Source organism: Anastrepha obliqua, chromosome 1 (genome assembly GCF_027943255.1).
Source record: "Anastrepha obliqua isolate idAnaObli1 chromosome 1, idAnaObli1_1.0, whole genome shotgun sequence".
NCBI lineage: Eukaryota > Metazoa > Arthropoda > Insecta > Diptera > Tephritidae > Anastrepha > Anastrepha obliqua.
In genome coordinates this window covers 82,814,553-82,875,500 of record NC_072892.1, presented here as the reverse complement: position 1 = coordinate 82,875,500, position 60,948 = coordinate 82,814,553, and the positions used below count along the sequence as shown (strand labels likewise).

Here is a 60,948-nt window from a genome sequence, read left to right as displayed (position 1 = left end):
GCGAACAGTATGAATCGTGCATGCCGTCTGTATTGACGGTATCTATGTAAGATTCCCCTTTCGGATAAAAAAAAAAAAAAAAAACACATACATAGACACATACATAAATATGACTTCGTGAAAAGAAACGTGACTTTAATAAAAGTGCATGGATTTTCTATTAGAGTTGAAGGGCCTTAAAAACTAGCTAACTACCAGCTGAATGTGCAAATTTAACAAATGATATGAAAAGGCTTTCTTCGATTATTCATTCTTCTTATATATAAGTATATATAATTGGCGCGTACACCCTTTTTGGGTGTTTGGCCGAGCTCCTCCTCCTATTTGTGGTGTGCGTCTTGATGTTGTTCCACAAATGGAGGGACCTACAGTTCCAAGCCGACTCCGAACGGCAGATATTTTTATGAGGAGCTTTTTCATGGCAGAAATACACCCGGAGGTTTGCCATTGCCTGCCGAGGGGCGACCGCTATTAGAAAAATTCATTCTTCTTACTTGTATATTAAACAAAGATTCAAAATGTAAATATAATTTCAAGTTACAACATTAATTTCATGCTATTTTATCCTAAATTGCGGTATTAAAAATACCAAATAATAAAATCCTCCAATTTTCAGTGTCCTATCATCTACAAAATTACTAGGTATAGGCCAAATTACTAGAATATGTTGTTGTTGCACCTGCATAAAGATTCCCATTAATGCATGCGAAGTGCTGATAGTCTTTGGTCGGATATAAATCCGGGTCGTTCCGGTAATGTAGAACCAACCGTCGAGAGATGGTTGTGGAGTTCAAGTTAAATATTTGTATAATTTTGAGTGATTATTGCTGTTATTCCTCCCTGCTAGTAGCCAAGAATTCCACCTCATTGCAATATCTATATATTTTAACACAAAATTTCCCTATATATGTGTGGGAAAGCTGCTCTTTGTGGTTTTAGAAACGTAGAATCGACTCTCATGGGAATGGATACCTACTAACACATTTCATAAGTTTTATGTATATTGGTTAATTCCAAGCCATTGTAAAACCCTTTACTGGGTGATTGGCCGAGCTCCTCCCCCCTTTTGTGGTGTGCGTCTTGAAGTTGCTCCACAAATGTTCTAAAATACGTTGCAAAATTAAAACTCCTTGCATTTTTTCGACGCCCATCTGCGTTGTTCATTTGTTTTATTCCAAATATCTAATAATAATAAAGATAGGCGGTTATTTATTATATTTTGTGGAGATATCAATATAACCGTTTAGTATACTTTTGCTGTATGTTGAATCTGCGCTAATTGAGTTACCGATTATAATATAAGTGTGTATATATGATTTGTGTTTAACCGTTATAAATAACTGTGGTTAACAAGCCAATTTGAATATTTTATATAAGTATAAAAAAATGCGTATGCTGCACTTTAGATGACGGCTTTTCTCTTAACAAAAAATCAAACAAACGAGGCGCACACATTCACTAAATACGTATACACTTAATTTACTTTTGTTGTGCCTTTAATTTAAATTCTTTTATTGTTGCCGTATGTATAAACTGGTTGAAAAGCTTCGCCATCATCTCCCTCACCATTATCGGAAGCATCACTATCGAACGTATTGTCTGGAATATCATACAAACGGATCATTGGCTTGTTGGGATCCTTCATGATCAGGTATTTGCCATCCTTCTGTTTCATTACGATATCAATAATGCAACGCAGCACACCCCAAGCATTGTCCATGCTCAAATTAATTTGAGTTGCGAATTCGTGTGGTTTGAACTGTTGCGTTCCGAGTATGACATGCCGTGAAGGGTCGCGTGGGTTGCTACGTGAAACATAACCTAGTTTCAGTTGGTCGGAACCGGCAAGCACAGCTTGTACTGTCCATTTGGCTAGTTTGCAGGCATTATTACGCAACTCATTCGCCAACACTGCACCACGTTGTGTATCTAATTTTTGTCGCCATTCAACACCATTCGCTAATTTAGAATCCCATTCGTTTAAGGCCTTAATCGATAGGAATTGTGGGTCGCCATTTGGTGATTGCAGCACACCATCATGTTCACAGCGCGCAACTAGAACCTAAATTGGTTAAATTCAGATGAGTGGCAATTACTTTTTTTTAACTCGAGATGTATACTTACAATGCCACTTCCCAAGTTCCATTTCTTGTAACGATATCCAACGCTTGCCACTTCAACATCTTCGTCCTCAGTTATAAATGGATTTGGTTCTTGGAATTTATACTTGGCTTCCTTGTCTCCAGTTTTCAGAACTTGCTGGCTAAAGTTGTGGTTTATGAATGTTGCTTCAATTGCCAAATTACGTGGTGAATTAGGAGAGCTATCGTCATCAGTTGGTGGCTCCACAGATGTTTCATTGACCGTCAACAAATCGAATTCAGTATTGTCACGTTTGTCCATGAAGATTTTATCACCTGCATTTAAAGGCAATCAAAAAATAATGAGTTTATTATTAAATCGCTAAACTTTTCTACGAATCCTACCAAATTTCTCAATGACAATGTCCCAAGAGTAATTTGAACGCGTTGAACACATGATGGTGGCCAAAATGGCGTCAGTGGCAAACACATTGCCCACAGTTTTGGACAAACGACGGATGACGGGGTCATCAGTGGTTGTAACGGTATGAACAATGCGATCAATTTTCTGTAAGGGCTTCTCATTTTTCACATTGATGCGATCATATATCTTGTCGTAGTACTCCAAGGTACCACAAGTGATTATATCCTCCCCCTCTTTGATATTAGGTAGAGACAGTTTCGTTAGACGCGGGAAGTCCATTTCCTCAATCGAAGTCCAATCTGAGCGTACAGCTACCGACGATTCACGGATCTTAGGTGGTACTCCACGCGATCCGAACTTCTTTCCCATGCCGCGACGTGGTTCACGGGCCTTGACATTTTTGCCACCCAACGTGGTCATACCCGAGTTCATACCACCACGTTGATTGCGACCGCGGGCCGACCTAAAACAATAACGATTAACATTTTGTTATATATGTATAACCGGATTACTGATTAATGTAAAATTTATATTCTCACCTGTTATTACGTAAGTTCGAACGGAAACGCCCACGTTGATGGGGTGGCTTCTGCACACGCGCCGTATCAACCAAATGAAAGGTAGTTTCATCCTCCTCGTGGTAATATGCATATTGGCTACCAGTGCCAAAGGATGATGCATACTTATCTGTAAAGTTTAAATAAATTAAATTGTATTAAAATACATATAAATTATTGCATACATGCATATACATGCACTAAGAATTCTTGAAGAACAATTATCGTAAGCTACAAACTTTTAAAATTTATGTATAGTTTGTGGTATATTTATTTTGGACATCCAACACAAAAGTAACCACAGAGCGCACGTCACCGGTTCAGAATTACTACAGAGAATGTGTAATTTAAACTTCCACGGGCATTATCACAGGTCTCTGCAGAATAGGCTTGAGATATGGTCCACCGAGTTGTCGTTTCTGCCACCAATCCCCGGAAACTTTAGCACACAAAGAAAGACACACACCCACTCTAACCCAGTCCCACCCTAGGCTTATTAAGAGTTGGGTTTGGCTGCTGTGAATATTATGAATGTGAGGGAGCAAAAACCTAAGTTCGAAGTGCAAACTTCATTTTTATTTATTCAGACTTCATGCCATTGAAAAAACCGATGTTTGGAAGCATATGCTTCTGCAAAGACCATGTAGAAACTTTTGAAACAAAAGCAGGTTAACATTAGAAAGCGGGGAACTACACTTAACACCAGTTATTTTTAGGTTATCAGAATTTTAACAGTAAATATTGGGTTGTCCCTTGTTTGGTTATTCTTTTCGATATCGAATATAGCTTATTGGTAAAATTTTACTTCAAAAGAACATAAAAATAATTATTAAGAATGCGAACTATAAAAAAAAGGCAGATGTAAACAATGGAACTATTTTCTTTTCGCAAATTCGTCGTGGTAAGATATCGAAAAAGTCCCATTTTGACAGTTCTCTTCAAAGGAAATTTTGGCTTGCAAAGGTGAATATGACTGCCACGATTCACCAGACAGTTAGCACATAACCTCACATTTGCTAAATAAGCTTCAATTGCATTATTGATGCAATATTTCACATGGACTTACTCTGATATTTCTTGTCGTTATTGGAACTGCTGGTCCAATCACAAATCTTGCCTAAGCGATCGCTCTTACTGAACGGCTGATACGGCATATCACGAAAAGTCTCCGGCAATTCACATGGCCCCCAACCATTTTCGTTGAACTGCACTATTGGCTTCTCAAAGTGCGGAAACTGTTGACTGGTGTTTATAGTTTCACTCATTTTAGATGGATTCACTTGATTTCAACAATAATTTCAACTTTTTTCACTAATTTGAACACTTTTGCTTATTCCGCCGTTCAGTTGATGACAAACGAAATGAAAAGAAAAGAACAAGCCGAGCAAGCAATGTTGCCATACATTCCCATAGTGAGGGACATTTTATAAACTCAGCGTGTTGCCGTACTGAATGAACCTTGTGGTAGGCTTACAGTGCAGTTACACGATCGAGAATTTGTTTTGTAGTTGAGGTTGTTATTGCAGCAGTATACCAAGCTGTGTCAAGCGTGAAGTAGTCATCGGTCGTAATATTCAATCTCATCTAACGATAGACCAAGAAAAAATGATGTTATATAAATAGCTGGTTGGTGTCATGCGTGATACTTTCAGACGCACGTTGTCATTGCTCAGGCAGTATCTGGAACGTAATTGTGCCAAAGTTTACACACATACACCTTTCAAAATTATTTTGACAAACCTGCACGCTGCTTGGTAGTAAATTTTAGTTTCTTTAGTGTAATGCGCCAACGTGTAAAGTGTAAAGCCGAGCAACTCCATAGCATGCGTTTGAAAACTGTTGTGTCGAAAAGTTGATACATGCATAAATATTTATGGGTATGGTATAAGTATGCTCAGAGTTAAATGTAAACAACTTGCACAAGCAAGCGCATGAAAGTTGAGAAAGTTGTACTCTGTGCCTATTCGAATCATCAACGGTTTTTGTGTTTGCGCGCGTAATTATGGAGTTATTCTACTCAGCTGTCAAACGTTCGCATCCATTTTCAATTAATTTGATTTAAACTGTTTTAGTGGCCTCCAAAAATCAAGTTTTCGTTTTCTTGGAAGAATTTTTGTTATTTTAAAGGATTTATAGAGAAAGAAGAAAACCAAGAATTTTAATACTTGTCAGCGGCAAATCTTATTCGACAAGTTTGTTGTTGCTTTCCCATGCAAATTTTTGGTCAAGTTAATTGAAATTTTCACGGTGTGGATTGTGAACCCTGTTTAACTTGTCTGTTAACGTACCCCGTGTCGGTACATAAGGTCTATTATCATGTCCACAATATTAGTCTGAAGCCCATTGTACGAGGACGCTTCAATAAGTACCCGTGTTTGATGACAGAGGGCGTTCCTGCGGGAAGTTGAAGGAAACCCTGCCGCGTTTGACGAAAAAGAAGGTGCTGTTTCACCACAATAATAACCAGCACATTCAATCGGAATTGTCGCCGTCAACTGCGTGAATTGCGTTATGAATTGTTGCTGCAGCCCCTGTATTCACCCGACTTTTTCTTGTTCCGTAACATTTTGGAGAGTTCGCCAAATGTTTAGAGGGGTTGAAAAAATGGTCGGAGCGTTGGGAGAAGTGTATCTTTCTAAACGGGGACTATGTTGAAAAATAAAAAAAAGGTGGTTTCATGTCTAACACGGGCACTTATTGAACCCTCCTCATAATTAAATGATAGTAGCCTTATTCTTTTCGAGAGGATAGTTGCATTTCGTCGTATGAGAGATAGTCTCAAGCCGAAAATGCGCCTCTTGGAAGCTGTAGATTATCACATGGTCGCCGATGAAAGACAATAGCCGTGAGACAATCTACCTACTTCATTCCTATAAAGCTGGACTGTTAGGTAGTGGTAGGTGGCTGTGCTCATAGTTTTTAAGAGTTTTTTTTTCGAACGTCTGTATGTTCCCATATAGACTTCACTAAATACTTATTTTAGTTTAATGAATTAAAAAATATTATTTATAAAATTATTTCTTATGACATTTACTAAAATTTGTATTTGTTATTAATTACACTGTGGTACAAAAAAAAAAGTTGCAAAAAAACTTTGGATCGGACATGGTGAGGGTTGTAGCTTATGAAAAACTGAAAATAATGGTATAGTTGAAATTTCCAATACACCCCCAAAATCTCATTTTATGGCCATAAAACCGTTTTTCAGTAGGTTGATATGAACAATCACTCCTAACTTCGCCAATTTCCATCCGATTTCGAATTTGCTTTTTTAGTTCGAAAGAACAAAAACAAGCCTTTTTGACAGTGTGTTAACATTTTTTCTGAAATGACAACTGACGAGACTGTAGACGGAAGTATTTGGAATTTTTTTATTTTTTCTCTATTTTTTCGACTTTGACATAATTTTTACGATATTATCCGATATTGAGGATTTTTTTTAGTACACTACTGTTATAGTAAATTTAATTTTGCGTCAAATGAGCTATATTTGACTGTAATTGAATTAAAATTAATAGAGTTGTGCGAGTTTTAAGATTTTTTGTTTTTTTTTTACTAATTTGGAATGTTGGTATAGCTTACGCTAAATGGGAATAAGGACGTGTTTTGATGCGTTATTATAGATACGTAATATTTATTGGAGTATATACTACTGTGTCCAAAAAATAAGGTGACATTGTATTTATTTTGAAAATTCTTTATTTATTCTTCCAAATCAATTTCATCCCCTTCAAAGTAATCCCCTCCCGACACAATGCACTTATGCCAACGTTTTTTCCAATTTTCGAAACACTGGTTGTAGTCACTTTCCGGGATGGCCTTCAGTTCCGTCTTCGTTGCGGCTTGAATCTCCTCTATCGTGTCAAAACGGTGTCCTCGGAGCGGTCTTTTGAGCCTGCTGAACAGCCAGAAGTCGCACGGTGCCAGATCAGGTGAATACGGTGGTTGCGGAACGATATGGGTTGAGTTTTTGATGAAATGATCACGAATTACGAGTCCAAAAAATTCAATGTTTTCGGTACCAGTCGAGATTTGACGCGCTTGAGGCCCAAAACATCCTTCAAAATGGTATTGACTGAGCCTTTCGATATGCCAACATCATCAGCAAGGTCTCTAATCGTTAATCGACGGTTTTTCAACACCAAATCTTTGATTTGTTGGACGTGAGCTTCGTCAGTTGAGGTTGATGGTCGCCCAGGACGCTCTTCGTCTTCGACACGTTCACGACCGGCTTGGAACTCACTATACCACTTGTAAACATTTTTTTTAGACATAGCCTCATCACCAAAGGCTTTCTGCACCATCCTCAACGCAGCAGAAAATTGATTCCGCAAACAAAATTTAATGCAAATTCTTTGCTCAACAAATTTCGACATTGCAAAAAACGAGAAACTCACTTTTAGCAGCTCACAAAACGACGCGTATCTCAAACAGTAAATGAATATTTCACATGAAATTTGACATAGATGTCACTCACAGTACTACCAACCTAAAAAAAAAAAGAATTCTCCTAATCCTTCAAAGCGCGCAGTTTAAAATCAAATGTCACCTTATTTTTTGGACACAGTAGTATGAATACATAAGAGTACACTGTACTGCATACAACAGAACTGGTTAGAACTTACGAAAATATCTGACATATTATAGCACATTTTTTTCAATAGAAATATGGAAAAGCTCCCAAGTGTGCCAAAGTTCACACTGTACATTGATTAACAAAAGAAGTTTGTTATTATAATTTAACCTTATTAAAACGTCAAAGTTTTATTGTTTGTTTCATTGAAATTCAAAAGATATAAATCAAAACGTTGCCAGAAAAGTCAAATTTCTCAATATTCTCCGATGATATGGCATCATCAGCCTTATCATAAACCAGATGATTGTTATTTTTGTAAAACGGACGTAAACGGTCATCATTATAAAACTCGAAAGCACATAAAGTATGCTGATGTTGCAACTGTTAAGAACCCCGTAGTCTTGGACGATATGATTGACTCAACTGCAGGTCATGAACTGAAGGAAGTTCAACTCATTGCTGATGATGATCAAACTGATAACAATAAACCTGATGATGAAGAGTACTTTCCGTCTGGTTCTAAGTTTTCAGAACGAGACATTGTATCAAATTCAGATTTTCAGGATCTTTCTCGTGATTTACTTCTATCGGGAAGACAATCTGAAACGCTCGCTTCTCGATTTAAACAATGGAATTTAGTTGATGACGACTTCAGATGAATGATGATGATCGAATTCTTACAGAGAAGTATTCAAAACTGATGAAGAGAATGACACATGTACCGTACCATACTAAACTCCAAAGGGCCGTTTCCAATGCATTTTTAAGTTTGGAACCAGTGCCGTTGTGTACTGCACCGTACCATACCGTACAGTGCTGCACTACACAATACTCCAATAAATATTATGCGTTTATAATGACACTTGTTATTATTTTCATGCTTCGAAACGCATACCAAATCTCGTAGTAAAAAAAGAAAAAATCTTAAAACCCACACAACTCTATTAATTTTAATTCAATTACAGTCAAATATAGCTCATTCGACGCAAAATTAAATTTGCTATAACAGTAGTGTACTAAAAAAATCCTCAATATCGGATAATATCGTAAAAATTATGTCAAAGTCGAAAAAATAGAGAAAAAATAAAAAAATTCCAAATACTTCCGTCTACAGTCTCGTCAGTTGTCATTTCAAAAAAAATGGTAACACACTGTCAAAAAGGCTTGTTTTTGTTCTTTCGAACTAAAAAAGCAAATTCGAAATCGGATGGAAATTGGCGAAGTTAGGAGTGATTGTTCATATCAACCTACTGAAAAACGGTTTTATGGCCATAAAATGAGATTTTGGGGGTGTATTGGAAATTTCAACTATACCATTATTTTCAGTTTTTCATAAGCTACAACCCTCACCATGTCCGATCCAAAGTTTTTTTGCAACTTTTTTTTTGTACCACAGTGTAATCGTAGTTAATTTCATTTTCACTTTACTGTTTGATGATTTTTAACGTACATAATAAATATTTCAAAATATTGTGTGTTTGATAGGAAAATTTCTTTTTCTAGGTCGAAATAAAGCTCACTGAAAATTCCAACGCTGCGAATATTTTATGTGAAGTTCTAGCTTTTGGTTCTTGACGTAGCTATCCTACGAGGTACTGCACTATTCTATGTTAAAGTTGAGTCTCCCTCTGGTCGCCCAATCAAAACGTAAAATAAATCATTAGAGAATGCACAAGACTACATTACACTACAAATCTATATGCAATTTCTATGAGATTGAAGATTCATCTTCTTCTTCTTGCTTGGCGCGATAACCGCTGACGCGATTTTTGATCGAGTTTAACAAAACGCGCCAGTCGATTCTTTCTTGTGCTAATCCGGCACCAGTTGGAAACAGCAAGTGAAGCAAAGTTTTTCTCCTCCTGATCTTTCCAACGCAGAGCAGGCCTTCCTTTTCCACTGCTACCACCACTTGGTACCGCATCGAATACTTTCTGAGCCGGAGCGTTTGTTTCCATTCGAACGACATGACCCAGCCAACGAAACCGCTACATCCTTATTCGCTGCTCTATGTCTCTGTCGTCGTAAATCTCATACAGCTCATTGTTCCATCGTCTGCGATACTCGCCGTAACCAACGTGCCAAGATCGAGAAATCTTCCGCAGAATCTTTCTCTCAAACATTTCATGAGGCCCCATCGGATGTTGTCGTCGTCCAAGCTTTTGCGCTATACGTTAGGTCGGGTATGATGAGCTTTCCCACAGCAATCGGTTCTACGTTACCGGAATGGCCCGGATTTATGTCCGGCCAAGGACTGTCACTTCAGTGCATTCGCCTTATATGTATGGGGAATGTTTATGCTGCTACAACAACAACAATGACACAGACATGATGAGAGCCTTATATAGTGTTATCTATAGTTGTAAATTACACATTTCAATAAGCTCAATTTTCATCTGCTGGAGGGTCGAAATAGGACATATTTTAATCAATTACTAGTGGTGGTGGTGAAAACAAACACGACATAGATTAAGGAGCGTAGACGCAGAGAGTTGAAACTTTTCAAACGGTAGCACAGTTAGACCAGGATAATGAAGGAGAGTTCAAACAAACTCAAACCATTTTCAAACTGATGAAAAAATATTTCTCCGGAAAAATAGAGAAGATCATCAATAGAATATTATTATTTGAAGTTCGATTAAAACGAATGCCTTAATTATATTAAAACTTTTACCGAACTTTTTAGGCAACCCCATATACTCGCACGAGTACATAAATGCATGTACATATGTATGCTTAAGATTCAACAATCGTATTATGCGAATTGGTTTGGTGGCCAGTTGATGAACTAAGCATTTTGATAAGCATTGCGGTTAATTTACTGTATACACGACTGTGAACATATACATATATGTATAATGGGTCTGTTTTAGTACTTCTGTGACAAAAACCAGAAGAGCTTTCAACCAATAATAATGTTCTCTAAAAATAGTACAAGGAGCGAAGGCGCAACATGTAACAGAAAATATGCACTTCTTATGGAAATTTTATTTATTATTCAAATTCAAAATACTCACACTACCTACATCTTCAAAAGTAGAGGAATCGCAAACTCTACTATTTTCCTTAAAAAATTTAACTTTGATTAATAAAATATTTTAAATAACAAATGCAGATCCCGATAATAAACACAGGTTCGGATATAACCGTAACCATATAACCAGTTTCGAATTTTTCAATAAGTTTTGTTCTAAAAGATTGATTGTTTAAGTTTTGGGCTTTTACAAAACTGAACTGTGTTTGCGTATTTGGAGTCAGCACTTCACTTTTTGTTTGCTATTTCCATTTAAAGTGAGTCACAGTGAATATTGTATACTTCAATATATTTGTTTTGTTGGAAAATTTAATAACGATATAACATTTTTTTTATTAGGTGTGGCAGTTTTTTTTAATTAATATAGTAAGTAAACTCAAAAGAGTTAAACAGAGAAAATACATTCTATACACGCGGCCGCTGTAGCCGAAGGATTGGTGCGTGACTATCGTTTGGGAGTACACAGGTTCGAACCTCCGTGCATGAAAGACCAAGCTACAAAAACAATGCTTTCTAATAGCGGTCGTTCCGCGGCAGGCAATGACAAACCTCCGAGTGTATTTCTGCCATGAAAAAGCACATTTGCCGCCAATTTGTGGAAAACATGAAGAATGAAGCTTGATGAAACACCCAAAACGGGTGTAAGTGCCAAATATATATATGTATAACTTTGTGTCAACTGTTGCTTTTTGGATAATTGAACGTCATTAAAAATAACTTTATTGCTTGTTTCTGTTTCATATTGAACTCTGCTTCAGCTTTATAGCGTTTTATGATATTCTGAATAGTGGCATGATTTCTATTTAAGATTTTGTCAATATCTTAATAAGTTTTTCCGAAGTTTCCGAACAACCGAATGACAACGCTGGAAGCTGACCTAAAATAACTTCTCAATTGAAAAATGTTCTAACGGTGAATTTTTCAAATTTATAAGAGGTGTATGATTTAATGATATTATATATATGAATAATCTATGTTTCGATATTTTTGGACATCAATTTGAAGTAACTTGAACTTTTTTCATTATTCAAGTATTAAAAAATGTCGAAGTTCGCATTTGCCGTTTAATACGATATGCTAAGCTACTTTCAAAAAACAAAAAGACTCTCAGTTGTAGAAGGCGCTTTCCTAAAGCTCTTAACTAAAATCTGTAATCACAAAAGTTACCCATTCAACACCGACTGTAATTTGTTTTCCTTTTATTACACCTCAAAAACGTTTAAAAAATAATTAAGTTATAATTTTTGCACCTTTTCGTGCACTTTTGTTAGCTTATCGTCGTGCTCGCTATTCGTCCAATATGTGAAAATTTCGAGCGTAGTTTTTCTTTGCATAATGTTGACGAACAACCATTACATTCACCTAAACTGGCCATTTAGTGTGGATGGAATCATCTTCCGTGCATCTTTCAAAATGAAGCTGTTGTCACTGTCTCTGACTGTGCAGAGGGTTTGATTCGATGATAACCAAGTATTTATGGCTGAAATTGGGAGATGTTGATCTTGACACATTTGGTTTTTTATTGTGTGAAAAGTTTGGAGATTCGTTTATTTAAAGAAATCGTAGCATTTAAAGGCCTCCAAGAAGTGATTTTACGCAATTAAACTACTTCTTATCGGATTATTTCAAGTCATTGGTTTATGTGAATAATAATTTTTTGAAAGCTAATATTCAACCCGTTATTCATGATATGCGACCCGATATCGATTTATCAGATCCATTCGTGCAATAAAAGCGGTGGACGCCATTTGAGTGGGGTTATATTCAAAACTAAACTGTATCGATTGCACTTCAAATTGAATAAATAACGTTTGAACTTTTAATAACTTTACTTTTAATTTAATTAAAATAATTACTGCGTCGTTTTTTTTTTTTTTTTTTTGAGAAATCATATAACTCTAAATGAAAATCCCTTTGCTCACGACTACACACTCACTTGGATATGAAGCGCTGTTGACACATGCAATAAAAATAAATTATAGAGCGCTGATAATAGAGCAATATGTCGTTTCGTTAACATTTTCCCTTTGTTATTTTATTAATTGTTCTTTCGCGCCAGTTACTGCTGCTTCGTTTTGTTTTGTCTGCGCTCTTGTCAGCGCCAATGATCACTTTACTGCTCTATAACAAATCACCGACTGATCGTAGCATTCTAAGCGCAGAATATGATTTACTAAAATCTGAGCGTTTCGAAATATTTATAAAACCAAACAAGGAGAATGACTGGAAGCATAACATCTGCAATTTAAATTCACCAAATGCAGTACTATAAATAAAATCACCAAATTAAAGCACGTAGTACATACAAACGTTCATGCATATCTTCGTGTTCTGGTAAAAGCTCATACAATTATGTATATATGTATGAACATATATAGAATGAGTTATATTGCCGTTAATTGATTCATATGTAAGAAACAACTGGAATGAATTGTCACATCCAGAGTCATAAGTCAGTTTGGAAAACAGATAATCATTTAAAAAGTTTTACCAGTTTTACCGAAAATCAATATTTTAACAGTTTGTCATTTATTAAGGGAATAACAAAAGCATGAGTGTATATGTGTTTTCAAATGCATAAATCTAATAGTCTCTGACCAAAAAAAAAATATAAATAAGGAGAACGAGTGGCTCGAACATTTTTAAATTCGATAGACTGAAAGTAGGTATGACTTTCGGATGCAAATAACTTTAGCTTTTGTGTAATTTTTATTAACAGATTTTGCATTGCAGTCGCAAAATAAGTTTCAAACAAAGAGTTTCTATTGATTGCTCAACTTTAAAAAATAAAAATAAAAATTCCATCAGAATTATATCTACTTTCAGATTTGAATTTCTTATAATTTAAATAAAATATTAAAAACAATCTGCATATTTAATAAAATTACGCGACAATAGTTTTCACTTTTTGGTTTTCGGGGGTTTATTACAAGCGACCGTTATGTAAATGTTAACATATTTATATTCAATATAAAGCATTATAATAAATTAATCATTAAATACACAAAATGTCTATGATTTTGCAGTTACATACTTAGAGTTCGCAATCATAAATGATGCTAAAAAATAACGCCTCAATAAAAATATCCAAGAAAGCCAAAGGGACTATATAGTATCAAAAGTCTGCCATCGATATCATATCTCTGTTATTATGTGGGAGAAGATTTAACCTCATCTATGTTCTTTCAAAGTACAAGTATATTAAAGAGACTAGCATCAAAAGAAAACGAATTTAAAAAACTAAGTTAATCAGTTTTCATCGTAGACAAAAATATAGTACTCTGAATGGAAGTTTGATCTTCGAACAGAATCTATCTTGGCTCACAATTCGTATACGTTCAGTTATTTTTGTTGTATCAGGTCATCAAGCCCTACCAGTATGGTGTAGTCAACGATGAACGTCGTCTATCTCATCTAACGGTAGGCCCAGGGTGTGCTATTTCGGCAGGTTGGGTCCAAAGGAAGAAGGGTTTAGTTGAGTGAGTTTAAGAGAGCATGTGAACCTGATTCAATATTTAGGCCAAAGTCACGAGAGCTGACGCTCTTCTTCTGCGATGGGTGGTGGTTGCACCCCAATAACTGCATTCGGGGGTCGGGTGTTTAAAAAGGCGGTAAGAGACTCCTGATGAATGTCGCTTATTGTCTGTCTGTACAGTAGTTGTACTGATCCAGTAGTTGCAGATTTGTTGCATATTTCCCATGGCGGATGGTTCTACAGTGTGTTCCGACGAGTGTATTTCTGCCATGAAAAAGCTTCTCATAAAAATATCTGCCGATCGGAGTCGGCTTGAAACTGAAGGTCCCTCCATTTGTGGAACAACATCAAGACGCATACCACAAATAGGAGGCGAAGCTCGGCCAAATACCCAAAAAGGTTGTACGCGCCAATTATATATAATATATACAGGGTTGGCCATATTAAACTGACCCATTGAGTAACCCTATAACTTTTTACTGTAATTTGAAATCTAAGGTTTACGTCAACAAGCCAAAGACACTAGGCGCACTTAAGGCCAATATCCGACGGGAAATAGCCGCCATATCGGCCGAGACGCTGGCCAAAACTATGGAAAACGCCGAAAAACGGGCACATTACGCTATACGAGCTAAGGGCGACCACTTGCGCGATATCATATTCAAAAAGTGATGTAAACGAATCTCCTTGAACTAAATTAAATGTTTTTCACAATGAAACACAAAAAAATGTTTCTTTTTCCATATTTTTTTAATAATCACATGGGTCAGTTTAATATGGCCAACCCTGTATATATAGCTGGTTCTACATACTGGAATGATTCGCGTTTTTGCCCATCAAGGGTTGCCACGCCAGTAAACTAACACTATCTAATGCGCTGAGCCTCACCCGGATCACTTATAATCGCTTGGCAGAGTAAAAAAAATCATTTTCTCGGCTGAAGCTCAGTTCTATTTGGGCTCTTTGTTGGCCTCTTTGTATGGGCTGATCTCCGAAATAAGTAGAGCACCAACGCGAATCTATACAAGGTGGTGTTGCTTCATTAACTTATTGGTGTCTGATCGTATTGTAGAATCGATATCATCTTATCATAGGCCACTTTTTAGGGCAAATGGGCTACTTTTCTTACCCGCTTTCGTTATTAGATTTTAACAATTTAGCATTTTGAATAAAATAGGGCCGCTTTTCAATATCCACCCGGGTGCAACAACAATTTGAGTAAATTTCAACAATTCTACACGACTCAGGCTAGGTGATGCCCTTATGAAAAATTACCTTTAACTGCATTTTTCATATACGAGGTGTGTTCAACAAGTATCGCGAATTTTGAATTTTCGCAGGTTACGTATATTCGAATTTCGATTTTTTTGTGGCGATATGTTGGTACTCATGTCTCTCACTCATGCCGACAAGTTCGGCCCTTTTGAATGTTCAGCTAATTGTTGACAGCTGCTTTGCTTGCACGTATTTCGGCTCGTCTTCGATTTTTACCTATTCAAAAAGATGGATCAAAGAACTTGTATCAAATTTTGTTTGAAAAGCGAAATTAAGTGCGCGGATACATTCCGAATGTAGATACGGAGAAGCTACTTTGGACCAAAGCAACGTTTATCGGTGGTACAAAATGTTTTCAAAAGTCCAAGAAGATGTGAACGACGAAAAGCGTGCCGGAAAAATTTATGAAGTGAAGAAAATGGTATTGACCAATCGTCGAATCACCGTTAGAGAAGTTGCTCCAGAGGGTCATAACTAGTGACGAATCGTGCGTTTATGGTTATGACGTGGAAAACAAAGCTCAATCAACTCAATGAAAGCTGCCGCACGAACCAAGACCGAAAAAAGCGCACCAAGTTCGGTCGAATGTAAAAGCTTTGCTAACCGTTTTCTTCGATTGCAAGGGCGTTGTGCATCATGAGTTCTTGCCACAGGGTAAAACGGTCAATAAGAAGTATTACCTGCAAATTATGCGCAATATGCGCGAAGCAATTCGGCAGAAACGCCCGGATTTGTGGAAGAACAAAAATTGGCTCCTGCATCACGATAACGCCCCTGCTCACACATCGTCGCTTGTGCGCGACTTTTTGGCCAAAAACACATTAATGATGCCACAATCACCGTATTTCCCAGATCTAGCCCCCTGTCACTTTTTCTTGTTCCCGAAACTGAAGAGGACCATGAAAGGACGACTCTACGCTACGATTGACGAGATAAAGACGGTATCGAAGGAGCTTGTAGTGCTTCGATGATTAGAAAAAACGTTGGCACAAGTGCATAATATCTCATGGGGATTAATAATTTTTGAAGAAACACAAAATTTGGGATACTTTTTGAACCCACCTAGTATATTAAGATTACAACATTCAAGTTTTAAGCAACAGGTTTTGATAACTCAGTAAAATTTCAAAGATTGCAATTAACTTTAAAGAACCGGTTCATTCCAAACTCTTTAAAGCTTCACTCAATTGCATCATAGACTATTTTTGCATGTATTCGAAACTTCATGACGGTAATTTGTAAACATTTTACAGCCGCTTTCGAGACCGGTACTACCATTCGGTAATGTCCGGGTTCGAAACCCACTGAGGGCATGAAACACCAAAATTATTTTGTTTTTGTTTTAATAGCTGCCGCCCTTCGGCAGTCAATGGCAAACCTCCGACTGATTTTTTGCTATGAAAAAACTCCTCATAAAAACGCCGTTCGGAAGCAGCGTAAAACTGTAGGTCCCTCCATTTGTGGAACAACACCAGGGCGCACGCCACAAATTGGAGGAGCAACTCGACCAGACAACCAATAGAGGTTGTTATGTTATAAGTGTTTTGTGCTCTTTCCAGCAAGGGCAGCTTTTATTCCAGTCCGATCCACTGTGCCTAATTTAGCTGTGTTTTTAGATGATGCTGTCGCAGCCTTTCAATCGGATATCCACCTAGGTGGGTTGCGTGGGTGCGGTTGTCCTTAAAATATAATATATTCATTGACCAGCAAATCTCAAGATTCTCAAATGATGGATATCGATATTGACATCGTTGGCAATTTATGTATCAAAAATCTCAATTCACTGAAGACAAACAAGTGTTTACACCTTTCTAAACGATGCAGTATCATTGACACCGCTTGACATTTCTCTATGTCGCCAACTCAGATTTTACTGACCCGTAAACGCTGAAGCTTTTGTGTATGACGTTCATTCGTTCGAGGCTTGAATACGCTTCCCGGAGGCTACTCTTACACTTTGCATTCCTTGGTCTATGTTTTTCATATAGCCTGTCTTTATCTTTCGTTTAGTTGGTTTTGTTGATTTCCCCGTTTCCCTTAATATTCCCACGAGATCGCTTCGTTGCTTAGAGTTTTTCTATGTAAGCCTTCTTATGTCTTTGTATGTTCGAAATGGTCCTATTAACAGATACTTGAATTCAATATAAATATATATATTGGCGTTTATACCCTTTTTCGGCGTTTGGCCGCGCTCCTGCTTTTATTTGGAGCGTGTGTCTTGATGTTGGTCCACAATGGAGGGACCTACAGTTTTAAGCCAACTCCGAACGGCATCTTAAAATATGTCCAGAATAATTTTTCCTTTTCAAAAATTTTCATCATGAATTCTTTGAATCTCTTTTATAAGTAGTTTGTATGACTTTTTTATATTGTATATTGGCTAAATAGATAAGTAATTAAATAAATAAACAAATAAAAGAGACAAAAACATTGATCTGTTGAAGATATAGAGCTCATCATATATCCAAAATACAAAGGTCACATACTTTCCCATGCCGACTTACCACAAGAATGTGCAAACTTTTACTTCTGCTAAAATAAAATTTAGACGTAAACTTTCAAATTGCTGATACACGTATAATTTGTTTTTATTCTTAATATAATTTTGTTTTATTCTTTTTATTTATCAACTGGAATCTACTGTGGAGATCTTGTTATTTTTTTTTTTTTTTTTTTTTTGTAGTTAGTCAACAAACTCATCAACAAATATACTCGCGGTTAAGTAGTTTGATTGAAATTGATTAAAAATATTATATCAAATTTAATGTCAATTGTTATCGGTATTGTACTTTCGAGCACTCGTAAAGCTATAAATAAATAAATAGTTTATATATATAAATAAAATACAACGATAGTGTGGTAGAATTTACTGTCCACAGTTTTAAGTAGCTATTTTTAATATAATAAAATACGTTAACAATGCAGAAATAAATTTAAATTACGATATGATATATTTTAAGTTTTGAATTTTATTATAAGTTTTACTTCTAGTGAAAATGGCAAATTATCATTTGAGCTTGTAACCTAATATAATATTTCCACCGGAAACACCAGCCAAAACACAAATCAAATACCATACAAATATTATAACCCAAGGCCATTTCCAATCCATCTTTCAAATCTTGTTTGTATTGGGGTTGCAAGCATTTTAATATTAAATGGGTGCAATAGTATTCTTTTAAGTGATGTTTTTTCTTTTGCTATTGCATTCCAACTAACCTTTGTAGATTACAGTACAGCTTTTGTTTGCGTTTCTCGTAACAGCATATGGGACGCGTTACACGCTCGAAGGGTCCCGGCGAAACTAATATCTCTCGTAAGCGTTCACTACAACAACTTCAAATGCAAGATCTTGCACAATGGTAATCTGTCGGAAAGCTTTCCCACCAGTGCTGGCGTACGGCAAGGTTGCCTGTTGTCTCCTTTATTATTGACGTGATAACGTCTTATAATTCGATTTAACAGGCTGCACGCACGAAAAAATGTGTCGTTACCTTGCTCATTAGTGTTACCTTGCTCATTGCCGTTACCTTGCTCATTTGTCGTTACTTTGCTCATTGCCGTTACCTTGAATGAACTGCAAGCGAAAGCGCGGAACGAACGACAAAGCAAACAAAGCAAACGAACGGCAACGTTCGACATCTTGCTCTCTCCTACTTAAGTGAGCGTATATGTGTATGTATATGCGCATATGTACATATATAAATTCACGTATTTGTATTTGCATATGCCTTCTTATTGATTATTATTAATTTGATTTACTTGAAGAATTTAAAATAAAACCAAGTTTGTTAATAATACCTGTTGTTTTAATGTTATTATTATTTTTTGACGTGATAACGTCTTATAATTCTATGTAGCCGGCTGCACGCACCAAAAAATGCGTCGTTACCTTGCTTGAACAGCATGTTATGTTATGTTATGTTATGTTATGATATGTTATGTTATGTTATGTTATGTTATGTTATGTTATGTTATGTTATGTTGTGTTATGTTATGTTATGTTATATTATGTTATGTTATGTTATGTTATGTTATGTTATGTTATGTTATGTTATGTTATGTTATGCTATGTTATGTTATGTTATGTTATGTTATGTTATGTTATGTTATGTTATGTTATGTTATGTTATGTTATGTTATGTTATGTTATGTTATGTTATGTTATGTTATGTTATGTTATGTTATGTTATGTTATGTTATGTTATGTTATGTTATGTTATGTTATGTTATGTTATGTTATGTTATGTTATGTTATGTTATGTTATGTTATGTTATGTTATGTTATGTTATGTTATGTTATGTTATGTCTATATCCATACAAAATATCTATCAAACAAATAAAATTAAAATTTTCTTTTGAAAAATGCAACCATTCAATCAGTAATTTCTTATGACATTATCACGTTAAACGATCGTCAGTAAACCGGCTTTACAGACAACCTCTTTTTTTAATTATTATTGATGATATACTAAAGAGCTGTATTGAGGGGAAAAGAAGAGGTATTTATTGGAACTTCTATGAACATCTCGAAGACCGTGCTGATGATATATGCTTTCTCTCCGTCAAACACACCGAAATGCAGAACAAAATTGACGATCTGTCCTCAACCTCATTGAATGCAGGGCTAAAAATAAATCACGAGAAAACGAAAGCCATGAAAATTCGATCCACTAGCATCCGCCCGTTCCTCTTAAATGGTTATCAAATTGAGAAAGTTGACTTCTTTACCTACTTGGGTAGTATCATTGGCGCTGCAGACAGTGCGGAACGTGACGTTATCGCCAGAATAAATAAACCAAACGGCGCGTATGCTCAGCTCCGAGCTATCTACTCTTCGAGCATCCTCAGTGTGCATACAAAATTACGGATCTTTAAGACAAATGTACTATCAGTACTATTGTATGGATCAGAAACCTGGCTCACAAATAGTTGGATCGAAAACTAAATTCAAAGTTGTGTGAACAGATGCTTACGCAGGATATTGAAGACCTGGTGGCCCAACATCATAAGTAACGACGATCTATACGAGAGGGGCAAAATCCAGCCGGTAGCTAACATGATAAAACTGTAATAGTGAAGGTGAATTGGGCATACGTTTCACAAGGACGCACATGAAATCTATCGTCAAGCATTGGATTGGAATTCACAAGGTGCTCGCAAGATTGGCCGTCCAAAAATATCCTGGAGGAGAACTGTCCAGAAGAATGTTTAAAGGCCAGGAAAAACTTTGAACGAAATCAAGCTTCTTGCAAAAAATGGAATCAGATGGAGATGTTTTACTGAGGCCCTATGCTCCAGTGGGAGAAGCAGGAACCTTTGATGATTATTGCATTCATATCCGAATATGTCAACAATGTTTTGCAGATTGTCAATATCGAGACGATATGATTGGCTGCCTTCGTTTAAAATTTAGATATACATACACATATAGAAAAATATAAACAAAAGAACTACACTTTTAACACAATTTCCATCAAACACGCAGACAATCCACTTAAACCTAAAAGCTGCGGAATCAAAGTTTGTCTTTGTGGGTAATAATAAGTGCACATACAAGTAGATTATCTATTTTTTTGTGCTTAACTCCCAGTCCGTAATTAAAAAACGGGATTATCCACACAAAAGATGCCTCCCGAAATGTGTGATTATAAAAGAACCCGAGATTATTACTATATTTTTTTAATACAGCCCTATGTTTTCTGTGTTATAGATAATTTTTTTTACGAATGTAAAGAGAAACGCCAGAGTAAAAACTAAATAAAATGCGATAGGCTCGTACACATAATTATAATAAAATTTTTGCTAAGTATTATTATTTATTCAATAATATACTCGTAGCAGAAAAAAGAGTGTGCTCATAAACGCTTTGCCCTCTTCTTACTTATTATAAAATGTAATATCGAATTTCGCATGCGTATTGCTGCCATCATTTTTTGAAGCCTCAGTAAATGTCGTATACGGATTTCCTCCAACTGTTTATTACTAGCAGTTAATTGCGCAATTAAATTGGCTATTCCCTCTCCTTGCCATTTCTTCATATCGTTAATTAAAATTAAACAAACCAAAACTTCAAAATATTCCACCAAAGCAAATTCTATGAAGAAAAACCTTTCAAAACAGTATTGACAGCTGATTGTCAATTTTGCAAATAATCTGCCCTATGTGAACGGGTAAATTGATTTTGTGGATTAATTACTAATTACTTTAACTTATTATAACAACACCAAAACTGCACAAGTGTAAACAGAGAATAAGTTAAGTATTTAGCCAGCTTCCTGTAGGTGTCGCACTAGGCGTGATGCAACCCTGCGCAGTTTGTTATTTTATTTTTTTCTCCCACATGTGTAAGGAAAATAAACGTGCATAGTTTTTAATAACTTTCGGTGTTTAGCCGATGTAAACTTTTAAAAATTCATAACTCTATTCTACTAAATCGAGAGAGCTCAATGACGCCTACTATAGCGACAAAGGTCGGGGAGGAGACTGCCACTTCGGCAGAGCAAGAAAAAAAAGTTCCGAATGTTACATCGCTTGGGAATTTCGCTTCTGTAGAAGAGTTTGCAAAGGTAATATAAATATACTCATACATATGCTTTGATGCTGAATGTCTTACCGTTTTTTAGAATGGATTAGCTGAAATCATGGTGGCTACCAAAGCGACAAATTCCTTTCCCCAAGGTGCCGCACGAGATTTATATTGCGCACACCCTACCTTTGGTCGGATTGTGGACGAACAGTCACATCGAATTCTTGGATTGATATCGAAAGTTTTAAAGTGGCAAAATGTTAAGGGCAACATTCAACGGTATGCACTTATAAAACATTTATATGCAAGTAATATAGTATTAAAATATGTATCTTAACTTACAGCCGTCAACAAGACGAACAGTTTGAAATGCTCCTAGAATGCAATGATGCTATAATGGAACGTTTGAACTCAAATTTGGATGAACTCGCAGGTATTAAGAAAAATCTAAAAACTATTGTTGTAGAATCGCATTTAAATGTCGCAAGTGGTAAACCGTCATCTGGATCTGGTGCTGGAAGTTGGAATTTAAAGAAAAATGAAGTATCACCAATTGCCGCACGTTTGATCACGGCAAAAAATATTGCCCGACCACAATTGAAATTTAAAGTAGCAGTGGATAATAGTGCTCTAGCGCCGTTCGTTCCACGAATAAAAGATAAACCCAATTCATTAAAGCCGCTGGCTGTGTTACCCGAATATGATGAACATGGTAATATTGCGAGGTGAGTTTCGGTGGTACAAGTTTAATGAAATCGAAAATTAGACTACTTATTTATAAATTCTTCTCAGTTACCTACATCCATACGAGTTCGAGCTGATGAAATTAGAAGTCCCCGTAACTCAGTTGAAGCGCACAAATCCTCAAGTGCCCTCAAAAATGGATGAAACCGAACTACTTTATGTGGATACAATACATAAATTAAATACGGCAGTGGAAGAACTGCGTAAACACACTGAAATAGCAATTGATGTGGAACATCATTCATATCGTACTTTTCAGGGTTTCACTTGCCTTGTGCAGATCTCAACACGCAACAAAGATTATCTCTTCGATGCTTTAGAGTTGCGCGATGAAATGCACGTACTTAATGTTGTATTCACTGATCCAAAAATAGTGAAAATATTCCACGGCGCTGATATGGATATTGAGTGGCTCCAGCGCGATCTTTCATTGTACATAGTGAACATGTTTGATACTCATCAAGCTGCCAAGGCTTTAAATTATGCGCGTTTATCCCTATCTTACTTGCTCAAGCATTATTGTGACCTCGAAGTCGATAAAACTTTCCAGTTGGCCGACTGGCGCATTCGCCCATTACCAAAAGAGTTGGTAGCATATGCGCGCCAAGATACCCACTATCTACTCTATATATTCGATCGCATAACCAATGATTTGCTTGACGCCGGAAACAATCAGCCAAATTTGCTACGAAGCATTTACCAACGCAGCAGCGAAATCTGCAAGAAGCGCTATGTAAAACCGCACATGACAGCTGACTCGCACATGGATCTTTATCGTAAGTCAAAACGTATCTTCGATAATCGGCAGCTGTATGCGCTACGGGAAGTGTTTCAATGGCGTGATTCAATTGCGCGCCAAGAAGACGAAAGCTACGGATACGTTTTACCTAATCACATGCTGTTACAAATTTCCGAAAGTTTGCCTCGTGAGATGCAGGGAATACTAGCGTGCTGTAATCCTATACCGCCACTGGTGCGACAAAACCTACACGTGCTGCATCAAATTGTGTTGCGAGCTCGAGAACAGCCTTTGGTGAAGGTGGGTAGTTGACAAAAAACAAATATGCTATGACTCATAACCTTTCAATTACAGCCTGTGTTGGAGACAGAAACAATTCATCGTGTAGCAACCACTAACAGCAAAGATTACAACTGTAAGTTGTATTGCCCGCACGATCTATCACACAGCGAAGAGTTCCGCGATGATTTGCCGACACTGCTAAATTTCCGCAATGACGCTGTAATTTCATCTCCTGCTAAAGTTGACGTAAAGATGGCCAAACCTGTGCTGAGCATTTATGAAACACCGGAGTCCACGGATGACGTAATAAATAATAGGCTTTTAGATAACCTGTGATATATTCAATTTTTCCATTTATATACAGGATGAGGATCAGAGAAAGCAAAAACAATTACATAGCGCTATAAAATTCATTAGTCCATATCAACGCTATCTGGCCATGCTACCATTGGCGGAAAAAGAAAAAGCGGAGGAAGCGGCACGCATCGAGGCTGAAAATAAAAAACGTCAGTTATGTCCCGCTGCAAATCCATCACCTGTCATAACAAAGGTACGCGCATTTTAGTTCAATGTATTCAATCGTAATTACAATTTTGCCACACCAATAGATGGAAATTAAAACTGAACCGGCTGATGATAATGAGTATAATTTACCAATTAAAGAAATCCTCAAGCGCACACATGAAGAGGCAATTGCGAAAAAGAACAAATCAAATGATTCAGAGGAGCCCGGTCCGAAGCGCTTTAAGAACGAAACACCTACTGATGATAAATTGAAGTTTATTAATTTACCACCCACTAAGAAGGAACTGAAGCAAGCCAATAATCAGGCGCCGAATACCGCCGCTGATACCATGACTGCCAATACATCTAACAACTCTGTACATACTATTAGTGAGGATTCAGATAGTGGACCTGAAGAGATACCGTCTACGTCACAAGCCCAACCGAAGCAGAACACCCCAAATAGGCAGAGTGGCAAGAAACAGATGAAGAACAAGAACATGAAAAACCGGCAAAAGAGTTATCAGTCCTCTAATAAACCCATTGATCTAGTTAAAAATTTCGACTACAATAGTGTGGACTTTAAGAAATTCCAAGGAGGCGGACAACGCGCCAAGGGCATGGAACTAAAGCCACAATTTCATGGGAAAGTAAGTTGTACCAAATCATACCAGTATTTATCTCTCTAATATTTGATCTCTATTTTAGAGCAATTCCAACAAGGCTAATAATAAAAAGTTCAATAAGTTATTTACATTCAGCAATGTGAAAGGTAAAAAGTAGACGCTGTTTGACTTTATTAGGACTGCGTAGCGCCTTTGCTTAATTAACTACTTTTGAAGTCTTGGACGTAAGATAATGTGAAATTTCTTATGTAATTTATAATATTTTCAACAAATATATATCATATTTCTAAGATTCAAATTTTATAAAACTATCCTATAGTGCAGTATGAAAATACTTTGCATTAAAATATTTAATATCTCCTTAAATTTTAAAATCTACAGTTCGACTCTTCTAAATAATAAAATAGGTTTGAATTTTACAATTATATACATGCAACTTGTTCAGAAGTTCTGCTAATTTAACAACAGTTACAGCTGTTTAAACATTTTGTCACCTTCTCTGTCCATACAATATTCCACAACTGCATAAACAACAAGAAGTCTGCGTTCTACGCCGCGTTTGTGCTTGTCTGTAATCAGAGGAAAAAGCGCATCGTGCTTTGAAAGGCGGTCAATCAGCTCAGTAAGCACGCCACCAGAAAACACTTGCAGTCGGTCCCACGTCGTTTTTCTTATTCTTTTAGAATAAATTTAAATCATACATTGGTATTACAAAAATTAAGCGATTTGTACTTACAAACAGCACTGATAGAGCGGTGCTAATATATCTAGATGATCTTTATTTGGATTCCCGAAAGCTTTACCGTTGTCTATAAGCACCACACGTTCTTCACGCGTTTCGTAGTGATGGCGATCGCCGTTTTGTATCAAATAATCAAATATTGCAGCATCGATGAGGTCCAGCAAACGAATTGTTTCCATTTTGTCTTTAAGTGGCCTGCAAATCATGATATATTATTTTTCTATTTGTGTATAAAAAATAAGCAATATATTCAAACGCATTTCATTTTCCATTTCTGCTCACTTGCAATAGTTCATGTCATCCTCCCAGGGCGCCCGTTTATCCTCCTTGTACGTTCGCTGCCATGGCGATCGTCGCTTGGCTAATGAGCCTGGTATAATGTATAAGAGCACACCTTCTATGTTATTATGCTCATCGCCGCACACCGTTTCCTCCTCGTTGCAGTAGTGGCATTTGCCAAAAAGGCAATACTGTTCAGTACCATTCTCCACTTCCGTGATTGTCATTGAATTCTTAAGCTCGTTGTCACCTTTGTCATATATATCTGTTTTCAAGTTTACCACTCGTCCCACTACTATGGGCGTCCACCTCAGGTCTAGCACGGCACCCAAATAGAAGGCGTACACTTCCGCGGTGTGACGATCTTTGCCAGCATATACGGGTCCGTCGATTACTGCGTCGCGTTCATACCATTGCGGTTTAAAGATTACTTTCTGTTTGTTCGCCAAACGCACAAGCAATTTTAATTGTGTGCCACGTGCCAAATTTGTGACTTTGGTGATCGGTTCAAGGCGCAACGTCTGCAGCAATTGAGCCGTAGAGGTGTCGTAGATTGGATAAATTTCATTTTCTTGTGGCCACTTAAAATGTAAAATGTACAATAATTAATAACGTGCGTCATACGTTTAAGTTCGCTTTATAACTACCCAGTTGGCAATATCCCAGAGGACGGATGCATTTTCATATGGTGCAGGTTTATAATTTTTCAACAATTTATTGCGGTACATAAAAAGTCGCGGGTTTCTGTTCAAATATGCTGGATGCAATTCGCGTATTTTCTGACGTATCATATTCTCCAAGGCGCGTGTGCTGCTCACATGTGGCACTTCTTCTACGTTTAGATAGTACATGAAGTAGAAATTGGCGCCAACAACTAAACAGACCAGACTCACCAGAGCGACAACTATACCAATAGTACGCTTGTTTGCAGCCATTGGGCGATTAATTATACTGCTTCACGACTACAAGCGGAAATTTTGCTTTTAAATTAAACAAATTAATTAAACTAAGTTAACAGAAACGAATTGTTTTAGTAAAGATTGAAATTTTACATTAATGCATAAAATGTTAGCCATTTGCCCATTGCAAATGATCATTAAGGCTGTCCAAACACTCACCTTTAAAGCAGTTGCGTATGTATCTCAATTTTTGGATAGCGATGCTCTTGAAAAGCTATCACTCATTGTTTGCTCACTCAAAGCAAAATGTACGTCTGTCACTGGTCGGTTGAAATTTGCTCTCCACACTCAACAAAATGATATGAAAAGCAGCGAATTCACAGGCTGCCCTTGCCGCCAATTTAAAACGACAAATTAAACTCTTAGCTACAATCTGCAAATGCCAGCACAACTGTAGAACCGTTGCTTGCGTCTTGCTATGCCTTCGAGGCTATAAATTTTGTCTACAGCAGTTTTTGTTGATATTGTCTACGTGCCATCACCATTGAAAGCGTCATCAGTCGCGAAATTTGCCGGCAGCTGCTGATGATTGTACTACTACGTCGTCGTTTATTTTGACCCTTGCAACGTCTCTTTATGCAGTTGATAAACTCAGTATGGCTAATAACATTGGTGACAGCATAGTGATCTTTTAAATTTTTGCTTCAGCCCTTAAAATAGCCTTTCGTTTTCGCACTTTTGTTCGCCTACTGCGTTTGGATGGCGTACGCCGAGGTGAAGTGTTAAACGGTTCAAATAATTTATTTTTAATTTTAAATTGGCGGTGCGCCTGCAGCTGGTGTTCTATATGATTTTTATATTATAATTTATTATATTGAAACTATTTGAGTTGTCAAATACACGTGGCGTTGTGTTTGGCGAGTAGTTTTAGTATGTTAACTGTTGAGTTTTGCATCAGAAGCATCAATGTTTTAATATAACTTGTTGGCTCTTGTGCGTTTTTCGTTACTGTGCCTTAGAATGCAGTATTTTTTAACTTTCTTAGACGATTTTAAAATTGTAATCTTGAATGAATGCATGTATTTATGTAAATGGCTTGTACATACATACATATACATATTTAAAAAAAATGTTTTAACACACGCGTTTTCACCTCATATTTGCCCACTTTCATCAATTACAGACGTACACCAACTGGGAATGTGGTCACAATGAGAACTGCAGATGAAAAAAATTATATAAGAACTTATTTTTAATAATTTTGGCAATGTTTGCTTACTTATAAAAATCGAACGGCTTGCAATTACTCAACATACACAGTATGGATAGACTTTCGGGGTTTTGTCCACTCAGAATATCATTCCAAATAGGCCCTTAAATGTCCGTATATACTTTTCTGGCTCTAAGTATATGCACTTCCACTGCGAAAACAATAAATTTTTCAAATTGTCTTCCTTCAATTTAAAAAATACATACGGTAGTATTCTATGTACCTCTGAGAACATCTAAGTGCGTTAGCGCGCGGCACACTTCTGTGCGGCCCAGCGAATATACAAACGTGTTTGGTGCGCTCTATTGGCCACAGATGACTTGTTGGTGAGCGCCGTATTGCTTTGGGCCCTACTCACCGTTGTCTGCGTCGACGTTTTCGTTTTGTTTTGATTTTGAAATATCTCATTAATTATGGCACTTGATTTCAATTAAATTAAATTCTATTGTAACGAAATTTGCTGGCAAGACAAAACACTAATGCGTGTGCAACAGCTGCTTCAAATGCTGCGGCAGCACACATTTGACTAATGCTATGGCTATTTGTAATTGGCAAGCGATAGTAGAGCCTTCTCCTGGGTATGTTGTCGTAGCTCACGGCCAACAATCTATGTCGCCTCTGGGTACTCTCCTTTCAGCTTCAGCTCTCGCATATACAATGCTGCAATTGTTTTGTTAAAATTGCATTAAAAAAGGAATAATAAAATATATCAACATATTTTTGTTTACACTCCGATTTATTACGTTTACAACACCTGCATCGGCGTAGTGGTAGGAACTGTGACGATGACGCTGTATATTGGCTGTGTCTACAAGTGGAGCGGCAAAGATCCAAAGAGACTAGCGCGCGCCAATAAATATTTCCTCTTTAATAATTGTACCAACATTAACTCACTCATTTAATTTGAGTACTTACATATGTATGTATATGAAATGCAAATATTGCTTGTTTGGTTTTCTAAAAATAATTTGTTTATGTTTTGCAATTTCCGTATGTTTAATATGCCAAAAATAAAATATACAATCTGGCGCTAAACAGCTGTTCCTTGTTATGAATCTGTGGGGGAATAAATGTACCACACATATATATTTATATTACTCTTAACTGCTTTATTCAAATAAACGATTCAAACTTTACAAACTACAAAATTTAGTGATCAAACTGCTTTGCGTATTACTCGATTCAAGGTTCTGAAAGCTAATGATTTCAGTTACGAAAAATGACTATTCAAAAAGTTCTTGCTACAAAACTGCGAAGAAGAAAACAAAAGGAATTCGTGAGAATTCCTTTACGAATACTGGTGTTGCCACATTGGATTGTTCAGTTTGTTCCCACAATACTCCCCCCTAAATGAGGCTTTATGTGGGACTCCTTAAAGTCTCATTTAAGGTTGGCTATTTGGCGCGTGTGCTGATCTCTGCTGCAGTGGTAGACACGTTGATGTTGTAGGATGAAGGGGTGCCCCCGAGTTGACCAATGCGCGTCTAAAGTGGGCAGCGCTTCCAAAAATATCATCACTGGCTAAATGAGCGGGTTTGATACGGTCTATGTTGACGGTGACTTCTCGCCCATTTACGTCTATTATAAAGAGCCTATTGTCTATTCGTTTGACTACTCTGTGGGGGCCCGAGTATGGCTGGTCGAGCGGCCGTTTAACTGCATCCACTCTCAGGAACACATGAGTGCAGGTCTCTATATCTTTGAAACAAAATGTTCTCTGCTTGTTGTGATGTGCTGTCGGAGCGGGCCTTATTTTTCGCATATGTGAACGGAATTCGTCTAGAAAACTATGAGGGTCCACTGGCGGATCGGTGTTTGTGAAGAACTCGCCGGGCACCTTTAGTGTTGAGCCATAGAGATATTCTGCTGGAGAAGCTTTTAGATCTTCCTTGTAGCATGTCCTAAGTCCCAGGAGAACGGTGGGTAGCGCCTGGGTCCATTGCGGGGTCTGATGGCACATTATTGCTGCCTTCAATGTGCGGTGCCATCTTTCAACTAGGCCATTTGAAGCTGGGTGGTATGCTGTAGTACGGATTCGTTTACCCCCGACCAATCGTGAGAGTGCTGTGAAGAGTGCGCTTTCGAATTGTGAACCCTGGTCCGTGGTTAGCAACTTGGGACATCCGAAGCGTGATATCCAATGTGTGTAGAATACGCTGGCAACGGTGCTGGCTGTAATATCTTTTATAGCAATTGCTTCGGGCCACTTGGTGAAGCGATCGATGGCTGTTAGGCAATACCTGAATCCCTGCGATTCGGGCAATGGACCGACCAGATCCAGGTGGACGTGGTCGAACCTTTCGTCGGGCTCTGGAAATGCTGCAAATCTTGTGTGCGCGTGTCGCGCTGTCTTGGAACGTTGGCATGGGATGCAGTTTCTAGCCCACTCGGTGATGTCTTTGTTCATTGACGGCCAAACATATCGTTGTGCGACGATTTTAACGGTGGATCTGCCGCTGGGATGTGCCAAGTTGTGCAGTGCCTCGTAGACTTTGCGACGTAACCCTAACGGCACAAATGGGCGAATGTTATTGGTGGAGACATCGCAGTAGATTGCCTGCCCGTCTAAACCAAAGGTTAGTTTCTGGAACTTCAGTGATGTTTCGTTCTGCTCAAGTAATTGTTTTAGCTCATCGTCTGCTGCTTGGGTGCGTGATAACTCATCGTGGTCGATCATAACCGGTGTATGCATTGTGTCAATACGCGAAAAAGTGTCCGCTATGTCGTTGTCCGAGCCAGAGATGTGCTCTATTCTTGTGGTGAATTGACTAATGAATCCCAGTTGTCTTATTTGGCGTGGAGAAGCTTTATCGGACTGCTGTCGAAATGCGTAAATCAACGGTTTGTGATCGGTTCTGACAGTGAACTCACGGGCCTCGACCCAATGCCGGAAGTTCTTGATTGCTTCGAAAATCGCCGTCAGTTCCCTATCATATGTGCTATAGTTCTTCTGTGCTGGCGAAAGTTTCTTCGAAAAGAACCCAAGCGGCTGCCACGTGCCGTTACGTTGTTGCTCCAAAACCGCTCCTAACGCTGTGCTAGATGCGTCGCACGTGACTCGAAGCTTAGCGCCGGAAATCGGATGTGCTAAGAGGGTAGCTTGAGCGAGCTTCTCTTTCACCTCTTCGAAAGCCTTTTCGGACTCCGCTGTCCATGGAACTGGTCGCCGATCGTTTTTCTTAGAGTCTTTAAGAAGGTCGTTGAGTGGTGCTTGAATGGAGGCGGCTCTACTGATGTGTCTTCTATAGAAGTTAACGGCCCCTAAAAATCTCTTTAATTCTAAAATAGTTTTAGGCCTCGGAAAGTCTCGTAATGCTTGGACACGGTCCGGAAGTGGCGCGGAGCCGTTGGGCGTTATGTGGTAGCCTAGGAAATCAACGGTGGAAGCTCCGAAAACGCATTTATCGGCGTTTATGCAGAGTCCGTATTTGCTGAGTTGTTGGAAAACTAGACGAAGATGCTGCTCATGTTGTTGGGTGCTGTTTGATGCTATCAGTAGGTCATCGATGTAGGCGTAAACGAATTCGAGTCCAGACAGAGCTTCGTTGATGAAACGCTGGAACGATTGGGCGGCGTTACGAAGCCCGAACGGCATTGAGGTAAACTCAAATAGACCGAATGGGGTGATTACGGCAGTTTTGGGGATGTCCTCTTCTGCTACCGGTATGTGATGAAACGCGCGTCTGAGATCGATTTTAGAAAATATGTTTTTCCCTGCCAGGATCGAAGAGTAGTCCTGGAGCAGAGAAATTGGGTACCGGTCCGGGGTAGTTTGCTCGTTTAATCTGCGGTAGTCTCCACATGGTCTCCAATCTCCGTTCTTTTTCTTTGCCATGTGGAGGGGGCTGGCCCAAGGACTGTTCGATGGCCTCGCGTAACCCAAATCTACCATGAGTTGGAATTCTTCTTTTGCGATTTTGAGGCGTTCCGGACATAGTTGGCGGACTCGTTGGAGGCATGGTGGGCCGGTGGTGGGTATGAAGTGCTTGACGGAGTGTTTGGTTGCCGTACGGTTTGACGGATTGCCCAACAATTCCGGGAACTCCTTCAGAATGTTGCTGAATCTGTTAGTTTGCGTGAGTGTGGTAATGTCGGTGATTGATGCTGCTGCATATGAGCCGACGCTACGGTTACCTGAGTTGCGGTCAATTAGACAGCCTTGTTTCAGATCCACTATAAGCCCGTATTCGTGTAGGAGGTCTGCGCCGATTATGGGGTACGGTACGTTGGCCATACAGAATACCCAGCGAATCGGTTGACGTAGTCCTATGTTAAGAGTGAGGGGTTTATCGCCATACGTGTCGATTTTGGTGCCGTTTGCTGCCTGTAGTCGAAGCGCTCTTGGTGATAGTTTGACTCCTTGTGGAGGTGGGGTGACAGAAATATCCGCGCCGGTATCGACGAGGAGTTTCATGCCTGTGTTGCGGTCGTAAACGAAAAGTCGACGAGGTGTTGTATCGCCGCCGGTGCTCGTCGATACTACTGGCGGCTGCTTGCGTTTCCCTTGCCTTCGACGAATGCGCAGGGTTTCCTGCATTTGTTAGCGCGTGCCCCGAACCTGCGGTGGTAGAAACATACAAGTGGTGTGGAATAGGAAGCGTTTGGCAATGGATTGCTGGTTCCACTGCTGTTATTGTTACTGCGCTCAAGGATTAACTTCTCCAGTTGCTCAGCTAGTTTGTCAACTTGTTGTTGTAGCGCATTCGTACTGACATTTCGTGAGACTGGCATGAGATTCTGGTAATTTGCATTCCGTTGCACCTCCATTACCTGATTAGCGAGCTGGGAGAGTTGGACGTTATCTTCTTGGTCCCTTCCCACTAGTGCCATTTGGACTTGTGGCGGAAGTCGCTCTAACCAAATAACTCGAACGAATGCCGGGTCGAGTTTATCGCCTCCCAGACGATTTATCTCCGCGAGCAATTCGGATGGGCGTCGGTCGCCCAACTCTACGCCAGATAAGAGCATTTTGAATCGTCGAGTCTGTGAGAGTGCGAAATGGTTCAATAGTGCGTTTTTCAGCGTGCTATACTTATCGTTTTCAGGCGGGTTGATTATTAAATTTTCGACGACGATTAGAGCATCATGATCCAAACGAGCGATTACGGTATAATATTTGGTTGCGTCGGATGTTATTCTGCGAAGCTGGAATTGCGCCTCTACCGCAGCGAACCATAGTCGTGCCTGCTGGCTCCAGAATGGGGGTAGCTCTATGCGTTCGTACCGGTCAACATGTGTTCTGGGGATTTGGAAATCTGCCTCGGACTCTCCGTTGGATGCACCATCCTGTTCAATCGTGTCCTCAGTGTTGGACATATCGTTGCGCTAAAATTTTTCGTAGGGGTCACCAATTATGTGGGGGAATAAATGTACCACACATATATATTTATATTACTCTTAACTGCTTTATTCAAATAAACGATTCAAACTTTACAAACTACAAAATTTAGTGATCAAACTGCTTTGCGTATTACTCGATTCAAGGTTCTGAAAGCTAATGATTTCAGTTACGAAAAATGACTATTCAAAAAGTTCTTGCTACAAAACTGCGAAGAAGAAAACAAAAGGAATTCGTGAGAATTCCTTTACGAATACTGGTGTTGCCACATTGGATTGTTCAGTTTGTTCCCACAAATCCAACTTTGGGATTTGTGCCATACTGGCGAGTATTTATTAATTTAAGTGATGGAGCTATGTTGCCAGACTTACTGTAAATTACAATATTTTAACAAGCTAAACTTGGGTTTACACATGACAATAACATTAGAAAAGCATGATTGAATTACTTTTGTAATTACTTTTTACTTCGCAAAACTGTCCCGAGTAAACACCAAGTAACAGTGGTTCAAATTACAACACATTATAAATCTTAAATTCATAGTCGTCTAAAAAAAATATAATAAGCTATAAGAGTCAGTTGATGATGAGTGGTACGCATTATCTCACATCAATTTTGTTAATCTAGAATTAAATTCTGACATGGATATCTGAATAACTTGGAAATAAATTTATAAGACTGAAAAATGCGGCAGAGGTGCAGTTTGTTCTCTTTTGAAACAAGTCGTTTCAGCTGTTCTTTGGGCTTATTTGTCACAGAAAATGTGGGAGGAATATTTTCCCAAATCATATTTACACAGAAAATAAGAATAATAACACCAGATTTTTAAAAACAAAAGATTTGTTGCAGAAGATGCTTCAAAATTGTGTTTCATATTAAATCAATTAATGCATTGATCACAGAAACATAGTTTTAACTTTAAAATGAGGAGAACTTGAATTGAAAATATTAAATAAGGTTTTAAGTTGTTATTTTGCTGTAAAATTTGTGAAAGTTTTTTATTGACACGACCTTATTAAATTAAAATACAAGTGTAATAATATACAAGAGCATCTGCATATACACATATACATATTATTTCGGGGAAAAAGGAATCTATTATTTTCTAGGTAGATGACTGTAGTGATCGATATCTCGTAAAGTATCTATCAAATAATTTAAAATTAATGCTCGTTGCCAAGGTGACATTTTACACTAAACAAAATTCTTATGCTGTTTTTTTGTTTGTTCCATTCGGTTGTGAGTTACAGGGTGTTAACAATGGAAGTTAACAAAGAGAAAATTCGGTATGTTTTTAAATTTTTCTTTGATAAAGGCAAAAATGCAGGTCAGGCCGTTGAAATTGTGAATGGCGTTTATGGTGCCGATACTGTAACAGCTAATTACGTACAATTTGGTTCCGTCGATTCCGTTCAGGCATTTTTGATGTTAAGGAAAATATCGCTAATGTCAATAAAATCACAGGAGTAATCGAAGTTCACCGGCATTTTAGTGGTCGTAGCATTGCCCAGGAGCTAAAGATCGTCAATAAAATAGTTTTTAACCATTTGCGAAAAAATTGTATGCAAAAATAATGGATTTCTTTTTCCCCAAACGAATACATGCATAAATTCACACAGAGTAAAGTAATAATATATGTTTATATTGTCGAGTAGAATTTTTCTTTACATATGGAACTAGTTTTAAATTATTATTTCGTTTTTCTCTCAATAAAATGTTTCTCTATAATTCCTCTGAGTTCGTCCACTGGATTGCTATATACAAGTCACAAACGAATTGTTACACAACTTGCTTGCTTATTTAATTTGAATGCCTACTCACTTACTTTACGCTTACCCGTTCACGCACTCAACTCAAGACTGATTAATTTATGTCATGCACCTTTGCTTATATAAATGTGCTTATATCGTAGATGTGGTAACTTATATTTTCTGATAACTGCCATCTTGTAATCGGGCATTTATGTTTTTGTTTTGGTATCTCGTCCACCCGGTATTTCTTATACTTGCGCGTATGTTCGAGATTTGTCACAATATCTATGATTGGCAAAGTTTTAAAACCTGATTTTAATTTAGAATTTGGTTTTAAATGAAAGGTGTTTTAACGTTTGACTATACAGGCCAATGTTTTAATAAAAATAAAAAGTATTAATTTTCTAAAAAGTCATTAGAGCTCAAAGCTTTTTGTCGAAAATAGTTTTGTAAAAAAATCTGGCAGCATGAATTGAAGCACAACATTTCAGTTCACTCAAATTGTATGTTGATTGTATACACGTTTACATATCCATCGATAAAATATATTTCTGACAACAGTGGGAGAAACAAAGGTTTCCGTTCGAGGACAAGACTTCGTTCACGAGCAGTAATAACGACTAGAAGTTGTCTCACCGCCTTGGATTTTTCCTACAGGGCATAGTTACAAATGTTAACGTTTTTGCCTACTGGGTTGTATGTCGCTTCCTTTCACTTTCTTCGCGCTCTTATTTGACAATTTTAACTTTTGATCAGATTATAACATCCGGTTTGGTGTGTACGAAAGTATGTGAAGAAATTAATGTTTAGCAAATTCAAGAATATAAATTATTAAGGAAGTGATAGTTCAAGTGAATGGGTGAAATCAAATGTGTTTATTGTGAGAGATTCTGCGACCACTCATCAAATATACCAAAACAAAGTGCAAGTCCTGTTTTGATAATTCATAAAATTGCTTAGTAATGTTCGAATAACTGATGATGTGCGAAGCAATGTTTAGTGGGATATTAACTACTACTACAAAAAATTAAAATATCGGGAGAATTGGATTTAACGGTTTCCATTTATTATGCTTTCATAAGTAAAGATAAAAAAAAAAAACATTTACATATAAGTTCTGTTCGTTATAGAATAAATTGTAACAATTAATAATAATTACAACAAATTAGGTTTATGACGTACTTTTATAAAATATTCTTGTAAAAATTAGTCAGTAAACCAATTTACAAGAATTTGACAGCATTCGCACTAAGAAAGGCAAGCACGCAAAGAGTACAAGAATGCACAACTTGTACGAACTATCAAATTATCATGATGCGCAATTAAAAAAAAAAAATAAATAAATAAAATAAAATAAAAACAAATAAAAAATAAAAATTTCTAACTGTACCACGACGTAAGTATAACCTTTTTTATTATATTAATATACATTGATTTTATTTGAACTTTTAACTACAGATTTTACAAAATTCAGCTTTTTATTCGCATATTGTGTGGGTATGTACTTGTAAATAGATATCTTCTTCAGCTGGTTTTCAATGCTTATGTGACGACTGTATTTTTACTCTGATAGTTAAAACAATGTGTATTTAAATAGTTTAAATTTCTCATCTTTAGCTAATTAAAAAAAAATCAAATTTAATAAACTGTGTAGAATGGATGATGACGCGTAAAAGTCAAAATAAAGATTTCCATCACTCAAAATAATTTTTATTAGCAAAAAAATTGTTCAGAAACAAAATTGTATGATTAATTTGGCGCCAAGATGAAAAATATCATTTCTATGGTCCTTACTTTTTTATTGCATAAAACGTAATGATTGTTTAGGAAATCAATCAGTATTTCACTTTTTCGCTTTTTCACATTTCGCCAAATATTAAAATAGAAACAAAATTATGACGCTTATTTATCAAAACAGAAGTACGTTAACGTTCGCTGTTCATCGTTGGTCAACTATTCATCACCGTCATGCAGCCGTCACATTAATCGCTTAAGATCTAGGCGCTAGGGAACCATTACAAAAGTAAAAATTTATGCGGTAAAAACGAGCCACTTCTCCCAAAATGAAATATCACTTTGTGCTCTCAATTTTCCCTTTCCTGCAAGTGTTTTGCATAAGAACGAAAACCGACGTTTTTTGAAGTGAAACTTTTTAGGCGTCGATGGACGAGCTAGAATGGAGAGTAACATTTCAAGGCCATGCAACGTTTTGGACATTTTCGTTCCACGAGAGAGAAAAAAGATATAACGTAGAGGAAAAGGAGAGAATACACATTAGGCTATTTTTCTGAGTTTTTCCTTGTGGTTGCTAATTTCTAGAGAGAAATAACACTGCCTACTTTTTGCCGCTTGTTTGTTGGTGTAAACTTGTAGGAAATATATTTTTGGTGCCTACTGTTTGGGGTGTATTTTGGCCCCAATTTTTGAGAAAAACGCGTTTAAAAGTTTGAGAGTCAGCCGCGCTGCCTTCCCGAACGCTCGCACCTGTCAGAGCAAAGACCGGAGACTAATTGGACAATAACTCCAAAAGTTTTGCATAGTAGCTCTGACTGGTTTTGCTTTGGTTCCTAGAATTTTAATATCATCAACAAAAATTGACATTTTAGAGTAATTTAATCAAAATTTGACAAATTACAGACTGAATAAATAGAAAAAACTTGAATCAGCTGCTCTGCTGTGACTACCTGTTCATTGTGTATTGCTTAAACTGCCACATTATGCGAAATGTCTATAAGTAGAATAACATTTTACGAAAAAAGTAGTAGCACTTTCTTTTCTCAAAGAAAATTTCACCTCCATGCCATACGCCATTTGAAAATGTTGCTTACTTCATCTGAGAATAGAACAAGAAAAATTCAACATTTCCACAAATTATACATTTAATATAAAGAATTTCGAGATAAAGAATTTGCTGCTATACTTAGACTTCTCTAAATAAATTTGACTTAGAACAAAAAAAAAAAAAAAAAAAAAAAACATCATTCTACGAGTACGGTGGTAGTAAAACGTAGGATTATTTCTGTGGAAATACTCAACCACTTCAACAACAACAACAACATACATTTAATATAATTAAATATATGTATATAGCATGACATATGTATGTACTTCCATTTTTTTTTGTAACACAAATAAATAAAAATCAGCTGAACATTGATCACTCTCACATTTTGTGCCACACATTTGCTTGGCCAGATTTCAAAAGTTTGAGAAAAGAACCGAAAAATTTGGCAGCTTTGGTTCAGGGCGGAATAAATGTAAGATTACTGCGAAAAAAGACGACCACAAGATATGTAATCAAACCTTGAGTTAGTTTTTGGTAAGGTCGAATTCATAAAATATTCAGAAATATGTAAATGAGGATTACCTTTTATCTTCTTGATAGTTTTCCTAAGCACATTTAAATTATATAAGAAACTAGCAAACCCGGCCCGCTTCGCTGGGCACACTAAAATAGAATAGATATGGTTTAGAACAGAAAAGATATGGTTTTCATATTATTTATTTCTTTATTCTATATTATTTATTTCTTTATTCAATACCACGTTTTGGTCTCTATCTCGAGACCCTAGTCATGAAGCGGCATGAAAAATACTCTGAACTAAAGCATTCACCAACAGCTTCCATTTGATACCCATATTGTACATACACATCCGAAGGTTACCTGGGTCCACGTTTTGACCTATATCTCGAGACCCCAGTCACGGAGCGGCATGAAAAATACTCTGTACTAAAGCATTCACCAACAGCTTCCATCTGATATCCATATTGTACAAACACATTCTAGGCTCCACGTTTTGGTCTCTATCTCGAGACCCTAGTCACGGAGCGGCATGAAAAATACTCTGAACTAAAGCATTCACCAACAGCTTCCATTTGGTACCCATATTGTACATACACATCCGAAGGTTACCCGGGTCCACGTTTTGACCTATATCTCGAGCCCTATCCACCAATAGGCATCCAAACTATACGTAAACCATCTTCAATACCTACTTAACAATGTGTGTAAGTTTGGTTTAATTCGGTGCAAAGACATGGCCGGTTAGCGAACACACACAAAAAGTTGATTTTATTTTATATATAAGATTGAGTTAGTTGGGTGGTTTACACCCTCACTATAGTAACGCCGGGTTAAAAACAACCTATTAACACAACCGTCTTCTACTGTTTTTGATAGTGATTGCAATTTTTTCGTTCGTTAATATTTTGTGGTATTCTTGCTTTTGAGAAATCTCGCTCTTGACTTCTGTTGCTGACTGGTGATGGCTAATTTTCTTATTAAGCAAGCCAAACTTTCGCAGCGCATTTACTCAGGCCCACCGCCCACGACTCGTATCGTCAGCGTAGAGTATGCGATAAAAAGTACGCGAAAGAGTACACTTCGTTGTTGTACATTTGATTTTAAATAGATAACTGCAAATTAGTCGTCAGCTACGCGTACTTGTCACTGCATGCATGCAGCATGATGCCTAACGTACAGCAGGGATGGTTGCTTGTCTCGAGTACGCTATTAAGCTCGTAAATACATTTTTCAGTGCTTTTACACATATTGCAATGCAAAAATGTCCGCGGAAATAGTTAAACTTATTCAAACTATGGAAAAACACGTTTGTTTATCCAACCGCAATTTATAAGAATATGAGCTAATTCATTCACGGGTGGTAGTATTTTGTTTTTAAATGGTAGGTTTTAGATTACCACTAGCTCTTTAAAATTACTGTTACACATTCTGTAAAATGTTTGAAATGTGATGTAGTTTCATGTTTAGCTGCTGGATGATAATAAATGGTATATAGCCATTGTTTTCTTTATCTTTTATTTTTACTGCATAGCTTCAAAATACTTTTAGCTTTCAAATATTAAAATTTAAAGCTTAATTGTTCTGTGTGAACATTGTCTAAGCTAGCCTAATCACTTTGTCAATATGGTCGGTAGCACTTAACTCACAGTTAACTACAAAGTTAAAATTTTAAATTTTACTAGTCAACTTTAAGGCACTGACATAAATTCACAACTTCGGAATATCGCATAATATAACATAAACATAAGTTTTCTATGAGACTGATACGACTAAACAAGTACTTACAACGTTCGATGTGATTTACGTGAGTATTTGCCGACTTTGGTCTTACCCCAAGGTGCTCAAAGCCCGACGGATCAAATTACTACGTTGATGAGCGTCACAAAACTCTAAAAGCATTTATTGTACTAATTGGTGGGCTATAAGGCCTGTCTACGCCTCTGCCGTCTTTTGGATCCCGCACTCGGTTGCCATGTAAATTCACATACATATTCACAGAACTCAGAAGGCTCTACTGACAATTGGGTATCAAACCGCAAATATCCACAAGTTGGGTATCCCGTGTCACAAGTCTCTGGTCAGACTTCGTAATTGAACTGGGGACTGGTAACCCTAGGCTGGCTAGACAAATACATTTTGATATCAAATAACGGCAAGGGAACAACATCAAGAGGCACATCGCGCCCAATAATAGGCGTACACGCCTATTATATGCATACGAGTGGTGCCTTTTATATTTCGGGATTAGAAAACAAAAACAAATTTTAATAATCGAAAATCATTTTATTGTTTTTCAAAATATTCTTCATGAACATCTATACACTTTTGTATGCGTTTGAACCGATTGTCGACGCACTTTTGCCACTCTGAAGGTACCTCCAAAACATGCATTCTGAATGCCGCAACCGCTTCTTCAGGTGTCGAAAAACGTTGACCTCTCAGTTTCTTTTTTACGTACGGGAATAAAAAGAAGTCATTCGGTGCCAAGTCAGGACTATACGGCGGATGACCCATTAATTCGATGTTTTGGGTGCTCAAAAATGCAGTTGTTTGGGCCGATGTGTGAGAGCTAGCATTGTCCTGGTGAAGAGTGATCCGTCTTTGGCGATTGGTTTTCCTAATTTCTTGGAAGACAACTGGCAAAGAAATGGTTGTGTACCACTCAGAATTTACTGTTCTGCGTTGTTCTAGTGGTACGGTTGCGACATTTCCAATTTTTTCGAAAAAACAGGCGACCATTTGCTTGGAAGTCCTTCGTGCGCGAACAACTTTTTTTGGATTTGGCTCATCTTGAAACACCCATACAGTCGACTGCTGTTTACTTTCGGGCTCATACGCGTAAATCCATGATTCATCACCTGTTACGATGTCATAGACGTGTTTCAAAGCCCCGCGATCGTATTTTTTGAGCATTTCCTTCGACCAATCGACATGAGCCTTTTTTTGAGCGATTGACAAATTGTGTGTGATCCAACGCGAACAAATTTTTTTTACAGTCATACTTTAACTGAAAAATTCGACTTTTTTAGTTTCAGATGATTCTACGACGAATGCCGATTGGCACCGCAGAGCACCTCTCGAAAAACATATCTCCAAGTATTTTATTAAAGTATCTTAAGCCATATTTCTGTAAAAAATTCAAAAAAAAAGTGTTTTTTTTTTAGCGCTAAACCCTACCACCCCCTTAACATCAGTTTGCAGATGAACGTGACATTTTTGGACCTTTAGGGTTTGTATCGAAAAGAATAAAAGGAGGTTTACACTTTGAGTTTAAGATCTTTTGTGCCCTATATTCCATTCCTAACCCATTTCCCTCAATAGACCTATGACAGAGCCGTTGGATCATATCCCGAGCCTATGCAGATGGTTGCTTAGCCTGTAGTGAACAGAGATGAGATGGCTAAATCTCGTTTTATTATACGTTCCTAGTGAGGGCCTAGCCTCAACCCTTCGCATCTATGCTCTTTTTTAATAGAGTATTGTCCCCATGGCTATTCGTTTAGAGAACGCAGCCCCCCTAGCAAATGTATTCGCTACCTCGTTTCCGTACATGCCCTATGTCCGGAGACCCCTATAAGCCACATGCCGTTGAGTGCTCTTAATAGATTTAATCTCTCTATGCACACAAGAAGTAATGAGGGCTTAACTTTAAAGGAGGCCAAGACCTTGAGTGGAGCCTGACCGTCACTCTGAATAGCATTCCACGCTTTCCGGAGGTTATCAATTTACTATCCATGAGTATATTACTTCAGATGAGAGCTAGTGTATTCTTATAATCTCTAACCTTCATTCTCCACTGAGTTATCATTTCGGAATTATTGGATTTTTGAATAAAAATAGAAGAAAAAAATTGTATTTCTAAGTTTGAGAAAAATGTAGTTGTCAACTTATCGTAAATGTAGTTGTTCTCAACATAATAATTTAAATTGCTAAATATAAATTAGATTTTATTTAATAAAAAATAATAATAGCAAAATAAACTCATTTTAAAATTCATTCAAAAATAATATAATAGTAAAATACGAGTGCACATTAAATTCAGGAAATAAATCAACTGGTGAAATATTGAAGTATTCTAAAGAACTGCCTGTTGGGTCTGTACTTAAATGTGTGTATGTATGTGCGCATTTATGACTTTTATTGTTTCGAGTAATACTTTTTATTATTTGTAATTTTTCAACCCTTAAATATTGTGTGGGAGCCTTTGGCAGTATTTCTTCAGCTCTCGAGGTATATTTGTCAAGCAATATTTGAATATTTGATTTCCAATTGCATTTATTTCACGCTTACTACCAAATAAATATAAATCCAGTGAAACGCCCTATATTACCTTTTATTGTTATGCAAATAATTGATTGCAATACCAAGCTATGCATTCTTTCACCATTCAATATATCAGTTTGTCTAATTACATTTTGCTGTAGCAAACGCCAGCCTTACTTTGCCAACCATCAAAATTAATCCAATTAGTGAATGTGAGCGCGACATTTGAATTCGCTATGATCCCGGCCATGTGTCACAAAACGCTGCTGTATTTATTACTTGTGTAGATATTTCGTGCGGTTATCAGTAACGATGTCGACCGCAGTACCGAATGAGATAATTTGATTTTTATGTGTGCATGTAATTATTATCCGTAAGCACGTCTGTGTACGTGTACAGTATGTTTTTAGAATGCTTCATATTAAACCCAGTGCGATATACATTTCTTGACTGTCTCTGGTCCCTGGTACCAAAACGGATGGAGAGTAGAATAGTTAGAGTTCATTTTTTCTGACTTTTGAAAAACTCGAGTCTCCTCCTAGATAACATTAGAGATCCATACTCTAAGCGGTTGTAATACAAAATTTTTCAGAACTATAGAGGTAAGAAGCCCACAAACCATCGAACTAGTATCATTTGCCCATAATCCACCAAAATAAACCAAACTAGTATACTTTTCCTTCGATTCGACTGCAGTAAAATAACACTACTTCTGGGTCTACCATTAATGACATCGCTGACACAGCGGCAACTATTAATATGTTCTTCTACCCAAGTAAACTAGATTCAATTGGTTACAGAGTGTGAAAAACCAACAACCAATGCCATGACCACATAGCAGGAAAGAATTAAGAGTATTTGCACCCGTATGCGTGTGGATATATATATATATATATAATTCACGCGTACACCATTTTTGGGTGTTTGGCCGAGCTCCTCCTCCTATTTGTGGTGTGCGTCTTCATGTTGTTCCACAAATGGAAGGACCTACCGTTTCAAGCCGACTCCGAACGGCAGATATTTTTATGAGGAACTTTTTCATGGCAGAAATACACGAGCTTTTTCATGGCGACCGCTATTAGCAAACACTTTTTCTTAATTTCATCGAGTTTCGAACCGACGTTCTCTCTGTGAATTCCGAATGGTAGTCACGCACCAACCCATTCGGCTACGGCGGCCGCCACATATGTGTGGACATGTACTGGTCCAAAAAAACCCAGTTCCTTGCCTATTTTACTACACCTCAATTTACTATACGGTATTGAAGGAGTTTAGTAACATTTAAGCTGCCCGTCGGGGTGACAGACATGAGTCTAATGAAATTTCCGAAAACTATAGCGCTAAATAATTATAATTAACTTTGAATTGTCTATGTGTGTGTACGCATTTTGATGAGTTTGTATACCCCCATACTAGCACTAAAAGTGGTCACTGAAATTGGCGCTATTTTGATGAAGAATGAAATAAAGCGAATGACAGCAAAGCAAGACCCTGCCTAAGGATATTATGAAATGGAAGGAGCTTCCGGTTTCAGCGTAAAGTAAGCGGCAGAGATAAATAAAGAATAATAGAAAATATGTTAAGTTATGCAATTGTTTTCTTAAACATCTTGCAAAGTAAGAATCGTAAATTCTAACTAAATCTTGCACACAACAATTGTTCAAATAGTGAAAAAAGAAAAAAGCAAAAAAAGTACGAGGGCTGCCATATATATTTCTGTCTTTGGGCACTCCTAGTGTTGTCAGGCGCTATATGACATTTCCATTGGAAACGTTTTGATGTGATATTAAACCGTGAAAATTTTCGTACCGTTATTTTCCACAATTTTCGATGTATATGAACAAGACAAAAATACACCGATGAACTTAAACCACAATATGGCCAGCAAGCACCACCCTTAAAAAACCTGGTACAATGGTTTTTCTCTTAGTCGCAGTTCGCACACCGATGAATCCCAGGAAGGTCGTCCAAAATGAGTTCGTTTGCCATAAGCGAAATGATTGAGCAAGATTATCATGACATACCGTTAGATTGAGACATCGTTGAGCATTATTACTAACCGTTATTCGGCCCTTAGCGAATTTGACAGAATTGGCTCATGAGCTGAAGCCAATTGTGGTTACGAAGCGGTTTGTTTACGAAAAAAATAAGAATGTGAAAAAATTAACACAATGTCACTTCGTTGCCGTCTGAGCAACGACTGATTGGACGAGTGTGTGAGTATGTGTGAAATTATAGCGCGAATTTCTTCTGGCGATAAGATTGTGTTAGTGACATACGAAAAAAAAACCGACACAGCCTTCGCTCAAATGGCTTCGTTGCTATCTGATTGGATGAGTATACAAGTATATGTGAAATGGTCGTGCAGAATTCGGCTGCCGAATTCACAAGTGACGTGGCAGCCAAAGCCCCCTCACTATTTTCATTTTCACCATAGCTAAATAATATAGCTGGTTAAAGTGCTTCAAAAATTGGGTCAAACGAACGCAAAAGTGTACTGATCATCAGGCAGAATATTTTGTAAAACAATAAAATTATTTTCAATCAACAATGCTTGTTTTCCATTATTAAGCCAAAAATATAATTAGCAGCCCTTGTATAATAGGCCTTTACAAAATTCACCGTAGAAATTGGTTTTGCAGAACTCACGTAAATTTGAAGGCTTGCCGCATTTTGATGCTCCGAAATTAGGTGGCAGAAAGTTATCAAACAAAGAGATTTTTTGTTTTTCAAATATTCAATTCAAATCAAACCCAAGTAGAAAAACCCAAAAAATAAGATTGGTTTTTGGAAAAAAATAAGTGAAATGAGCCTAAAGTTTCACTAATTCAATGTTGCCCTTACCAAATTCTTTCAGTTTAAGTTCTATTCGAAATATTTCTTTTGACTTTTATGCGAGCTTTGCTTTCTGTTTGTATGCTGCAGCAGTCCATATGACTGGTATACGACGCTGTTTGCAAAAATTATACATTTTCCAAAAGAAATGGACATCCAGGAGCCTTAGTTTGAATGTCATTAAATTGTAACATTTTTTTTTATAGTAATACCTATTATCATTGGGGGACTCGGAAATTGATAAGTACAATAGGGTAATTAATTTTGAGCCACCTTGTATCTAGTTGATTTTCCTTCAGGTTTGTAAAAATAGCCATTACTTATGCACTTGGAAAGAGGGAACTCGATCTTCAAGCAGGTTATCACCGATGAACTTAATTTTACAATAATATAATATATGTATTATATATTAATATAGGCCAGAGCTGTTATCAGAATTGTCTTGCATATATGTTTTACTGTCTGCCAATCTTCTACCAGCCAGTTCAACAGTGCAAATGAGATCCTTCATCAGAAGTATTAAGGTCTGGTGAATATCGAAGTTCCAAATAGTGTTTATGTGGCCAATTAAACTCTTTCAAAAGCTTCAAAATTAATGGAGTATGCTTCCTTGAACTGTTAGGCAAATTTATCAATTTATTTGCTAAATACTTTTTTGACACGCATGCAGGGTAGCTGAGGATAAGATGCGGAAATGTTTCCACCTTTTTGTCTTCTTAACGAGTGCAAACATAAAGAGTTGAAGGAATGTTTTGTCCAGCACTCGAAGTGTAACCAACTTCAGATCGCTCGCGCAGCTGATGCGCATGCAACAGCTGTCTGTTAATTGGCTAAATGACAGTCCAGAGTATTGTTTACAAGCGCGCGGAAGCATTTTGCATAGAGCTAACGCGAAAAAAGAAAATCAGTAATAGATTTCTAACGTAATAGTGTGATTGCATTATATTTGGCTGGAAAATCACAACCAGCGATTGTTCGGGAGCTCGAGCACCTTAAAGTAAATAAAGTTTTTGTTAATCGCACTATTACTCGTTACAATGATACTCGTAGCATCGCGAAATGACATGGGGGTGGTCATCAAAAGATTGGTGGCGAAAGAACTGAAAATATCTGACCGTAGCATACGCCGCTTACTGAAAAATGATTTCAAAGTCAAGCCTTACAAGATCCAAAAGGCGCATGATCTCACACAAAAGCAGCAACAAGTCAGACTTAAGAGAGAGTAGGAGTTGCTTCGCTTGACCGAAAGCGGTTAATTTCCGAACATTGTGTTTTCTGACGAGAAAATTTTTCAAATTGAGCAATTGGTAAACTCCCGAAACGATACCGTTGATACGAGAATTTGAGTCATCGATTGGTTTGGGCTGCTGTAACCGCAGATGGGCACTCTCCAATCGTTTTCATCGAGCTTGGTATCAAGGTAAATGCGAAATATTATCGGGAAAGTATTCTGGAGGTTGCTTTGAAGCCGCGGTCAGACAAACAGACAAACAAACGCGAATCCGATGAATTATTCTTGGAAAGTAAGAACCGAACAAAAAGATTCACCCGTCTCGAGGCGCTGAAAAAAACCACTGTCCGCGAGTGGGTGATAATACCTGCAAGTCAAATCCTGGCAGCTTACGATTCGTTTTTGAGCCGTCTCAAGGCCATAGTCAAGGCAAAAGGTAGTCATATCGAGCAAAAGTAAATTGATTCTTAATTTTGTATTATTTTCACCCATTTTTTTACTTTGAATTCAATAAAAGTAATTATCCAAATTAAATTTAAGACTTTTTGAATTGGTTACACTTCGCGTGCCGAACATTGTATTAGGCCAGTCCATAAGTTTTGCGTTTTTAAAGGTGGTTTTAAAATTAACAAAAAATATGTTTAAAGTATTTATTAATCAATAATATATTTTCCTTCATTATTTACATTGTCTTCTCAACGTTTAATCACATTTTTAAAACCCTGCTAATTCCTTGGTGCCAAAATACGCTTCGATATCCTTTTTTATAGCTTCTTTTGAGGAGTAGTTCTTGTTATTCATATAAGATTGAAGTGAAACGAAAACTTTTGAAAACTTTTGAAAACTTTTTATTCGCTATTTCGCTATCTTCAACACAAAATCACTCAATTATAGAACAATAAATTTACTGCAAATCAGCTGTTTGCGCCAAAAGTTGTCAGTTCCCAATACACAAACCAACTGCAGGAACGAAAACTTAACTCAACTATCCTGAACACAAACCCCCTTCAATAACAATTCACATTAAGGGTTGCCAGGTTCATAATAATAAAAAAAAAAAAAAAAAAATAATAATAATAATAAAATAAAATAAAAGTTAAAAAAAAAAAAAAAACAGCAATTATAAACATTTATCAACAAATTGAGGTATGTTTCATTCACCGCCTCCGGGAGGAGGCGCAGAAATCAAAAATGTATCTGACCAAAAAATAATAAATAGGCAGCTGCTAGAAAAATTAGAAAGAATTGAGCGAATATGTCATGAGCTTAAGGAAGAAAATGATCATTTGAAGCAACAAAATTTGCAATTACAAAATGAAAATATTAAATTAAGTAAAAGTCAAGAGCCAGCTCAAGTGCATCCAAAAATAATTGAAGAATTTCATACCGACGAAGAGGAATTAGCACGTGAAACTGATTGGATTCTTAAGAAAAGGCGCCCAAGCAAGAAGCGCAAAGCAGACACATCACCCGAAATTCTGCCATCTTTACCAATCTCCCAAACCGCACATCAAAACGAAATAAAATTTTTGCATGTAAATTCGGCACCAAAGGAACGTCGACCACCACCAATAATGATAACAGGTGTGGTCAATTATCAGAAATTGTATAATGATATTAAAAACCAAGCAGAAAATGATTTTTCTATCAAACTTGAAAACAATAACGTTCACAAACTCAATCTAACTAACAGCTTGGATTATCGAAAAGTAACGTCGTTTTTAACTACGGCAAATATGCCTTGGCACTCCTATGAAAATAAACAAACAAGAGAAATTAAAGTTATAGTAAAGAACCTACATCACACATGTGACCCAGTATCTATAATATCAGATCTTAAAGAACAGGGGTTTGAAATAACAAATGCAATAAATAAACTAAAGTGGAAAACCAAAGAACCATTAAACATGTTTATACTATCCTTTAAATGTGAGGAGGATATTAAAAAAATTTACGAAATTACAAAAATCTTGGGTTCGATTGTCAAAATTGAGCCTCTTAAGCCATCTAGAATGATACCCCAATGCAAAACTTGCCAATCTTACGGCCACACAAAGAACTATTGTTGCAAGCCACCTCGATGTGTAAAATGTGCAGGCAAACATGCTACTGTTAGTTGCACGAAACCAGATACACAAATGCCCAAGTGCTGTAATTGTGGGGAGGAACATCCGGCAAACTACAGAGGATGCCTGGTAGCAAAGGAACTACAAAAGATAAGAGACAATAAGACAAAAATAGCTCCAACTAATTCAGCTAACCGTGGAAATGCTTTTGTTAAATACACTGAAAATAGACGCAGCACTGAAGTCCAAACAGCACAAACAAAAACATATGCAGATATTGCAAGAGAAAATATACCCACATCTCGAAACAATGGAAACAATAGTAATGATTCACTTTCCCAAATTCTTTCGCTCCTAAACCAGCAAGAAACTTTTTATAAATCTCTGGAAAAACGTCTGGATCGACTCGAAAAGCTCGCAAATAAAAATTTATAAGGATGGAGAAATCTCTTCGAATTATGACATGGAATGCGAACGGTTTAACAAAACATTTGAACGAATTAGAACTAGTTCTTCAAATAGAAAAAGTAGATGTGTGTCTTATATCAGAAACCCACTTAACAACCCATACATATGCAAAGATGAAAAATTACAGCACTTATTATACAAATCACCCTTTAAACAACGCCAGAGGAGGAAGTGCAATTCTGGTTAAAAATAGTATACGACATATTGAAAAAGAAAAAGTTTGCATTGAAGAATTTCAATCCACTAGCATAGCAATAAATGTCGAAACGAACGAAATATGCTTAACTGCGGTATATAGTCCTCCACGACATAGTATCAAATCAGAGCAGTATAAACAACTACTTCAAAAGCATATGGGAAGACTCATAATCGGAGGAGATTTCAATGCAAAACACGTTCATTGGGGCTCGAGACTCACAACAACTAAAGGTCGTGAACTTTATAAAGCTGCAAGAGAAACTGGCTGTGAATTTATCTCCACCGGCAAACCTACTTATTGGCCAACAGACCAAAACAAAACTCCAGATCTAATTGACTTCTTCATTGTAAGAAAAATTTGCAAAAAATCCTTGCTAGTATATGAAGGAACAGACCTAAATTCAGATCATTCACCTGTATATTTAAAACTAAGTGAAGGCATTGAACTTAAACAACAAGCGCCTACTCTGACCAACAAGTTTACTGATTGGGAGTATTTCAAATATACGCTTAATCAAAACGTTCAAAAACAAAATACACTCTCGTCACATAATGAAATTGATGAAGAAGTATTATTGCTTACCCAACAAATCCAAAATGCCGCATGGTATAGCACACCAACTCAAACAGCAAAACAACCTGGACTTCGTTATCCAAATGAAATATATTCCCTTATCGCCGAAAAAAGAAAATTAAGAAAAAAGTGGCAACGAACCCGACAACCATCGCTAAAAACTTTGTTAAATAAAATGACTCAACATTTAAGAGAAGAAATTAATAAACTAAAAAACGTATCATTCAATCACTATGTACAGGAACTAACAGCGGAAAAAAGTACTGACTACTCCCTATGGAAATCTACAAAATACCTTAAAAGACCAACTATACAAAACCCTCCAATTAAAAAACCCAATGGCTTGTGGGCTAAGAGCGATATTGAAAGAACGGAAGTCTTTGCTGATCACTTAGAAAAAACTTTTAAGCCTCATGAAGTACATCATGCACCATTGCTTTCAGATATTCATCAAGCTGAAAACCAGTTCTGTTTGTCTTCGCCTGCAGAGATAAAGCGTGAAATAAATCTGCTGAAACCTAAAAAAGCACCCGGCTTCGATCTTATCACCGCTGAAACCTTAAAAAATATTCCGCAAAAAACATTGATTAGGCTAACAAAAATTATAAATGCATGCCTTAAGCTAAAATATGTGCCAACGTACTGGAAAATTTCAGAGGTAATAATGATACCAAAACCTGGAAAAAGTCCTCACGAAGTGTCATCATACCGTCCAATCTCCTTGCTACCTATAATGTCCAAACTACTCGAAAAAATAATTCTGCAGCGGTTAAAGCCTTGGATTGAAAACAAACGCCTTATTCCTACACACCAGTTCGGATTTCGAGCAAAGCACTCAACAATCGAACAAGTGCATAGGATTACAAATGTGATAGAAGAAGCAATTGAAAATAAAAAAGTGTGCTCTTCCATATTTCTCGATGTTGCTCAGGCCTTCGACAAAGTATGGCATGACGGACTACTCCATAAAATTAAAATCTTGCTTCCAAAGGGGTTTTCGGACCTATTTACTTCATATCTAAATAATAGATATTTCAGGATCAAGTGCGATAGCTCTTATTCAAGCCTAAAGCGAATTAAAGCCGGGGTTCCACAAGGCAGTATCCTTGGCCCTATACTTTACGTGCTTTTCACATCTGACCTACCGGTCTCTGAGACTAGCACTATAGCTACCTTTGCTGACGATACGTGCATTTTAGCAATTGGAGATGATGAGACACAGTCCTCTCGCAAACTTCAGGAAGATGTTAACAAAATCACCGAATGGACTACAAAGTGGCGTATAAAACTTAATGAAGCCAAGTCACTTCATGTGGATTTTACAAACAAAAAAATTCAATATAATCCTGTATATATTTCTGGCACGAAAATTCCTTACTCCAATACGGCGAAGTACTTAGGGATGACGCTTGATGCCAAACTATGCTGGAAAGAGCACGTTAAAATAAAACACGTGGAATTAAACCTGAAAATGCAAAAATTAAACTGGCTTACTGGAAGGAGGTCTCCTCTTTCCATACAAAATAAACTTTTAATTTATAAACAAGTATTTAAACCTGTGTGGACATATGGTATACAGCTATGGGGCTGTGCCAAACAAACTCATATCGAAAAAATACAACGATTTCAAAACAAGTTCTTAAAGAACGCAGTAAACGCGCCATGGTATGTGAGGAACACTGATTTACATCGCGACCTAAAGGTGTCATTAGTATCAGAAGTTGTCAAACATTACGCTGTAGCTCATGCCGAAAGACTCGAAAAACATACTAACCCGGAGGCTCGGCGACTTGCCAATTTAGATGACCAATGCCGGAGACTTAAACGAAAAAAACCAAATGATCTTGTTCCAGAAATTTTGATGACTGACAAATATATGTAAATTCTGTCAGCTGTCTTCCATTTATATACGTATTTCCTGTAAATACTGTTGAATTTAATAAAATAATATTACTTGATAGTTGTGAACTAGGTGTAATAGAATGAAATGTATTTAAATATTTATAACGTTTCAATAAAAAAAAAAAAAAAAAAAAAAAAAAAAATATAAGATTGAAGTCCACGGAAAAGCTGATAATCACAAGGTGCAATATCCGGAGAGTATGGTGGATGCGGCATTAGCTCCCATCCGAGCTCGTTCAGCTTGCCTAATGTTTGCCTTGCGAAATGCGGTCTTGCGTTGTCGTGGTGAAACAAAACTTTGCATCTATTCACTAAAGACGGCCGATTTTTTTAAGTGCCTCATTCAGGTTTGATAGCTGATGGGGATAATAATCAGCAGTTATCGTCTGGTTTGGTTCCAGAAGTTCATAATAAGCAATGCCGGCCATATCCCCCCAAATAGACAGGATAATCTTTTTGGGGGGAAGGCCACATCTAGGGGTTTTGGTGTTTCATCTTTATCTAACCATTGGCGTTTGCGAACAGGATTATTGTAAAGGACCCATTTTTCGTCACCAGTAACTATATGGTTCAAAAAACTTTCATTTTCAAGCCATTGCAGCAGCTGAGAACACACATTCACTCTTTGCTGAAAGTTTACGACGGAAAGTCTATGCGGAACCCATTTTCCCAGTTTTGAAACCTGGCTGAACCAGGTGCCTGTGAACTGTTCCATGCGATGAATTTAACCTCTGATCTATCATATCGACTGTCAAATTTGGCTCAGCTTCAACGAGTTCCAGCAAGGCGTCGGAGTTAAAGACTTTAAAACGACCAGCGCGCGGGGCATCCTTCACGTCGCAGTTACCACTTCGGAATTTTGAAAACCACTTTTGCGCAGTCCTTACACTCAAGTGTTTATTTCTGCAGCAGTAGTTGTTGCATTTTTACCACTTTTATAAAAAAAAAAAATGAAATATGCCTCTTATACGCATTCGAAGATTCCATTTTATTTTTTAACAACACGTGCTTCTATCCGCGATTAAAATCACTTGTTGAATGCACAATATATCAAAGAAAATATAAATAGTTCCGTTATATTCCGTGAATAATTTTTTGTATCGTACAAAAGTGAAATTATGGGTAAAATACGCACGTAATATACTGACCTGATATAAGACTCCCAGTTGAGCACGTTAAAGTTAATAAAATTCTTTATTTTCTTACCATTTTTTGAAGGTTGACAACTTTTTGAACGAATCTCGTATGGCCAAACAATTTTTTTTATTTTTTAACAACTGATCAAAATACTGAAAACAAAAATAAAAACATTTTGTCGTTTTCGTTTTACACGCTTTTAAAGAAACACCCCGAAAGCACCATTTCTAATGAGGCGAGAGCCTTAATAATGGCCACTTAGCGGCTTCGATCAGTATAACGCAATTTATACCTTCTTAATATTATAATTTCTTGATAAATTTGTATTTATTATATATATACACATTAGGGCGGGTCGATTTAAAAATCGCTCATTGCTCTGTGAAAATCGTATTCCAGGGATCAAAATAAGAAACTTTGCCGAAGGAACCATACCTCTGAAACGAATTCTGACGTCCCCCAATTTGGGTCGAACGAAAAATCCCACTTTGACCCATTTAGAGTGCTCCAATCGAGTCCAAATGTATGACCGACCCCCACTAACTTTAGACGGCCGATCCACCCATGCCAGTGGCACACCCCCTGGAACTCCCCTGGGGGAGGACAATCATACAATCATTTCAAAATATCACCATATTTGGCCTTTACATGAGAAAAGAAACTAAAAAGTTCGACCCAAATTGGGGGACATCAGAATTCGTTTTAGAGGTATGGTTCCTTTGGCAAAGTTTCTTATTTTGATCCCTAGAATATGATTTTCACAGAGCAATGGGCGATTTTTTTGCCTCCCCACAAATCGACCCGGCCTAATACACATACAATTAAATATATGTAATGTTTTATTTATAAAGAAATGCAATGCGCTTTGAGCCATCAATACTAGTTTTACAGCTAGTGTTTTAAATGTTTCCGAACTTGTAATAAATGTTACTCATACGCAGCGTATCCACAAAGCTTGTAGATACGAGTATCATAGTATTTCCGATTTTAATGAGATTGTGCAGGTTTAGATTTTAATAGTTTTTTGTTTAATTTGGGAAAAATCTTAAATTTTTGGACTAATCATAAATGTTAAGAAATTAAAGGTTACAATAAAAACAACAAAAAAAACAAATAAAAAATATAGCTGTAGGATATATATGTAGTATGTGTAGAACATATGTTTGGGACTCAATTTTATGCGTATCTTCCGTCCTTCTTTTTCTCCTTTTCCCTACCCCGAACGAAATACTTGTAAAGTGTATAAATATTGTGCTTCAGCGCTGAACAATGTAATAAGTATAAATTTCACCTCATACACCAAAAGTTGCGTTGTAATAGTGGCCTAATACAACCCTTGTCACTGTAGTTGCTTGATTTTCTTACAAGATTCATTGAATGCTGTAAATTATTTTTTTAGCTTAGCAATGAGTTGGGTTGACTGCTTTACTTGATGTGAATAATTGATATTTAATGCAACATACTTTAGGTGGAAGTAATGGACGTGAATGGGGACGCCATTAGTCCCGCCGGAAATCCGCTAGCTCTATTTCCATAACCAGCTCAACTAATCCGAATAAAGATAGGAAAGTATCCATCTACAAATTTCAAAACAAATTTCCTTACCAATAAAACTCATAGGTATTACTAGTTTGAACTGGTCTGGTAGTAACCGAAGTTAGGTCCGCTAAAACGATATTGAGATGTGACGACAACTTAAACGAGTATATTTACCTATTTTAAATTAAAAACAAAAGAAATCAGTATTTTGACCAATATGTGCCATTTTTGACGATTTGAATATTTCTTAATATTTCTTCAAGATTTTTATTTTATTGTACATACCATACATACATATACTATATCTATTTTGTCGGTTATTTTCCTTTCTCTGAATGACTTATCTTCATTGGGTAAAGAAGCAAAACGGTTGGGACTGGTGGTGAATGAGGTGAAAGTCGAGCAAACAACGCTCAATTGTTGACTGTAAACGTCATTGTAGACTGCAATTATTTACGTTAAAGTAGTACAGGACCTCGTTTATTCTATAGCTAGCACTAACAACTAAAAGTGTAAAAGTAAATAAAAGTAAATGAAAATATTAAAAAAATCGTAAAAAATAATGCGTACTTAAGATAGATAAGATCACTTCGAAATTAGCACCTCGAGCTCATGCGCTTTTGTGCTTTCTACTCATCCCAGTGCTTCATCCAGACCCTTATTAAGCTCAAGATAGAGTTGGGTTGGATTGGGCGGATGTGCCTTCCCTCCGGCTGTAGTTGGCCGAGATGTCACACATTCTAAGGGAAGGTGCACTGGAGTCTCCTGGGACTTATCGCAGAAATGACAAGAATCAGTGAATGATATCTCGATCATGTGCAATTGACTACGCAGTCTACTATTGGAGGTGAGACTGCAGCCTTTCTCGCCAATGCATTTGCTACACTCCTCACAAAAATTAAGGGAGCAAGAAAAAAATTCAAATTTTTTCAGGTTTTTTGACGGACTGTATCTATGTGAAAAATGATCGTACCAGAAATTTAAAAAAAGCATTTTGAAGCTCCAGGGCTCTACTTTTCGAATCCGTGGAGCAAAAATTTTGCCAGGCCACGGTTTCAACGCAATCTGAAAAAGTATGACGAAAAAAAAATTTTCCAAATTTTTATCTTTCTTTCTTGGGCTCCACGGGCTCGAAAAAAATTTTTTCGATAAAGCGAACATATGGACCAGAAAGCCTGATTATTCAGCTTCATTTTCCTTTTTTTAAATTCTTCCTACGTCCATGTGTCACGGAGATATCCGGAATTGAACAAGAAAGGACCCTTTTGTCCTCAAGCAGCGATATCTCGACAACGAATGGTCGCATCGGAAATTGGAGGACGGTTTTGGAATCTTCAATAAATTCCCCATAAAATTCCGTGTAGACGTTTCACGGCGAATTTTTTTTTTTCTTTCAGTACTTCCCTGCAAAAAGTGGAAAAAATTGAATTTTTCTCTTGATTTGGAAAATCGGCTGTATCACCGCAAATATTGAGCATTGAGCAACGGTTTTCAGGGTTTTTTTCACCTTAATGTATCCCTAATAACCCTGTAAATTTTTAGATTGATCCACTGAACCGTTTTTCCGGGCCGATCAATCAAAATTTTTAAAAAAATTAAAGGAACAAGATGTTTACCCTTAAACATTTTGTAATTTTTTTGAAATGGAAAAATCTTTTTTTCTCTCACTTTTTTTCTCAATTCTGCACCAGATACTGCATTAGTTCAAAAAAAGAAACACAAAAAAAAATTTCGAAAATTTTCGAAAAAAAATTTTTTTTTGAAAAAATTTTTTGAATTTTTTTTTTTTTTTTTTTCTTTTTTCATAAAGTTATAGCCTATCAACAAAGCATAAAAAAAGGTCTACACCTTAATTTTCGTATTAAAAAATTTATCGAACAAATTAAAAGTTGATACCCCCAAGGCAGGTCGAATATTCGTTTTACGAATATTGGAGCAATTAATTTTTCTGCGTTACACAAAGTGTCTAAAAAACAGTTTTTTTAAGACTATCCTGCTTTCTTGGTTAAAAAAACCAAACAACAGTTTTTGTCAAAACTCGAGATTTTTAAATTTTTGGTAAAAAAAAATTAATTCAAAGTTTTCGCAAACTTAATTTTTTTTTAATTTTTCATCATGCCTCGCCGGCATGATAAGTGTGACCTTCTTCTACAAGAGTCACTAATCGAGCGACTTCTGGCGCGGATAAATGCCGGCGAGGCATGATGAAAAATTAAAAAAAAATTAAGTTTGCGAAAACTTTGAATTAATTTTTTTTTACCAAAAATTTAAAAATCTCGAGTTTTGACAAAAACTGTTGTTTGGTTTTTTTAACCAAGAAAGCAGGATAGTCTTAAAAAAACTGTTTTTTAGACACTTTGTGTAACGCAGAAAAATTAATTGCTCCAATATTCGTAAAACGAATATTCGACCTGCCTTGGGGGTATCAACTTTTAATTTGTTCGATAAATTTTTTAATACGAAAATTAAGGTGTAGACCTTTTTTATGCTTTGTTGATAGGCTATAACTTTATGAAAAAAGAAAAAAAAAAAAAAAAAATTCAAAAAATTTTTTCAAAAAAAAATTTTTTTTCGAAAATTTTCGAAATTTTTTTTTGTGTTTCTTTTTTTGAACTAATGCAGTATCTGGTGCAGAATTGAGAAAAAAAGTGAGAGAAAAAAAGATTTTTCCATTTCAAAAAAATTACAAAATGTTTAAGGGTAAACATCTTGTTCCTTTAATTTTTTTAAAAATTTTGATTGATCGGCCCGGAAAAACGGTTCAGTGGATCAATCTAAAAATTTACAGGGTTATTAGGGATACATTAAGGTGAAAAAAACCCTGAAAACCGTTGCTCAATGCTCAATATTTGCGGTGATACAGCCGATTTTCCAAATCAAGAGAAAAATTCAATTTTTTCCACTTTTTGCAGGGAAGTACTGAAAGAAAAAAAAAATTTCGCCGTGAAACGTCTACACGGAATTTTATGGGGAATTTATTGCAGATTCCAAAACCGTCCTCCAATTTCCGATGCGACCATTCGTTGTCGAGATATCGCTGCTTGAGGACAAAAGGGTCCTTTCTTGTTCAATTCCGGATATCTCCGTGACACATGGACGTAGGAAGAATTTAAAAAAAGGAAAATGAAGCTGAATAATCAGGCTTTCTGGTCCATATGATCGCTTTATCGAAAAAATTTTTTTCGAGCCCGTGGAGCCCAAGAAAGAAAGATAAAAATTTGGAAAATTTTTTTTTCGTCATACTTTTTCAGATTGCGTTGAAACCGTGGCCTGGCAAAATTTTTGCTCCACGGATTCGAAAAGTAGAGCCCTGGAGCTTCAAAATGCTTTTTTTAAATTTCTGGTACGATCATTTTTCACATAGATACAGTCCGTCAAAAAACCTGAAAAAATTTGAATTTTTTTCTTGCTCCCTTAATTTTTGTGAGGAGTGTATTTCGTTCACAGTTATACCACTGTGTCCTTGGACCCAAATTAGCGGGTTGCAAGTGCGTTACTCGTAGATTCAGTATCTCGATACACTCAGTACTCACTCACTCTCGATATACTCGATACTAATTTATTGTAATCTAAAATATATGCAGAGTATAATTTCAATATTTCTATATCGTTATTGTATTTTGAATTTTGGTTCTCTCGAATCTCAATTAAAAATTAAAAAAAAAAATTCTTATAAATAATTTACAAGTTACCTCACGATTATTAACAATCGCTTTTCAGATGCAATGGGTCCACTGTGACGATTCTCCATCTTTTCTGAAGTTTTCTTATAATTTTTAATAAAACACATTCTCATATATTCTGAAAATGTGAAAGATTGTAGTCGTAAAGTTTCGCACGGATTATAAAATTCCCTGAATTTTTGCCATTTTTCATTAGTAGGAGGTATAAACAATTTGTGGGCTGCCTACGTATTTAAATAAAGTAAATGTACTTAGTTGTACTTAAAGACAATACAAAAATTTCTTCTTCGGAGTCAGTAATTTTTCGATTGCCTTCATCTTCAATCTAAAACAGAGAATAGAGATCTATAAGTATGGCTTTCGCTTAGTTCCAACATAAACACACTCTAGCACAGAGAAGAAACACAAATCAAATATACCCAACAAACTATTTTGTTTAATATCAACTTGAGATGCATTTGATATGAGAAATAGATTTCTGAAATGCTCAAAGTCAACTGCCAAAAGCATCGCAAAAGGTGGATTATAGTGCTCTCAACTTAAAAGGCGTATATATTTGTTCGTGCTGTGAGAAAGTTGTTGATGATTTATCAATTATTTTTCAGCTTCAGCACAAGTTATTGGATAAGGTTTAAAATAGTTAATATGGTTAATATCAAATGGAAAAGGAATACTGAAACTTCCTGCAGAACTGGGGGATTATCAAATGTTGTAGCATATTTTTTCTTGTATATGCCGGGTAACGTTTAGCAATTTTTTTTATAGCCAACTACGGAAATTAACGTTTATTATTAAAGAAGAAATATTAAATGAATTTTTGGCTACTTTTATTTAACATAATATAAATTGCAATAACTTTTATAATTGTGCTATGAAACAATTAGAAATAATAACTAACCTACTTCATTAAAATTATAACACTAATACAAAAGTTACTGTTAAGAGAGAAATGGTTAGAGCTATCATTCATTTTGGCATTACTAGCTGCCAAAATATGGTGCGTTAATATTTGAATCTTTCGTACCCAACGAAGAGTTTGAGAAAATTTTGCTAGAACAGTTTTTTGAAACTCGAAAATTAAAATATGAACATAAAGATCAAAAAACAAAATGCAGTGTAAAAAGCAATTTTATCCAGAAATTGTACATAATGATTAAAGGATTTTTTCCAGTAAATTACATATTTTTAATTAAATTTGTAAAACGATTAAAAATTAGTTATTTATCAATTGCAGCAAATAACAATTGAATATTCATGAATTGTTAATTGCCTTACACTTAAAATTTGCCCAACACTGCCGGTATATGTGTATGTAAATGTATATGTGTGTAATATGCTTGTGTATGTATAAGAAGAACACTCGCCACGGACAAAACAGATTTATAATAAAAACGTGGTTTTCTTGCTTCCAAGAAAAATAGCTAATAAACGGAGATTTTATTTTTCTGTACTTTTTGTTACAAAGTGCAACATCTAACTGCTTAAAATCTCCGCTTAACCAGCATTTAGATGTAAGCTGTTAAGTATAACATAGGTAAATTGTAAGCAAACATGCCCTGAAATGTAAACAACAAAAGTCAAAAACTGAAATCCAAACCAAGGAAAGCCAATAGAAACAACAACAACTGAAATAAGCGCGTAGCGGCAAAAAATTAAATTATAAACAAACACCCACACGCGATTAAGCGATAGTGTAAAAGCTCACAACCACGAGGAAGCGGAAGATTAGAGAGTGCAGCACATTGAGCTTTTATAATATTTGTTATTTTTATTGTTGCGATTTTCAGTTCTAAAGAGCTGAGAATGTTGTCGTAAAATTCATTCAACTTGATGTAAGAGAGGGTGAAGGTAAATAAAGAGAGATGCGGCAGGTTTTATTGTGCTCTTGAGATTACTCTCTTATTCATTATACATTTCTCACTTTTGTATACAAATCGATTGCCCTGTGTTTGCAACAGAAGCAACAGTTTCCTGTAACTTGATGAATACAAAGCTACCCACTGCACGAAGAGGTAGTCAGTGAAACCCCTACTTCGGCTGGTTTTAACGTTACCGCTAACTTCAGAAGTAGGGTGGCAAACGTTTTTTTTTACTTTGTATTGAATTTGTTGTTGCTTTTATAATTATTATTTCTACTGTTGTCCTTGTTGTCGTTACTATTTTTGTTGTTATAATTCTGGTGTGGTATCTATGTAGATACTCGTGAATTAGTAGGACAGTATCTTCTCAGTTAAGGTTATTGGTCAAGTGCTTGGAAGGTAAACTATCGACCGCAGGGATAATCGAGGTGGGGAGGCGAACAAAAGTTCCAGGCCAGGCTAATGCCAAGGGAATCCCTTCCACCTCCTTGCTGATTGTGCAGGCCTAAAGATGAGAGTGTTCTTCCTGTGACGTTGAAATTAGTGCCAAATCAAGAATACAAAAAAGAGCTTGTGAGCGCTAAAGAGAGAAGAGCAGGAACTGTATACATACGTTTGCAGTTGTGTGTAATACAATTGATCCAGGCGACAGCACTAGAGGATTTAGTAGGACACTCGGCACCCAAAGTGGTGTGTTCACTTACGGAATTTTTACGTTACGCAAAAATTCAGTGCCCGGATTGTTTGTTATTTAGTTAAGAAC

The 60,948-nt window shown here is 36.7% G+C and overlaps 3 protein-coding genes and 1 long non-coding RNA gene across 7 annotated transcripts; 1 reads left to right on the top strand and 3 right to left on the bottom strand.

The window, feature by feature from the left end:
* Positions 1 to 1,125: 1,125 nt before the first annotated feature.
* LOC129252004 (eukaryotic translation initiation factor 3 subunit D-1) lies at positions 1,126 to 4,436 on the bottom strand. The gene is made up of 5 exons (XM_054890894.1): positions 4,129 to 4,436; positions 3,045 to 3,192; positions 2,487 to 2,968; positions 2,125 to 2,417; positions 1,126 to 2,062 (listed from the first exon to the last, which is right to left on the bottom strand). Exons 1-5 carry the CDS (start codon positions 4,325 to 4,327, stop codon positions 1,502 to 1,504), a joined length of 1,683 nt encoding a protein of 560 aa, XP_054746869.1. The 5' UTR covers positions 4,328 to 4,436; the 3' UTR covers positions 1,126 to 1,501.
* Positions 4,437 to 21,760: 17,324 nt separating this feature from the next.
* On the top strand, positions 21,761 to 25,115 carry LOC129246399 (exosome component 10). Its single transcript, XM_054885196.1, has 8 exons — positions 21,761 to 21,992; positions 22,050 to 22,231; positions 22,297 to 22,677; positions 22,745 to 23,735; positions 23,790 to 24,020; positions 24,082 to 24,267; positions 24,326 to 24,871; positions 24,930 to 25,115. The coding sequence occupies exons 1-8, from the start codon at positions 21,873 to 21,875 to the stop codon at positions 25,002 to 25,004; spliced, it is 2,712 nt and encodes a 903-aa protein (XP_054741171.1). The 5' UTR covers positions 21,761 to 21,872; the 3' UTR covers positions 25,005 to 25,115.
* Positions 25,116 to 25,142: 27 nt separating this feature from the next.
* Positions 25,143 to 27,717, bottom strand: LOC129246401 (glycosaminoglycan xylosylkinase homolog). 3 transcript variants are annotated; one of them, XM_054885217.1, is made up of 5 exons: positions 26,987 to 27,717; positions 26,516 to 26,830; positions 25,872 to 26,449; positions 25,584 to 25,784; positions 25,143 to 25,523 (listed from the first exon to the last, which is right to left on the bottom strand). In XM_054885217.1, exons 2-5 carry the CDS (start codon positions 26,801 to 26,803, stop codon positions 25,316 to 25,318), a joined length of 1,275 nt encoding a protein of 424 aa, XP_054741192.1. In that variant the 5' UTR covers positions 26,804 to 26,830; positions 26,987 to 27,717; the 3' UTR covers positions 25,143 to 25,315. The 3 variants fall into 3 exon arrangements, with proteins under 3 accessions (XP_054741192.1, XP_054741184.1, XP_054741199.1); XM_054885209.1 differs by having other exon boundaries at positions 25,147 to 25,523; positions 26,516 to 26,848; XM_054885224.1 differs by lacking the exon at positions 26,987 to 27,717 and having other exon boundaries at positions 25,154 to 25,523; positions 26,516 to 26,700; positions 26,762 to 26,849.
* A 12-nt stretch (positions 27,718 to 27,729) lies between these two features.
* On the bottom strand, positions 27,730 to 29,076 carry LOC129246391 (uncharacterized). Of its 2 annotated transcripts, none has more exons than XR_008582463.1 (4): positions 28,953 to 29,076; positions 28,244 to 28,697; positions 28,047 to 28,188; positions 27,730 to 27,985 (listed from the first exon to the last, which is right to left on the bottom strand). It is a non-coding gene; the product is annotated as an uncharacterized LOC129246391 (long non-coding RNA). The 2 variants fall into 2 exon arrangements; XR_008582462.1 differs by having other exon boundaries at positions 28,261 to 28,697.
* Between the last annotated feature and the right edge of the window lie 31,872 nt (positions 29,077 to 60,948).

Bases quoted from the DNA above. Each gene is read 5' to 3' on its own strand.
- LOC129252004 (XM_054890894.1), bottom strand. From the start codon at position 4,327: ATGAGTGAAACTATAAACACCAGTCAACAGTTTCCGCACTTTGAGAAG. The intron at 2,969-3,044 runs GTGAGAATATAA...TTATTGTTTTAG, and splicing joins TCGAACTTACGTAATAACAG to GTCGGCCCGCGGTCGCAATC. The intron at 2,418-2,486 runs GTAGGATTCGTA...CTTTAAATGCAG, and splicing joins CATTGTCATTGAGAAATTTG to GTGATAAAATCTTCATGGAC.
- LOC129246399 (XM_054885196.1), top strand. From the start codon at position 21,873: ATGACGCCTACTATAGCGACAAAGGTCGGGGAGGAGACTGCCACTTCG. The intron at 22,678-22,744 runs GTGAGTTTCGGT...AATTCTTCTCAG, and splicing joins GAACATGGTAATATTGCGAG to TTACCTACATCCATACGAGT. The intron at 24,872-24,929 runs GTAAGTTGTACC...TCTCTATTTTAG, and splicing joins AGCCACAATTTCATGGGAAA to AGCAATTCCAACAAGGCTAA.
- LOC129246401 (XM_054885217.1), bottom strand. From the start codon at position 26,803: ATGGCTGCAAACAAGCGTACTATTGGTATAGTTGTCGCTCTGGTGAGT. The intron at 26,450-26,515 runs GTAGTTATAAAG...TTACATTTTAAG, and splicing joins TCTGGGATATTGCCAACTGG to TGGCCACAAGAAAATGAAAT. The intron at 25,524-25,583 runs GTAAGTACAAAT...TTATTCTAAAAG, and splicing joins CCGCTCTATCAGTGCTGTTT to AATAAGAAAAACGACGTGGG.